Source organism: Salmo trutta, chromosome 35, assembly GCF_901001165.1.
Source record: "Salmo trutta chromosome 35, fSalTru1.1, whole genome shotgun sequence".
Lineage (NCBI taxonomy): Eukaryota > Metazoa > Chordata > Actinopteri > Salmoniformes > Salmonidae > Salmo > Salmo trutta.
This window is the reverse complement of record NC_042991.1, coordinates 27,900,078-27,972,166: the sequence shown is the minus strand read 5'-3', so window position 1 is coordinate 27,972,166 and position 72,089 is coordinate 27,900,078. Positions and strand designations below refer to the sequence as shown.

General features: G+C 44.3%; 1 protein-coding gene across 3 annotated transcripts; it reads left to right on the top strand.

The window, feature by feature from the left end:
* The first annotated feature begins 26,773 nt into the window (after window positions 1–26,773).
* Window positions 26,774–68,530, top strand: LOC115174986 (probable E3 ubiquitin-protein ligase RNF144A-A). 3 transcript variants are annotated; one of them, XM_029734080.1, is made up of 8 exons: window positions 26,774–27,100; window positions 53,469–53,631; window positions 60,136–60,240; window positions 60,524–60,584; window positions 61,720–61,930; window positions 62,714–62,861; window positions 64,917–65,006; window positions 66,821–68,530. In XM_029734080.1, the coding sequence occupies exons 2-8, from the start codon at window positions 53,488–53,490 to the stop codon at window positions 66,950–66,952; spliced, it is 891 nt and encodes a 296-aa protein (XP_029589940.1). In that variant the 5' UTR covers window positions 26,774–27,100; window positions 53,469–53,487; the 3' UTR covers window positions 66,953–68,530. The 3 variants fall into 3 exon arrangements, with proteins under 3 accessions (XP_029589940.1, XP_029589939.1, XP_029589941.1); XM_029734079.1 differs by lacking the exon at window positions 26,774–27,100 and adding an exon at window positions 30,730–31,100; XM_029734081.1 differs by lacking the exon at window positions 26,774–27,100 and having other exon boundaries at window positions 53,504–53,639.
* The last annotated feature ends 3,559 nt before the right edge of the window (window positions 68,531–72,089 follow it).

Sequence of the window (72,089 nt, the reverse complement as noted above, 5' to 3'; positions counted from 1 at the left end):
GTTCGCCATACCTCCTCCTCCTCGTGCCTGGCGGCTGTTTATGGTAGTGCCTCGGAGGGGGGAGCAGTGAGTCGTGGTGTGTCAGTGTTGAAAGGCTGTGATCAGAAGCGAGGACCTGTCTCATGTGCTTACAGACAGACCTAAGTAGGAGTGAGACTTGTCAGCGTTTAAATATTAATGTTGGGGTCCGGGAGGTTCCATTAGATAGACTGTAGGGAAAAGGCATTAGCGCTCATCTGATTGCTCAACGCTCCACCACTTCACTAAAAGAGCTTTCCATTCCATCTATGTGTCTATTAACAGGTGTGCTGTGATGCAAAAGACAGAATGACAGAGTAAGTGACGATTACTAGCTACTCTACAGCTACGTCTCAAAAGGCACCCTATTCCCTATATAGTGCACTACTTTTAATCAGAGCCCTATGGGCCCTAGTCAAAAGTGGTGCACTAAATAGGGAATAGGACGCCATTCAGGATGCACCCAGTAGTGTATCACAGTACAATGCCGTAAAGGCCTGAGATGGCTGACCAATGAAGTGTAGGAGTTATTACAGTAAAAAAATATCTATATACATTTTCATTCAATTGATTGCATGCTCTGAACCGCATCCGTATAATGAGCCAACATGTATTTTAGTCCTGTCGGTCTACTGTCTAACCACAGCACCAACAGATGAATTAATCATAGAACCTATATTATAGAACTTATAATTAATCATAGAACTATCTAGTAAGGTATTGGTCTCAGGAGCAACAACCCTCAGTAACTAACCGCCTGATGCTTCAGCTCAGTAGAAAAGCCGGTAATTCAGTGTGACTAACCCCACTGGGCAGCCTAAAGTCATTCTATGCATAGAACATATAAGATATCAGCTTATCCCTCAGCATTTCTCCTGCTGGAGATTCTGGTGTCAGTCCAAGTTTTGCCTTTCTTCTCCTCCCCCTGGATGGCGTGCCAACCCCCAAACACCCAACCCCCCCCACACTATGTCATCTCAGGGTCTACACACGCATGCATACACACACACACACACACACACACGCAGACACACACATGGATGCTGACGGTGTGTGGTGGGTTGATGGGTGTCTGCCTCGGGGCTGGGGTCTGTCAGTACTGTCCTGGGTCTGTCAGTACTGTCCTGCTTCTGTCACACTGCTGTAATTGCCGCATGTTTGAAAGCACGCACACACCCACACACACACACACATGCACATAAACACACACATATACTAACAGTAAGTCGCTCTGGATAAGAGTGTTTGCTAAATGACTAAAATATAAATGTATATGTACACACACACACGCACACACACACACACACCACACACACACACACACACACACACACACACACACACACACACACACACACACACACACACACACACACACATGCATACTCTGACACTCACACACACCCTCACAGACACACACACACTCACGCACATACTCTGACACACACACACACACTCACCCTCACAGACACACACCCTCACAGACACACACACGCACATACTCTGATACACATACATACATACACTCACACACCCTCACAGACACACACACATACATAATCTGACACACACACACACACACCCTCACAGACACACACACACATACTCTGACACTCACACACACCCTCAAAGACACACACACACACACTCACGCACATATTCTGACACACACACACACACACACGCACATACTCTGACACACACACACACACACACACTCACACATCCTCACAGACACACACACATACATACTCTGACACACACACACACGCGCACACACACCCTCACCGACACACACATACTCTGACACACACACACATCAGGTGGCTGCCTCTGCTCCATTCTCCTGGGCCCGTTCTCTCTCTTCCCCCTCCACGGGTGCCGAGAGTCCGTGTCTCTCAGGGGCCACACTGCTGATGGCCCATGCCTGTCTAACAAACCCCATCTGCGCTTCAGACATGTACACTGAGGCGTCGTCCCAAATGACACCCCATTCCCTTTATAGTGCACTACTTTTCATGCAGTCTGTACACTTCATCTTAGGGACAGATTGAAATTTACTGGGGAGGTGGTCCAAAGTAGGGGAGGGTTGTCAAACATTTATTTTTTGGCTTTGGGTGGGTTGATTGTTTTTTTTTTCTCTTGTTTACATCCGCTCTTCTTCTCGTATTTTCACTATGAACTATGGCTTGACTTACTTTCGATATTAGCCTAATAAAGTTTAGAAACGTTTGTGAAGGTTTGGTAGCTACTGCAGGCCTATGATATGAAGGCAGTGTGCCCTAGTGCTCCAACTGACTCTGACAATTGAAATTGAGGTGAGTAAGACTGCTTCAGGCCTGCCAGAGTTACTCCTATAATCTAACAATAGAATGTTTATCTTTATACAAAATATTTGGATGGAAAATGTATGAATTACCCTCCTTATGTATATATCTGTATAGCAGACGCAGTAGCCATCTGACATAAATAAACGCTTGTCGCTGTCGTACCAAGCCACCGGCATATCTCTCTCTCTGGGGTTAGGCCAAAGCTTCTCTTCCTTTATATAGGCTATATATATTTATTAAAATGTTCATATCACACAGTGGACACCTACTGTAAGCCCTAAGGCCTTTGCATGCAGTGCCCTGATACATTTAGTGCTCAAATCTCTGACAGCTGAACTGTGAGTTGGACAATTATAGTTTTGGGAAAGTAGCCAAAAAATGTACAAAAAAATGGGCAATAACGTTTTGCATATTCTACACATAGAAACACAAGGGATAGTGTTTATGTCATTTGTTACAGACTGTTTTTAAGGACACGTAAATGTGGCTGATTTGGCCAACATCCCTCGATTATTGATGGTGCCAGGTTGGATCTGAATGCATATGGATGCCCATTAAATGTCTCAAATGCCTGGTAAATTAAAATCTTCCCTGTCATGTTGTCTACATTTTCCTAAAGGAAGCTCTGAAATGGCCTATTGTTTTTATGAAGATTTTAGAATATTCACATGAAAATTTGTCACCAATTGGATGGAAACCTAGCTAGAGACCACCTAAAGACTCTGGCAAGTGCGCTAGTCCAGTGTCACTTTGATTATGCTGCACATCATGGTTCACCAGCAGCCCCAAACATCTATAGAATAAGCTACAGACCAGCCAAAACAAGCTTGTAAGAATTGTACTTAAACTCCCCCCTCATACTCATCTGGACAATGAGTATTTTTTCGTCTCGATCTCTGCAATGTGTCTGTATCTATGTAATTGTATATGTATTTATGTCCCCAAAGAGTTGGGACCAAAATGGAAATAGGTCCCCGACTTTATTGTGCAATCCTGGTCATTTTAAATAATCATTGTGTATGTATTTTTTTAATTGACAAATTAAATCAATCAATCAGCGGCCAATTGACGAATGGAAAGAGACATCGGTTACAAAACACCCAAAATTTGAATGACATTCGGATACTGGGTAAACCTACAAGGCAGGGAGGGATGTATTTTCTGTTTGTTGAGATTGACATAGTCTATTTATTGTTTTGTTGAAAACTCAAACCATGATATTAAAGTGCCCGAAGTCAGTGTGCTTTGTTTATTGGTTGTGTGGTGCATCGGCACAGAAACCTGTTGGTGGGAAATCTCTGATCATAGCGTATTGACACAGTCAAGGAGAGTGAGCTCACCTGTGGTGGTCGGCAAACCCTCAACCTTCTGGCCCATAGTCCTGTGTGGCATCAACTGTGCCACAAAAGCATGCTGAGGTGGCACAGTCAATATCCATGTTTATAAAAACAGGGTCGCTACAGTTATTGTTATTTGTGGTCGTAAACATTATTTAGAGTTAATTCTATGAGGGGGAGGTTGTTAAATTTATTTTACAGTACAACGGGAGGGTCATGTGAAAATATTTGCAACTTTGGGGAGGGGGATGCATTTTTTTTATAACACCTTGAGTTGGACCAGCCCCTCCCCCCAGTAAATGTCGATCTGTCCTTTATATCTTCTACTGGCTTCTACTATCTTCTCTGGTTTGAGTTGGAGGGGTTTACTTGTACTACTTAGGGGAGTTTAGTGGTCTGTTTATTTGTATGTGTGTTTGTTTAGTATAGCGACCAGAGCCCTGGTAAAAAGTTGTGATAAAGGGAATAGGGTGCCATTTGAGATTAAATCAAATCAAATGTATTTAGAAAGCCCTTTTTACATTAGCAGATCTCACAAAGTGCTTATACAGAAGCCCAACATAAAACCCCAATCATCAGGAAAAACTCCCTAGAAAGGCAGGAACCTAGGAAGGGGTGGCCAGTCCTCTTCTGACTGTGCCGGGTGGAGATTATAAGAGTACGAGGCCATTAAGGACAGATCGTTCTTCAAGATGTTCAAACATTCATAGATGACCAGCAGGGTCAAATAATAATAATCACAGTGGTTGTAGAGGGTGCAACAGGCCAGCACCTCAGGAGTAAATGTCAGTTCGCTTTTCATAGTCGAGCACTCAGAGGTCAAAACAGCAGGTGCGGTAGAGTTGGAGAGGGAGAGGGAGAGGGAGAGGGAGAGAGGCAGAGGGAGAGGGAGAGAGAGAGGGAGAGAGAGAGGGAGAGAGAGAGGGAGAGAGAGGGAGAGAGAGAGAGAGAGAGAGAGAGAGAGAGAGAGAGAGAGAGAGAGGGAAGGTTGAAAACAGCAGGTCTGGGACAAGGTAGCACGTCCGGTGAACACGTCAGGGTTCCGTAGCCGCAGGCAGAACAGTTTAAACTTGAGCAGCAGCACGACAAGGTAGCACATCTAGTGAAGAGGTCATGGTTCCATAGCCACAGGCAAAACAGCAACACGACCAGGTGAATTGGGGATGGGGACAACCAGGAGTTGTCAGGCCAGGTAGTCCTGAGGCATGGTCCTAGGGCTCAGGTCCTCCGGGAGAGGGAGATGGGAGAATTAGAGGGAGCATACTTAAGTTCACACAGGACACCATATAAGACGGGAATTTCACCAGATATAACAGACTGACCCTAGCCCCCCGGCACATAGACTATTGCAGCACAGATACTGGGGGTGTTGGGAGACACTGTGGCCCTGTCCGACGATACCCCAGGACAGGGACAACCAGGCAGGATATAACCCCACCCACTTTGCCAAAGCACAGCCCCCCCCCACCCCCACCACTAGAGGGATATCAACAGACCACCAAATTACTACCCGGAGACAAGGCGGAGTAGAGCCCACAAAAGATCTCCTCCCCCGCGCAAGCCCGAGGGGGAGCGAAACCGGACAGGAAGATCACGTCAGTGACTCAACCCACTCAAGTCGATTATAGTGAAAAAAGCCTGGCACGACGTGACGCACCCCTCCTAGGGACGGCATGTAAGGGCACTAGTAAGCCAGTGACTCAGCCCCTGTAGTAGGGTTAGAGGCAGAGAATCCCAGTGGAGAGAGGGATTCCGGCCAAACAGAGACAGCAAGGGCGGTTCGTTACTCCAGTGCCTCGTCGTTCACCTTTCACACCCCTGGGCCAGACTACACTCAATCATAGGACCTACTGAAGAGATGAGTCTTCAGTTAAGACTTAAAGGTCGAGACACAGTCTGCGTCTCTCACATGGATAGGCAGACCATTCCATAAAAATTGAGCTCTATAGGAGAAAGCCCTGCCTCCAGCTGTTTCCTTAGAAATTCTAGGGACATTAAGGAGGCCTGCGTCTTGTGACCGTAGCGTAGGTGTAGGTATGTATTGAAAAAACAAAATGTGTACATTAGAGGGTTAGAAAACTTGTAGTACACTTTTCGTACAACACTCTTTATCAAGTCAACTATGCTTTGAAATATACGTTAATTATATAGTTAAGTGTGGGCTATGAATCCACCTGTTATGCTCTTTGCTGTAACACACTACAGTATCGTATGTCCTCAGGCAGACTAGGCGTATTGCGTTTCCTTGGTTAAGCCGATGCCACATTCCTCTTCGTCTTCTCTATTTTTATGTCACACTCTTGGATCGTATTCCTTCTTTAATGGATCCATCTAGCCTCTGCCTAGCCCTCGACACATTGGCCTTGTGCAGGGGAGAAGGAAGGGACAAGGGAGGGAGAGGGAAGGGAACATGGCATCCACTCTCCTCCTAGCCAGGAAACCAGATCTCTGGCCCAGCTCGGCTGCATGGGGCTACGCCAGGGGCTGTGCGTTAATAATTTAATAGGAAACTCGACAATCCCTCCATTTCTTTTAAGAGCAAGATGGGACATCTCAATTACCCGTTGTTCAGCAAAACGTAGCTCCCTCTGACAGCCTGCCTGATTTGAGAAGAGAAGTGGAGGATAGATGGATGGATGGATGGATGGAGGAGAGGAATGGAGGATGGATGGATAGAGGAGAGGAGTGGAGAAGAATCAGGCTAAAGAGGGGACAATGAAAGAAAGAGAGTACCCTGAAGTCAAGAGTTTGAACATTGAGCATTTATCCTCCTTCACATTCTTTTTTAGGGCCATATCCTATGCCTCGGGGGGTTGGCTGAGTGCCTGGATCTTAATCAGATTGTATCTTAGTCTACATCCCAAATGGCACTCTAGTCCACTATGTAGTGAATAGGGTTGTCACGCCTGCTCCTGCTCCCCCTCTCTGGTGATCAAGGGCGCAAGGCTGCCCTTCATTACGCACACCTGTCACCATCATTACGCGCAGCTGCGCAATATTGGACTCACCTGGACTCCATTACTTTGTTGATTACCCCCTCTATATCTGTCTTCCTCAGTTTGTTCCCTGTGTCAGCATTGATGTCGTTATTTTTCCCCTGTCCAGACGCTGTTCATGTTCTGTGTCATGTCCATTGTTTTATAAATGTTCTCCCTGTTCCTGCTTCTCATCTCCAGCGTTGATCCTCATAAGGGTGCCATTTGAGATACAACCTTAGAGGCTCTATTCAGTCCATATAGCGGAAGTTCAGCATTATGGCGTGATTGAAATTTAAAGACAATGTTCCCGCGTTAGCGGAGACTGCACTCACTGTAAACGCTGCATATGTTGTCTCAATCGGGAAATTACCTTTAAGTTTCTATTGCGCAATCTGTAACGCTTTAACGATCCAGATTGAATAGATCCTAGCTGCATTCTTTACACACCTCTAAAGTCACCTGATTCACACGGTAATAATAACGGCCTCCTACTGTGATAAAAATCCTATAGGCAGTGAGATTCTCGGTGAGTTTCATGGAAAAATCTCACTGCCGATAGGTACTTATCAGTGGGAGGCCATTCCTTCTCTTGCTAGAAGAAAAGCGGTACCTGCTGTGTGCCGACACAGTAGTGACGAACCTGCCATTTTCTACATAGAGAATCGCAATGCAGTGGCCAACAACTTGACTTTGAACCAATCAGAGAGCATGAGCCAACAGGAGTGACAACAAAAATAATAGGGCATTCTCTGTACATCCACGGTTAAATATCATGAGCCAGTCACACTTCATATCCAATGTAGGCTGTGGGATGGTAGCTAGCTAAGTGCACAGACGCCACAGACGCAATGCACACAACACTAAATACTTCCTCCAAGCTAGCTCACCACTGTAGCTAGTATTGACATTATAATTAAATCAAAATGGATTAGCTAGTTTCCATGAAACAGCTGCCTGTGTTAGCTGCTGAGTTAGTGCAGTGTCCTTAGCAAGCTAGCTATGTTGTGCAAGCTAGCGAATATGCTAACATTAGCTAGCTATCTAAACATTTGGCTGCGGGCTGGCACTGGCAGTATGGGATTATGGAGAGTGAATTCAATTGTTTCGTTGTCATCTTGCTGGGTAGTTATCGAGATGTGGCCGGTGAGTATCAACAAGGGAATTCTATAGCAATATTAGAGCAGCTAGCTAAGATTGGAATCTAGACCATAAACTAAGCAACACACGCATTGCCAAACAACACTACTTTCTGGTTTGGAGTATTTGAACAAGGCTGAGTGGCTGACGACTTCAAGGTCTTTGCTGTGAGAACACAGAAGAGATTGACTGCCGACACTCTGTTCAGAAGTGCTAAGTATTGTCAGCAGGCAAACGTTTGACAATCCTACCAGTGTGTCTGAGCTTGAACTTTCTACATTTATTTAACTAGGCAAGTCAGTTAATTAAGAACAAATTCATATTTTCAATAACAGCCTAGGAACAGTGGGTTAACTGCCTTGTTCAGGGACAGAAAGACAGATTTGTAACTTGTCAGCTCAGGGATTTGATCTTGCAACTTTTCAGTTACTAGTCCAATGTTCTAACCACTAGGCTACGCTGCCGCCCCTACATCATGACACCATGGGCAGAGCTAGCATAGACACAATAAACATAATACAGACAGACATACTGTACATACACAGACACAATATACATGAACTAACACACACACACACACACAAGCACATACATTTCGAAGACACAAACACATAAACAAAAGATGTAACAGTCACCTTGCTGCTGGCTTGTCCTGCATCACAACATTACTCCATTCCTCTCCTCTACAGAAGAGAGATAGACTGATAAAGACCTTAGATGACCCTCTTTGACTCCCTCTCCCTCTCTCTCTCTCCACTCCATCCAGTAGCCGGACAGTAAAGCCCAGTGATGTGAAGTAGAAGCGACACAGTATTCACTTTATATTTGCATTGGGAGCTTAGCAGCTCTGTGACAAAGGAAGGCATCAGCCCCGCAGACACAGTGGTGTTACTGCTCTAAAGCCCTGGGAGTTTAAAGGGATCCGTCTGCAGAGCTCACCGTCACGCCTGTGGATCTGTCACTGGTTACTACTCAAGGGCCTGCGTCCCAAATGACACCCTATTCCTTATAGTGTACTAAAAGTAGTGCACTTCATATAGGAATAGGGTGCCATTTGGGATCTAGGCACGGAGCACAATGTCCTGTTACTCCTTAAGCCTGGTTCTAGTTGGCTGAACCATGGAGACCATAAGCCAAGCTGTCTGTCACGGACTGAGAAACATTATAGACATACAGAACCAGACAAAAGTTTGGACACACTTACTCATTCCAGGGTTTTTCATATTTTACTATTTTCATCATTGTAGAATAATAGTGAAGACATCAAAACTATGAAATAACATGTAGTAACCAATAAAAAACAAATCAAAGTACATTTTATATTTTGGATTCTTCAAAGTAGCCACCCTTTGCCTTCAGGACAGCTTTGCACACTCTTGGCATTCTCTCAACCAGCTTCATGAGGAATGCCTTTCCAACAGTCTTGAAGGAGTTCCCACATGTGCTGAGCACTTGTTAGCTGCTTTTCCTTCACTCTGTGGTCCAACTTATCCCAAACCATCTCAATTGGGTTGAGGTCGGGTGATTGTGGATTTCAGATCATCTGATGCATCACTCCATCACTCTCCTTCATGATCAAATAGCCCTTACACAGCCAGGAGGTGTGTTGGGTCGTTGATAAACAAATGATATCGCTGCAGAATGCTGTGGTAGCCATCCTGGTTAAGTGTGCCTTGAATTCTAAATAAATCACTCACAGTGTCACCAGCAAACCATCCCGACATCATCCCACCTCCTCCATGCTTCATGGTGGGAACCACACATGCGGAGATCATCCGTTCACCTACTCTGCGTCTCACAAAGACATGGCGGTTGTAATCAAAAATCTCAAATTTGGACTCATCAGACCAAAGGACAGATTTCCACCGCTTTAATGACCATTGCTCATGTTTCTTGGCCCATGCAAGTCTCTTCTTCTTATTGGTGTCCTTTAGTAGTGGTTTCTTTGCAGCAATTTGACCATGAAGGCCTGATTCACGCAGTCTCCTCTGAACAGTTGATGTTGAGATGTGTCTGTTTGACTGACCTTCATGTCTTAAAGTATTTCCTTATTTGAGCTGTTCTTGCCGTAATATGGACTTGGTCTTTTACCCAACAGGTATGTGTACCACTGTGCCTTGTCACAACACAATTGATTGGCTCAAATGCATTAAAAGGAAAGAAATTCAACAAATCTCTCTCTCAAAAAAAAGATAATAATAAAAAACATGATTCCATATGTGTTATTTCATAGTTTTGATGTCTTCACTATTATTCTATGATGCAGAAAATAGTACAAATAAAGAAAAACCCTTGAATGAGTAGGTGTGGCCAAACTTTTGACTGGTACTGTACACTATACAATATATACAAAAGTATATGGACACCCCTTCAAATTAGTGCATTCGGCTATTTCAACCACACCCGTTGCTAAGAAGTGTATACAATTGAGCACATAGCCATGCAATCTCCATAGACAAACATTGGCAGAAGAATGACCTTACTGAAGAGCTCAGTGACTTTCATCATAGGATGCCACCTTTCCAACAAGTCAGTTCGTCAAATTTCTGCCCTTCTAGAGCTGCTCCAATCAACTGTAAGTGCTGTTATTGTGAAGTGGAAACCTCTAGGAGTAACAACAACTCAGCCGCGAAGTGGTAGGCCAAAAAAAGCTCACAGAACAGGACTGCCGAGTGCTGAAGCGCGTAGCCCGTAAAAATCGCCTTTCCTCGGTTGCAACACTCACTACTGAGTTCCAAACTGCTTCTGGAAGCAATGTCAGCACAATAACTGTTCGACAGGATCTTCATGAAATGGATTTCCATGGCCGAGCAGCCGCACACAAGCGTAAGATAACCATGCGCAATGCCAAGTGTCGGCTGAAGTGGTGTAAAGCTCGCCGCCATTGGACTCTGGAGCAGTGGAAACGTGCTTCACAATCTGGCAGTCCGATGGACTAATCTGTGTTCGGCAGATGCCAGGAGAACGCTAAGGGCCCTAATGCATAGTGACAACTGTAAAGTTTGGTGGAGGATGAATAATGGTCTGGGGCTGTTTTTCATGGTTCGGCTAGGTCCCTCAGATCCAGTGAAGTGAAACTGTGGCAACAGTTTGGGGAATGCCCTTCCCTGTTTCAGCATGAAAATGCCCCCATGCACAAAGGGAGGTCCATACTGAAATGGTTTGTCGAGATAGGTGTGGAAGAACTTGACTGGCCTGCACAGAGCCCTGACTTCAACCCTATCGAACAGCTTTGGGATGAATTGGTATGCTGACTGCGAGCCAGGCCTAAATGCCCAACATCAGTGCCGAATTCACTAATGCTCTTCTGGTTGAATGGAAGCAAGTCCCCGCAGCAATGTTCCAACACCTAGTAGAAAGCCTTCCCAGAAGAGTGGAGGCTGTTATAGCAGCAAAGGGGGGACCAACTCCATATTAATACCATTGATTTTGTAATGAGATGTTCGCCGAGCAGGTGCCCACATACCTTTGGTCATGTAGTGTATCTTTCAAAAGAGAACCAAGTTTCTTTATGAAAAGAAAGACAGTTATAGCAGTTTGCTCAGTCAGACTAGTAATAAGTACAAGAAAACTGAACCTCATTAGACGTATGAATACTATAGTACCGTTTTAGACACACATACAACATAAAGGGTTGGACAGTTCCAGAAATGTTGCAACCCTACACATGTACTGACAGTAGTCCAAAACCTTAGAGTTAGACTTTATGGACAAGCCTGCATATTTATTTTATACAAACTATGTTAGGCACAGTCAAGAATCACCAAAATCCAATAATGGAATCAATCAGCTAGGATTATTTGCATTCCTAACTAGACATATTTTTACTAAGCTGCCAAGTAGACATATGTTTGTTTGCAGTGGGCTCAGTAGATGTATTCCCTTTCATTGGCAATCACTGCTGTTCTGAAAGAGAGAGAGAGAGTGTGTGTGTGTGTGTGTGTGTGTGTGTGTGTGTGTGTGTGTGTGTGTGTGTGTGTGTGTGTGTGTGTGTGTGTGTGTGTGTGTGTGTGTGTGTGTGTGTGTGTGTGTGTGTGTGTGTGTGTGTGTGCAGGCCAAACTGAAGTCAGATGTGACAACTTGGTCATAAAACATTAGAATAATCACTGAAAGGGAAATAAAGAATCACACCCTTACTTCTATATATAGGCCACTTCAAATGACTTTTGACAAAATGGATGAAGACATAGATTAGTCTCTTGTGACAGACTGCACGCGAGAGTTCATCTGTGTGCAAAATGCCACCCTATTCCCTATGAGTCCTGGGCAAGTAGTGCACAGAGAATAGGTTCCCATTTGGGATGCAGACTTGGTTCTAGGTTCTGAGATAACCCATAAATAAAAGTCAATGTGACATGTAGGGCAATAAGCCTCACTTAGCCTGTGATTTAAACCTGCCGTTCAGCCTTAAGGAAAGCACAGGTAATAGCTTCCTCTGCACTAAGGCAGATCTTGATGTGTGTGTAACTTGAATATGTCAGCTGTTTTTAGTGCTGACCGTCTGGGGTAGTGCCTGCCGTTTGTGTTATGTCTGGGCTCACAGATGTCTGTTGAAGGGTGCTTCCTACTTGAAGGAGACTTCAGCAAGTAACTCCCGATGTGTATTAACTGGCTCAGCTTTCCTGAGGTCCACTCAATACAATACGGTCCAGTATACTTCATCAGAGTAGAACAGATTAAGCCCTTACTTAATCATTTTTGTATTTCATTCATTGATTGCTAACACACAGATTATAATCCCATGTTTAAGAAATGAAATGATCAAACACTTCAATCTGAAATAAATCTTTGAATATTAAAAAGGAACCAGGAAATTATTATGATAGATTTTGTCTTTCGGTCCTGCATACGAACAAGGTAATGAATTATGATATTTATTTTTATTTATTCCCATGAAATTTGAATGCCTCCTGATCAACCCCATGATGCTTGGAAATAGAGGTTAGAGGTCAACACTATTAGCACCCCACTGCTACAGTGCTTATATGAATCAGTGGGAAAGGAAGTGCTCACCACATTGTACACACATTCACAGCAGAGTCACCAGAGTCGTGGTCAAAAGTATTGCACTAAATTGGGAATAGGGTGCCATTTGGGATGAGTCCACTAAGAAACATTCCTCATGCTTTCACAGAGTTGGAGCTGGAGGTGCACATGGGAAGTGTGTGTGTGTGTGTGTGTGTGTGTGTGTGTGTGTGTGTGTGTGTGTGTGTGTGTGTGTGTGTGTGTGTGTGTGTGAGTGCGTGTGCAAGTGTGTGCGAGTGCGTTGTTTTACAGTGTGGATTATTAACCCTACTTGGGTTAATAATCATCCGCACGCTGACTGGACCCTAATCAAAGCTATAGGGGGCCTATGTTTTCTGACACTGGTCCTTGGGAAAGTGATGACTCAGTGCGTCCCAAGTGGCACCCTATTCCCTATATAGTGCACTACTTTTGACCAGAAGCAAATGGGAAACCCTATGGGCCCTGGTTGAAAGTAGTGCACTATATAGGAAATGGGGTGTCATTTGGGATGAAGTCCTGTGCTGAGGCTGTCCAGCTGCTAATCCAATCAGCAGTCCTGTGGTTACAATAATAATAACCCTCTCCTCTCTCTGTGTCTGTCCAGGGGGCTGAAGGCAGGCTGCAGCTGGACTGTGGAGAGGAGAAGAGGAGAAGACGAGAGGAGGATTGTTACAGAGGAATAACAAATCCTCACACAAGCCTTTTAATTCATCCTGCTCTTGGAGTCTGTCAACGCTCCAGAACTCTACTGTTCATCACCCAACATAACGAGGACTGAGAAAGACCACTCTGGCTGGGCCAGACACACACACACACACACACACACACACACACACTGCCTGTGGCTGTTAAAGCCATTAATTACAGTATAGAACAGTAAGACCTCAGGGTCCTGGGTATTGCCTACCCCATAGAGACTCTGGCCTGGATGAAGTCATGGGTAGAGAGTGTGTTTAAACCCTAGGAGACTGGAGGAGGTAGGGCTGCAGTTTGTAATCAGTGTGTGTGTGTGTGTGTGTGTGTGTGTGTGTGTGTGTGTGTGTGTGTGTGTGTGTGTGTGTGTGTGTGTGTGTGTGTGTGTGTGCGTGTGCACGCACACACACAAATTGCTTATTTGGGTGGGAGGAAGTTAGCAGGGCTGGAACATAATCTCACACAGGGCCGGATGGCCTGGTAGAACAGCTCCAGGTGATGGGAGTGGCTGATTGAGGGGGTGAGAAGGTCATCTGGACACTGTCCCACAGACAGACAGTCATGACCCCATCAGCCACAGCCCCGGCTCTAACCCTAACCCATACCTCACCCACCCATGACCCCTACAACCCATTCATCCTGGCCTGGCGGAAGGGAGGGGAGGGGTAAGGGGAGCCACTGGTGACATCATGCAGGATGGAGGAGGCGCTTTGGGCCAGAGCAGATGAGGCTGGGGATGACAGATCACTCTTTGTGCGGCCCTCAGCCAATCAGGGAGCAAATACAGAGCATCAGTTTTTGGGTTCTATTCATCTCACATTCTGGTGCAGTCAATGTTCTAAGTTAAAGCAATCAATAAGGCCTCAGAACCCCGTCTCTCTCTCTCTCTGTGTGTGTCTCTTGCTCTCTCTTTTTCTCTCTCTTTCTCTCTTTCTCTCTCTCTCTCTCTCTCTCTCTCTCTCCCTGTCTCTTGCTCTCTCTTTTTCTCTCTCTTTCTCTCTTTCTCTCTCTCTCTCTCTCTCTCTCTCTCTCTCTCCCTGTCTCTTGCTCTCTCTTTTTCTCTCTCTTTCTCTCTCTCTCTCTCTCTCTCTCTCTCTCTCTCTCTCTCTCTCTCTCTCTCTCTCTCTCTCTCTCTCTCTCTCTCTCTCTCTCTCTCTCTTTCCTTTTGTAATGGGGAAGTTGCAAAATGTGCGCCCTGACAGCAATAGACCATTAGAGAGTTTGTGGGAACTGCTATTGCTACTCTTTGGCTTATTTATTTCCCTGTAGATATGACAGAGGAACTTGATTGAGACAAAGTCTGAGGATGTAATAGTCAAAACAATTCAATTCGGAGACATCCCTGACTGTTCTTATATTAGACATCACTGAGTCATCTTATATTTAATTAAGCAATAAGGACTGAGGGGGTGTGGTATATGGCCAATATACCACGGCTATATTGACCATATACCTCAAAGCCCCAAGGTGCCTTGCTGCTATTTATTATAAACTGGTTACCAACGTAATTAGAGCAGTAAAAATAAATGTTTTGTCATACCCGTGGTATGCGGTCTGATATACCACGGCTGTCAGCCAATCAGCATTCAGGGCTCGAACCACCCAGTTTATAATTACTCTAAGCACATGTAGATAATTTGACCATTGATCATTCTATTTTTAAGTAGATAGGGTAGAAACGCTTGAGGCCAGACAAAGTCTGCCTATTTAAAAGTCCAGACAATACAACTGAAAATTCTAAGTCGGTGAAAAATGTAGACATCTTATTTACTCTAAGCGCATATCATGTAGAAGGTAATAGTCTGACCACACACGTCTCTCTGAGTACATATTCTGGGGAGTCCTTTCTGTTTTTGTCTCTGGATTTTCTCTCTCTCCCTGAGATGTGTTTAGAAATATCACAGCTAAAAAAATATAGCACAAAAAAATAAAAACATGTCTGCACTTCACTGTACGAGAAGAAGCTTTTTGTTTTGAAAGTTATGAAATGATATACTGTACTATATACAGTAATTTTTCACATTCACTCATGGCAATAAAGTATTTTTTCCCCCTGCTTTCCTGATTCAATTTTAAGTCAATGTGCTTTATTGGCACAGCAAATATACTCTTGTGTTGCCAAAGAATCTACAGAACACACAAATAAAGCAATAGACAAAAGAAAGCAATATTCCTTGAGTTCCACCATCCATGTTATTGAACTATACAGTAAGAAGTTACAGAACCTCTCACTCTCATTCCTCTCAGCAAGAAGTACTCTGCTTTTCATCTCAAAGTTAACCCTCTCTCCCTCTAAGTCTCTTTCTCTCTCTCTGTCTCTCGCTTTTTCTCTGAAGAGGCTTAGATGCTTTATCAGTTGGGGAATTCTAAGAATTAATGGACTAGCATATTATTCTTGGAGGTTGGAGGTTGTGTTTATCTATTTTTTCGTACGTAGTTTTCCCGATCAGTGGGATATTGTTGTGCTTCTTTCTCTCTAGTGCTTTGAGACGGAGTTATATTCATTTGAAAATTAAAATTAGCGTTTCTTATTGGTCAAGTCTAGGTAGTCCCTCCCTGTTTCAGGCCTCTTTCTTCCATTTTCTGCCTAATGAATACGACCCTGGTTCTTGCTGAGTTAAACCAGGACACTGTTATAGCCTCCATGGAGCATGATATAGACTCTGTATTATAGAGCATGATACAAACACATATTGAAGTATCATGTGGATAGGGTTCACGATTGGTTCACAATTCACCACATCAAGTTATGACCCTTTTTTATGCAAAAAATTAAGAAAAGAAAATCTTCACACATTACTATTCTGTTATGTCATAAAATATGGTTAGTCTCAAGAGTCAACACTAACAGTTTGAGTCCTAAATGGTACCCTATTCCCTACATAGTGCAATACTTTTGACCTGGGCCGTATGTGCCCTATAGGGCTTTGGTCAAAAGTAGGGCACTAAACAAGCTTTCCAACAAGCTTTCTCTACCCTTAACCTTGTTCAGAACACCTCCAAAACAAAGGTCATGTGTTTTTGTAAGAAGAATGCCCCTCCTCCCACAGGTGTTATTACTACCTCTGAGCCTCATTTTTTTACCTTAATTTAACTAGGCAAGTCAGTTAAGAACAAATTCTTATTTTCAATGATGGCCTAGGAACAGTGGGTTAACTGCCTTGTTCAGGGGTAAAACGACTGATTTTTACCTTGTCAGCTCAGTTCAACACTCTAACCACTAGGCTACCTGCCACCCCATACTTGGGAGTATGGCTAGATGGTGCACTGTAATTATCTCAGCACATATCTAAGCTGCAGGCTAAAGTTAAATCTAGACTTGGTTTCCGCTATCGTAATCGCTCCTCTTTCACCCCAGCTGCCAAACTAACCGTGATTTATAGATCGAAGGTAAGGGTGCTCTCGAATGGCTAGATGTTCTTTACCATTCGGCCATCAGATTTGCCACCAATGCTCCTTATAGGACACATCACTGCACTCTATACTCCTCTGTAAACTGGTCCTTCCTGTATACCTGTCGCAAGGCCCACTGGTTGATGCTTGTTTATAAAACCCTCTTAGGCCTCACTCCCCCCTATCTGAGATTTCTACTGCAGCCCTCATCCTCCACATACAGCACCTGTTCTGCCAGTCACATTCTGTTAAAGATCCCCAAAGCACACACATCCTTGGGTCGCTCCTCTTTTCAGTTCTGCAGCTAGAGACTGGAACGAGCTGCAACAAACACAGTTTTATCTCAACCTCTTCATTCAAAGACTCAAGCATGGACACTCTTACTGACAGTGTGATGTATTGTTGTCTCTACCTTCTTGCCCTTTTTGCTGTTGTCTGTGCCCAATAACGTTTGTACCATGTTTTGTGCTGCTACCATGTTGTGTTGCTACTGTGCCATGTTGTTGTTATGTTGTGTTGCTACCATGCTGTGTTGTCATGTGTTGCTGCCTTGCTATGTTGTTGTCTTAGGTCTCTCTTTATGTGGTGTTGTGTTGTCTCTCTTGTTGTGATGTGTGTTTTGTCCTATATTTATAGTGTATTTATGTTTTATTTTTAATCCCAGTCCCCCATCCCCATAGGAGGCCTTTTGCCTTTTGGCAGGCCGTAATTGTAAATTAGAATTTGTTCTTAACTGACTTGCCTAGTTAAATAAATACCTTCTCGGGAGGTGTTGCTATTGTAAATTGGCCTAAAGGCTCAGACCCACCGGTATGATTGTCAAACGTTTGCCTGCCGACAGTACTTAGCACCTCTGAACAGTGTGTCGGCAGTCAATCTCGTTTGTATTCACACAGCAAAGACCTTGAAGTCGTCAGCCACTCAGCCTTGTTCAAATATTCCAAACCAGAAGGTGGCAGTAGCATTGTTTGGCAATGCATGTCTGTGTGTGTTGTTTTCTGGTCTTGATAGCCAATGTTAGCTAGCAAGCCAGCTATCTACCAGCGCTAAGGGAGCGGTCGAAATGTACATAATTGTTGCCGTTACCTTGGGGAAAGTGGGGGAGGGTCATGCTTTTTTGAGTCAGGGGGAGGGTTTAGCATTTGTTTTATTTAGTCCAGGGGAGGGTCATGTAATTGGTAATCGATTAAATATCATATTGCTCAGTGTTTGAGACTTTGTTGCTTGTTGCAGTATCTCGATGTGTGCCCGATGCTGCCCTTCATCCCTGATTCTCTGCTGGGCGTGCAATATCAAGTGCGCCTAGTGTGGTCTCAATCAAATGATCCACAACCTATACTACAGGCTATAGGCCTCGGCTATACGAAGAGCATGCTCAGAGAAGCACAGGGAAAAGTTATGTTTCTAATAAAATGTACTTCCTTCCCAAGTTTTTGCACTGTTGGGATGGTGTACATAAAACTAGGCTACACTGCGTTACACAATGCAATGGATAGGCGTTCCCAATCATGAGCCACGGCCTGCCCTGCTCTTGCTGATGTAAACCTTTTTGTGCTGCCTAACCAATGACTGTGCAGTGTACGGTGGCACTTCAGGAGGTGAGTCAAAGGATTCTTCCAGAATACATTTTTTGGGGGTCCAAAAATATTCAATAACTATGTGTGCGGACTAGGCCTACGGATGTCCTGTTCAGTTTGAGAGGGAGAGAGCGAAGATGAGGACTGGAGGTAAGCTTGCTACTGCTATAATAGATTTTAATGAAATGTTTCATTGGGCAATGAATGTTTCATTGCCCATAATGAAGCTATTTATCAGAGTTATTGACCTCATTATAAGTCATATTCAAGTAATTTACATAACTTACATGAATATGAAGCGACAGCCGCGGAGATGGACAGCGCATGGGTGCTGAAAGTATGCTAATTCCAGAAGGCCTAATTTATTTAAACAGTCTTCATTTTAATTTCACTTTAGGCTGCTAACAACAAGAGGGCTTCATGTTGGAGCCTATTTCTTGCTATTCAAGAAATAAGAGGTATGCCTACCTGTTTGACAGACAAAATTATAGTCTACTATCCATAGATTTTGTCAGACAATTCCATCAATCACCATGCACTCCTTAAATATCTCAGTGTCAGTGAAGAGCTTGCTGTGTTAAGTTAAAACCAGGGCTCGAATTGAGAAGTTATGTGAGGGAGTTGTGGCTTTTGTTAAAGAAAATTGCATAGGTCTACCCCTTGTTAGCATAAGAATTTGAAAAAAATGTAATGGGCCTGATTATATAGCGCAATCTATAACGACACTTTAGTCCGCAGTGCTTTATGCTAGAAACAAGCTGTAAAATGACGGAGAACAACTCAGATGCATATGTGATATCTTTGATTTGTCTCTATGACATTCAGAGGCTGCGCTACAACCTTCTATAGCCGAGGAGACACAAACTGGACTTTGCTTGGGAAGTAATGTGCTATTCTGTCACTATCAATTGACGTTCGACATTTCAAAAGGCTATTAAGCAACAAACTAACTCTAAATCAGTCATGAGCAAGCCAGGTAGCCTAAGAAGGAATGAAAATGAATAATTTAGGCTATACCATTCTTATTTTAAGGCTATAGCTTGCCATTTAAGAAATCAATTGTGAAGCATTTGTGACATGCTACAGGCTGGCAGGAGCACTCAGCATTTCAACAACACATCAACAACAGCACTTCAAAAACATGCCTATAAATTTCGCATTTAGGCTGTATAAAATTCTATCAAAAATAATAATTACTTAGAATTAAATAATAATGAAATGAAAAAATGCTTTATTAGGCTATACAGTGCCTTTGAATTCACTTGTTTTCTTTGGTTTGAGGATCATGCGGTGAGCTACAGTATGAATGCCTAGTTTGTTAATTTAGTCCAGCAGATGCTTTAATATACCCATACCTAATTACTGTCAACACAAATCTATTTTGTAACAACAACGTCATGAAAAAAAGTTGAAAAAAATGTCAACGTTACATGTGCTATATGTACCTGATGATATGTGGCTGCTGTGTTAAACAACGAATGGCTTGTCTCGACTTCATTGATGATCAGATACTTCAGTTGTAATTGGTTCTGTTGAGCTCAACTTTTACAACTTTTACAAAATATGACTATCCTCCTAATAGCTTGTATGTCTCTGGTGCTGCAGCATGCGCTCATTTGTTGTAATGTTCTGTTGTGGTATTAAAAAAGATTCTGCTTGTCTTCAGTCATGTAAAATTATGTAGAATTGCATGAAATGCATTAATAAAAGCATTTTTTTCCCCTGGACTGCAAAGATTATACACTGCTCAAAAAAATAAAGGGAACACTTAAACATCACAATGTAATTCCAAGTCAATCACACTTCTGTGAAAGCAAACTGTCCACTTAGGAAGCAACACTGATCGACAATAAATTTCACATGCTGTTGTGCAAATGGAATAGACAACAGGTGGAAATTATAGGCAATTAGCAAGACACCCCCAATAAAGGAGTGGTTCTACAGGTGGTGACCACAGACCACTTCTCAGTTCCTATGCTTCCTGGCTGATGTTTTGGTCACTTTTGAATGCTGGCAGTGCTTTCACTCTAGTGGTAGCATGAGACGGAGTCTACAACCCACACAAGTGGCTCAGGTAGTGCAGCTCATCCAGGATGGAACATCAATGCGAGCTGTGGCAAGAAGGTTTGCTGTGTCTGTCAGCGTAGTGTCCAGAGCATGGAGGCGCTACCAGGAGACAGGCCAGTACATCAGGAGACGTGGAGGAAGCCGTAGGAGGGCAACAACCCAGCAGCAGGACCGCTACCTCCGCCTTTGTGCAAGGAGGAGCAGGAGGAGCACTGCCAGAGCCCTGTAAAATGACCTCCAGCAGGCCACAAATGTGCATGTGTCTGCTCAAATGGTCCGAAACAGACTCCATGAGGGTGGTATGAGGGCCCGACGTCCACAGGTGGGGGTTGTGCTTACAGCCCAACACCGTGCAGGACGTTTGGCATTTGCCAGAGAACACCAAGATTGGCAAATTCGCCACTGGCGCCCTGTGCTCTTCACAGATGAAAGCAGGTTCACACTGAGCACATGTGACAGACGTGACAGTCTGGAGATGCCGTGGAGAACGTTCTGCTGCCTGCAACATCCTCCAGCATGACCGGTTTGGCGGTGGGTCAGTCATGGTGTGGGGTGGCATTTCTTTGGGGGGCCGCACAGTCCTCCATTTGCTCGCCAGAGGTAACCTGACTGCCATTAGGTACCGAGATGAGATCCACTATGTTTTAATTATCATTTTAGGTATAGGGGAGGGTCACTTGTTTGTTTTTTTCAAGCATTCAGGGAGGGTCGGGTAGAAATATATTTTACTGAAGAGCTGGCCATCCATTTTAATTTCAGATAGGTCTGATTTTCTCCAGGTATCCCTCATTATAAATAACGTACAGTCCATAATGTTGCAATTGTTGTAAAAAGCCCTTGATATTAGCCAGATGGGCACACCTACAACTAACTACAAAGATGACAGGGAAACCATCAACTCACTCTCCATAATCGTATACAGCATACAGCCCATAGATACATTTTTTGCTAGCTGGCTAACGTTAGTTAAATGGTTAGCATGATTCGCTAGTTAGTATCAAATCAAGCTTTATTTATAAAGCACATTTCAGGCATTGATATGCAACGCAATGTGCTTCACAGGAAAAAAAAGAATAAAAACAATTAAAATGGAAATATTTACTATACAACATTGTAATGAATACTCATGGAGAAAACGGTGTAGATTCATGCGCAGAGTGCGGCAGGTGTTTATTTCGCAGAAGGCAGGAATCGTGGTCACAGGCAGGCAATGGTCATACACAGGTAGGCAAACAGGCAGGTGAATCAAAACTAGGACTGAAGGCTATAACTGCTTCTCACAAACGATGCTTAGTAGAGTCAAAACGAACAATACCTCACAAAGGTACAAACAGAATGAACTGAACTAAGTAAGGAGCTGATGAGACCAGGTGAGTAACGAACACAGGTGAAATCAATGAACAAAAATGAAAGACAGGGCTACGTTCAGGAACACAAAGAAACAGGGCTACGTTCAAGAACACAACGAAACAGAACACAAGGTTGACTAAGAAAATAAATACAGAACCTTACAAACATAAGAGGATAAAAAACTAAAGAATTACAATAAAAACTGTATGACTTAAAGGCAAAGCTAAAAGGTGTGTTTTAAGATCCAGTGTCGCCCCCTCAGGGGCGGGGTATTCCAGAGGCTGCCTCTCCATGCCTCTAGTAACTGTAAGCTGTTGCGCTACCTAGGTAAAGACACTGCATTGACTCTCGGCAGCCAGCTCAGGCAGCTGCTTCGTGGAAATAAATCCATTGTGATTTAATTATAATGTTACTAGCTACAGTTGCCAGACTTGGAGGAAGCATTTCGTGTTTTGTGCGTTGTGTCTGTGCACTTAGCTAGCTACCATTATTGTTGGAGCTTGGGGCTTATTAAGATTTTCGCCGTACCCTGTAATTACACCTGCAACCCTGTACATGTGACTGTTAAACTTCTAATCTAATCTAACCATGATCCTATACATTGCAATGGAAGGTGACTGGCTCATTTAGCAAGCTGCAAAGGGGTGGATGATGTCACCGGGGAAAAACATTTTTTTTTCTACTTTCGCCTACACTTGTGCTCTCTGATTGGCTCAGGGTAGAAATGGCTCTCTACCGATGGCATACTGTTTGACCATGAAGAAACGGAAGAGAATGTCACCAGTCAAACGCCACCGGCGGATGGTCCATATAGCACACCGGAACAAATGAAGAACGGTGCGGAGTGCCTGGCAACTTCATCTTGCGTTAGTTAATGAAAGCACTGGCCAAACCACAGGACACGACCAGGCCTACCTGAGCCACAGAGCTCTCCTCCTCCATTTTGAACAATCGAGGTTTTGCAGGGTGGAGTGATTTTCTTCTACGCAGAATACACATTTATTTAATGATTATTGTAAAGTACACTGGAGTTGAGTGTGATATCTGCAAGAAGGGAAGGCTATGTGATGTGAATGGGTTTTGAAAAGTTCAAGAGCGTTGGGCCAGTAACTGAAAAGTCACTGGTTCGAATCCCTGAGCTGACTAGGTGAAACATCTGTCGATATGCCCTTGAGCAAGGCACTTAACCTTAATTGCGCCTTAAAGTTGTTCTGAATAAGAACATCTGTTAAATGACTAAAATGTAAATGTAAAAAACAAGTGAACGCAAATGTTATCTTTTACTAGTCTTTATATCCAATACTGTATACCTCGGGATACTCCCAGACGTGTCTTGAACCCGACAACACAGAAAAAGTTTTAAAATGTTAAAGGGGCAATTTGGTATTCAAACAACAACAAAGTGGTCACACCACCATTCCACTGAGGGATGGAAATGGATGTACCAATCCCAGATTGCCCTTTAAACTACAAATGTGTTGTAAAAATGCAGCAGAAAATCAGCTGATACATAACATTATGGCGATGTCAATGACAGGCTGTGGTGGGAGAAGCAGGTCAATCCCACCTCATAATACTTGCATCAACAACCTGGGAGGCTCTCTTTTGTCATCGTGGTCTGTCTTCTTAAAAATTCTGCTGAGTTGTTTCACAGAAAGACATGTGCATCCCAAATGGCACCCTAATCATCATATAGTGTACTACTTTTTACTTGGGCCCATAGGCCTCTGGTCAAAAGTAGGGAACAGGGTGCCATTTGGGATGCAGACACCACCAGCTACTGTACTATTCAGCTAGGTGCCGACTGGCCACCTGGGTATGATTTGGTATGCAGTGTTTTCTCCTGCTCCTGTCTGGCTGTTGTTGGTTAAATTAAATATTGAAATGGTTGTTGTATAATTCTGCCTAGGGTCACTGATTCTCCCTGGTCCTGAGTGAGACATCAGCTCTCCAACAACTGGTCCTAGGCTGCATCCAATGGTACCCTATTCCCTATGTAGTGCATTACTTTTGACCAGAGCCCTATGTGTCCTGGTAAAAAGCAGTGTACTACATAGGGAATAAGGTGCTTGGGACATAGATTTCCTCTCCAATCTTGGCAAGAAGGCTGCCCATAATTAATACACAAGAGCAGTTTTGTCTGAAAATGGACCAAGTTATGTTACACTAACTGCAGTGTTTTTTTGCAATCATTAATATTTCATTTTTCAGTACGTTCTTTTGGGGGTAGTACAGTAGACAAGTAGCCCGGTCCCAGATCTGTTTGTGCTGTGTGCTGTATAGCCAATGGCCGAAAGAGTTGTCTACACAGCACATAGCACAAGCAGATCTGGGACCAGGCTAGAGTTGGTTATAGAGCACAGACGGATCTGGACTGAGTTTGATAAATGCTGCTCTAGGGCTGTGAGTGAACCCATGTCCACATAATAAGCTATTTGGCACCATCTAGTGGATTAAAGCCTTAACGTCTTCAGTACAGAAATGCATCCAACTCCTACAGCAGTGGAGGCTGGTGGGAGGAGCTATAGGAAGACAGCCTCATTGTAATGGCTGGAATGGAATCGCTGGAACGGAGTCAAATACGTGGTTTCCATATTTTTGATGTGTTTGATATCGTTCAATTATTCCATTCCAGCCATTACAATGAGCCCATCCTCCTACAGCTCCTCCCAACAGCATCCACTGCCCTGCAGTACTTCCGTACTCTGAAATAGTGACTCACAAATAGTGACTCACATGTACATGACATCCATATGGTGACAGTAACTTAACAAACATAATGTACACTCAATAAAGCTGTCATCAGCCCTTCAATTAATAGGGTATCAGGTGACAGAAAAACATTGTATAGATGTCTTTAAAAACATTTTTAAGCCTTTCCTCTATATCAGGTGTATTATTTCAGAGGCTGCCAAAGATGTTGCTTTAGGTTAAAGTTTCTGATGTGTCTCTGACACTCATACCCTAGGGACTGTTCTCTGGGAAATTCACCCAGCATCAGGGAGGGCTGTGTCCCAAATGACACCATATTCCCTGTATTGTGCAGTACTTTTGACCAGAGCATAGGGACTAGGGAGCCATTTGGAATGCATCCAGGTAGAGTGAATCCAAAGACAACGCCAACCACCAATCATTATCTGCCTGGCAGCATTATAAGACACACACACACACACACACACACACACACACACTGAACAGGACTCTAGCTTTGGTGTGATTTATTTGATACTCCTGATGGATCTGTTAGCCTCTGGTGATGGGAGTGCAGGGGAATCAATGCAATGTTCTTTAGGAAGACAGGAAAGGGAAGGATAGTAGTCCAGCACAGGATTCAAAACACTGGCCATGTCTGTGAACATTGTGACCTCTATGTAGACAGATATTTACCAAAGGTAAGCTACTGTAAAAATAAAAATGACTTATTAAAGACATTGGAGAAAGTATGTGAGATGCTGCTGGTGCCACTATTTGCCAAAAAGTAACGGTACAATTTAGCTGAGGAAAGACAAAGTAGCTAGTTTGATGTCCTTTGCACTTTGACAGAGGCACTAGGGCTATGAAAACATGTATCAGGAGAAAGGGTTGCAAGGTTTATGTTTTTGAGGTTAATGTTTTTATTTTCTTGTTCATATCTCCTAGCTCTCAACATATCTCCTAGCTCTCAACATATCTCCTAGCTCTTAACATATCTCCTAGCTCTCAACATATCTCCTAGCTCTCAACATATCTCCTAGCTCTCAACTAGTCCTAGCACTTCTTTCAATTACAAAAGTAGAAACAGAGTGTTTGCTGTAGCCTTCGTCCTCACTTCGGTTGTTGTGAAGAGGAAATTCAGCAGGTCTTGGAGGGAAGTCAGAAGTTTAAAAAAATGCTTCTTTATTGTTATTTGATTCGATTTATTTAATTCAAGACGGAATTATGCAGAATGCATTTACATTTAAACAATACTTTAAAACAAAATTGTTTTAAGTGAAAACAATGAATTTCGCAGCTTTGCAGGTTTAACAGTTAGAGATGGAGGCTTTTATATTATAGCGACCTTAACCCAACACCTAGCGACCTCATCAAGGGGTTCAGACCTCTTGGCGTAATGGTTAAGGTGTTGCCCTGACAAACGCTGGAACTGGTTTTGAGTCCTGGTCAGAGCTACCCCTGGAATTTGCTACATTGGTGTGGGATGGACAAGAGAGGTGTGTACACGCAAGGGACTTGGTGTAGAGAACCGTGGGGACATGCTCTCCTAAAGGAAGGGGGCAATGTAATGACTTTAACACAACACCTTGCAACCTCATCAAGAGGTTTGGACCTCTTGGTTTAACAGTTCAGGTGTTGGCTTGACAGTTGCTGGTCCCAGGTTCAAATCCTGGTCGGGGCAACTACCCACCCGAATTCACTAATATATTTCCTAATGTTCAGGGACCAATCACAATCGGAATACAATGAGGTACAAAAATCTCATCAATTGTTTTTAGCGGTAAACTGATCAATAGATTGTGGGTACATCGTGTTATACTTTTCAATGGAAGAGGGCAATTTAGAAAAAATACATATAACATCCTCCTTCCTCTATCTGTAAAACCCAACCCTGGCGAAGGCTAAGGGCCAAAACACGTTTACTCTTTACAATTAAGAAGCAGTTTAATCAATGATTGCTAATATTCAGTGAGTCTTGTTGTATCGTCTTGCATATCCTACCGGTAAAAAATGTTTTACAGATTATAGGCCGATTTCTCCTATAAATGAACATTATTCCATAATACGACCCAATCCAAACAGCAGGTGGCAGTACTGTTACATTAATTGTTTTAGGCTTGTGTTTTTCCTTCCCAAACACTGAAAGGGATTACCTCATAATCAGGGAAAACCCTGTTCATGACGCCTGGTGCTCGACAGAGGGCTCTTCGCGGTGCCACAGATCTCAGAATACAGCAATTCCCCCTCCTGAGCTTTTCGGCTCTATAACGCATACAAATGACATCTTTCCACCGAACAGTTGATTTTGATAAGCGCACCAACTACTAGAGCTGTCTATAATACTTTTTTAAGAAGAGAGAGACATAAATGTTGATGTCCACTGACAGCAAGACTGTTGTCAATAATACTTGAACCAAACTGCAACGACTAAAAAAGGTCGTTTGAAAGGATAGTCTGGATGGAAAACAAGGCTCCTGTTCTTCCTCAAGAAAACTGACAAGCAATAGTCTGAATTCAAGGTAAACCTGGATACATAACATCATGTTGTTACAATGTAAATGTTACAGATTAGCTGTGCATGTTGTTTGGACGCAGCTGTTACGTGTTGTTACAATGTAACAACACAAATCGAGGCAGTCTGTGATCTGCTTGCGTCAACGGAATGTCAATTTTGTTGTGTTGTGTTTTGCGTGTGTGGTCTGCTTTTTGTATTTTTTTATGTTTGTAACGGATTCTTATATTCCCATAAGGGATGTAGGCTATAGCTGTCATGGAATGGTTTGTGATGTAGGACATTTAACAACACTACAGTGATGTCTGTGGAGGTAGGCTGCACATACACTTAACAATTCCTAGCATGGCTCTTATCCGATTCACTAGATCAGGGGTATTTCCTTGCACAGAGACCCCTCCCAGGCAAGCAGGTGACCAGGGACCCGTCCCAGGCAAACCGGCGACCAGGGACCCCATCATACCTTAGCTAACTATTTTCTCATCATCAAGTGAATGATAATGGCAAGCAGAAATAATCAACATTTTAAAATAAATAGATTTGGTAAATAGTTTTTAATTATTTTGACATCCTGACATTATAATTGGAAGAGGAAGTATAAACTATAACATAGCCTTGTAGCTAGAAAGATACACTAAATGAACAAAAGTATGTGGACACCTGCACGTCGAACATCTCATTCCAAAATAATGGGCATTAATATGGAGTTGGTCCCCCCTTTGCTACTATAACAGCCTCCACTGTTCTGGGAAGGCTTTCCACTAGATGTTGGAACATTACTGTGGAGACATGCGTCCATTCGGCCACAAGAGCGTTAGTGAGGTCGGCCCTGATGTTGGGTGATTAGGCCTGGCTCACAGTCAGCGTTCCAATTCATCCCAAAGGTGTTCGATGGGGTTGAGGGCAGGCTTTGTGCAGGCCAGTTAAGTTCTTCCACACTGATCTCGACACACGATTTATGTATGGACCTTGCTTTGTGCACGTGGGCATTGTCATGCTGAAACAGGAAAGGGCCTTCCCCAAACTGTTGCCACAAAGTTGGAAGCACAGAATCGTCTAGAATGTCATTGTATGCTGTAGCGTTAAGCTTTCCCTTTACTGGAACTAAGAGGCCTAACCCGAACCATGAAAAACAGCCCCAGACCATTATTCCTCCTTCACCAAACTTTACAGTTGGCACTATGCATTCGGGCAGGTAGCGTTCTCCTGGCAGCCAAACCCAGATTTGTCCGTCGGACTGCCAGATCGTGGAGCATGATTCCACTGCTCCAGAGTCCAATGGCTGCGAGCTTTACACCACTCCAGCCGATGCTTGGCATTGCACATGGTGATCTTAGGCTTCTGTACAGCTGCTCGGCCATGGAAACTCTTTTCATGAAGCTCCCAACAAACAGTTCTTGTGCTGATGTTGCTTCCAGTGGCAGTTTCAAACTCGATAGTGAGTGTTGCAACTGAGGATAGACGATTTTTACGCGCTTCAGCACTTGGCAGTCCCGTTCTGTGAGCTTGTGTTCCTACCATTTCACGGCTGAGATGTTGTTGCTCCTAAATGTTTCCACTTCACAGTAACAGCACTTACAGTTGACCAGGGCAGCTCTAGCAGAGCAGAAATTTGACAAACTGACTTGTTGGAAAGCTGGCATCCTATAACAGTGCCACGTTGAAAGTCACTGAGCTCTTCTGTAAGGCCATTCTACTGCCAATGTGTCTATGGAGATTGCATGGCTGTGTGCTCAATTTTATACACCTGTCAAAATGTGTTTATTCCGTTGTTGCTGGCGATATTCATAAAAACATTGAACAAATAAATAAATGATCACTTAAAAATGTTGTGGAACCCTTGCAGTACCTTGACCCCCGGTTGAATACCCCTGCAGTACCTTGACCCCCGGTTGAATACCCCTGCAGTACCTTGACCCCCGGTTGAATACCCCTGCAGTGGATACTTTTTGGGGGGACTAATAGGACACCACCTCCACGGCAGCACAGTGAACCCACCTATTTAAATGTGTCATACTGTTCTTGAACAACACCCTTGTTTTCTTCAATAATCAATGTTTTAGATTGCCCTTTTTTTTGTTAAATACTCTTTGTTTATCATCATATCATGTTAGGGTTTTTTCATGTTGTTGTGAATATGAATTGGCAAGCCTAATGAGCCTATGTAGGATAATGTCAAGCAAATCATTCTGCTGACGTACAGTAGTGGGCATTGCTTGTATAACCCTCTGCAGGAGGTGATTCATGTTTTGTAAATGTACAGGCTTAGTGCCGTGGGCTTTGGCTTGTTCTGGCCTTATATGATGAGAACCAGTCTGAAGGAAAGTAAGTATGTGTCCCAAATATCACTCTATTTCCTACATAGTAGTGTACTACTTTTGAACAGAGCCCTATGGGCCCTAGTCAACAGTAGTGCACTGCACTATAGTGAATAGGGTGCCATTTGGGAGCTAACTTCCTGTAGGTTTTCGCTCCAATCCCAGCTGTAACTAACCTGACTCAGCTTATCAACCAGCTAATTATTAGATTTGGGTTGGAGTGAAAACCTACAGGATGGAAGCTCTCTGGGAGAAGGGTTGGAGAGCCCTGGGCTAGAACATGATGATTATGGTGTTGTATTTGTCATTAGATATTTGTCATTCTTACCAGTCCAGTCACTCACAACCAGTTGATCTTTACAAGAGGAGAAGATACATTCCACAAATCAGCCTCATTGTGGGTAACAGAGTGAGCCACACTTAATTGAACACTTAGGAAGTTTGAGTTAAAATAGTGTACTATTTAGGGAATAAGGTGCCATTTAGGACGCACATCGTGATTCGTCATTATATCGTTACATCATGTCCCACCAGCCAGTGAGCTAACACAGCCCCTTACCTTGTATGGCCCAGTGGGCACACATAGCAGAGCTTCTGAGTTAGAAGGCTACTTTAGCCTCCACTGTGATCAGACAGGCCTAGAAGCTGCTTGACAGGCCTAGTAGTCTGCAGACACAGAAAAGCCTCTTGACCCACCTGCCTAGTCTGACTGAAGGCATACTGAAGGTACAGCTGAAAGTACAGCTGTCCAGCCAAGTCTTTGATATAGGATTGTTACTTCAGTAGCAGTAATGACCCAAATATTGTAACAGTTTAAAAATATATATTATGTCTCTCTTTGATGCACAGTATTTGATCCTGAATTGTCTGAAAAAACTCCATGATACCTATAAAGCAAGCAGATCAATTTTTACCTCATGTTCACCTTACCTATCCACAGCTCCCATTGGGTTTGAACATACAACTACTGTGTGCCCCCTCTCTCTGAATCCCTCTAACAACCACCACACAGGTCCAGAACCTAGCTCTGGTCCAGGCCGTTATGTGCGGCTTGCTGGTGCTGAAGGCTCCTAGTGCCCTGAACCAGAGCTATGGAGAACCATTCTGGGTTGAGAGTGAAGGAGAGGGCAAGGTGCAGCTAGATTAGTGTAAACGGAGCTGAAGAATGTTTCTTTCATGAGTAGTGAGACGGACCTGAAGGCCAGGCCAGGGTTCCAGTGCTGAATCCAGAACACTATGTGCCTGCCAGGCAGCTGGCTCCCAGTCTTCCTGCCCACAGCACAGTACACTCTGCCCAGGCCAAGCTAGCCACAGCCACACACAGAGAGGTCTGTCTGTCAGTCTGCAGACAGCAGCAACCTGCTCTCTCTGCCCAGTGCACTGCCCTCTCAGGACAGACCTGTAGATAAATAGCCCAGACCTGGCAGGAGACCGCTCATTCAGTAGAAAGCCATACGGTTGGTGTGGTTAGATGGACAGCACTGTTAGCTTTTGATGTGGTACATTCATATGAATGGTTTAGGAACTAATCTCTTGTGACATTAACATTATTTGGTTCTGGGTGCTAAAATTAGAACAGGTTCCTCTAGCTCCTATCTCTGTTAGTTATCTGAATTCTGCATCTGAGATCAGAAGTGTCAGTTCTAACTAGGACTGGGTCAACTCCATAGCTGTGATGGTACTTCAAGGGTAAGTCTTCATAATGATTTCTGTCTGATCAATGTATGATCAGTTCAGAAGCATTGATTGTATGTGTGGTGATGGTGAATGCTGAAAAATGTGGTAATCCAGGAAATGTTAAGAAATTTAATTTGTGTTCTGTTCTGCTTTCTTTCTGCTGTTCTGTTAGTGAACCTTGTGTCCTCTGGTAGACTGGAAGTCATTTCAGTCACATGTCATGCCTGCAGGTGGAATGTGATGGGCTTAGTCCCTAATTTGTATTTGTATTTGTTAAAAGTAGTGCACTATGTAGGGAATAGTGTGCCATCTGGAATGTAACCATGGTGTCATACTTTACAAGTAAACAAGGTTAGTGTTCGCAAAGTCCTCTAAGCATCTTAAAGATGTCTGTGTGACTGACTGTGAAGAAATCCAGCGGAAAGTGAGAAATCCACCCAGCCCACACGAGCTGTTGAATTTGTGATTAAAGTCAAGTTCAGCGTTAGCTCATTTGCACCTTGCAAACTTTTGTCTGACAGTAGGCTATATTTATATGCACTGATAGCAAAGGCTTAGCTCACTGTTCAATCTGCATTCAGTGATGAAATGCACTAAACCATTCTCCATGTAAAGGTAGTGAAAACATTGCATCCCTTTATAGTCAGATTGTTTAAAAACCTTTGTTTGGCCATAAAGCACTATGTGTCCTCATTATCCAATGGGCATAAAAGGGATTTAGTTAAAATATACATTTTCATTCCATGGTGTGTGGCCTCTTCCAACTCTAGCAGTAGCCAGACAGGAAGACTTTGATTCACCTGCTTGCTTCACCATAACCAACACCACTACAGTACATAGCCTATACTCTTCAGATTTGATTAGGCACTTTGAGAAATGAAAGATTATATCAGAAAACACAAATCGTTGGGGATTGTGAGTGATCACTAATCCCCCTTCATCCCCAACCAAGCATTCATCTAATCTGGTGATCGCTAATCCCCCTTGATCCCCAACCAAGCATTCATCTAATCTGGTGATTACTAATCCCCCTTGATCCCCAACCAAGCATTCATCTAATCTGGTGATTACTAATCCCCCTTGATCCCCAACCAAGCATTCATCTAATCTGGTGATTACTAATCCCCCTTGATCCTCAACCAAGCATTCATCTAATCTGGTGATCACTAATCCCCCTTGATCCCCAACCAAGCATTCATCTAATCTGGTGATTACTAATCCCCCTTGATCCCCAACCAAGCATTCATCTAATCTGGTGTTTGTGTTTGTGTCCAGCTAGCTAAGTGGATCATGTCATTCACATGAAATGACATTCCGTCTGATAGAGGCTCATCACTAATGTGGCAGTAGTATATGAAGTATCTATTGATCATATTCATGTATATACTGTACATGCATATGTTTGTGTTTACTATATAGACTAATGCTACACCATTGTTATTGATATCTGAAAGGGGTATGCTGTATAGGGTTATATTAAGGCATTTCCCTATCCCCACTTCCAATCTCTAAATACTGTGAATTGAAGTGAACTTGTTTTTCAGCTCTCCAAGTAGCCTAACCATTGCATGCCCCCCCTCATTCCTTCGCTTACTTACTCAGCCTTCTTCAGTCCTCAGCATGCCTATATCCTGCCTGTGTGAATGGGGCCTTTAGGATTCAGCAGGCAGGGTGCCAGTTGTGTCTTGTGCCAACAACAGGAAATGCTGCGGTTTCCTCAGGCTGCTGTCACTTCCTTTCCTTGGCTCCCGGGTCCAGGACTCAGTAGAAGGCTATGGTGGCATCCCAAATTGCATCCTATTCACTATTTAGGGCACAACTTTTGGCAATAGGGTTCTGGTCAAATGTAGTGCACTATATAGGGAATAGGGTGCCATTTGGGATTCAGACAATGTTTGGGGCTGGGCTATAATCTTGGAAAGGATAGAATAGGAATGAATCCCTTTCTAATGTTATCACTTCATTGTAAACAGTACTGGAGGAGAATACATTTTAGATGAGCAGAGCATGTTTGTTTAGAAATATAGGCTGAGCACTGAGCACAAAGGGAGGAACAGTCATATTTCCTCTTGTGAACTTAACACATTTCCTGTATGTCCCGAATGGCACCCTATTCCTTATATAGTGTACTACTTTTGACCAGACACCTATTGGTATTGGTCAACTGTAGTGCACTAAATAGGGAATAGGGTGCCATTTGGGACGTGACCCGTATAACACTGCCTCTCCTCTCGCCCTGGGGCCAGCCTGTCACTCACTACTAACTCACTGGCTCACGTCCATGTATTACAAACACATACTGTACTGTGTTTCTTAACTGTACCTCTCCCTTTTCCCTCCACTCCCTTTCTCTTTTCCTCTAGCATTGTTCTCAATTTAATGTTTCAGCTTGCTCTCTCCTCCCTCTCTATTTGCCCCTCTCCCTGGCATGCAGTACAGCAGTAGTGTGTATTGTACCAAGGCCGAGCAGATGGAGCAGCACTGTTCCTGGTGTAGGGAGGGCAGGTGATGTAATCAATGCAGACCTCTCTCTCTCGCACGCTCTTTTTTCGCCGTCTGTCTCTTTCTCTCTAACTCCATCTTTCTCTCTCCATCTCCCTTGCATTCTCTTTTTGTTTCTCTGTCCCTGTCTGTCCCTCTATACTTTTTTCAATTCAAAAGGCTTTATTGGCATGAGAAACAGTTTATTAGGTACACCACCCTGTTCACAAAAATTATTCGCTCCTACAGGTAGTGAGTCACGTGGCCGTGGCTTGCTATATTAAGCAGGCATCGAGGCATTCAGTTACTGTTCGATTGAACGTTAGAATGGGCAAAACAAGTGACCTAAGCGACTGACGTGGTATGATCATCGGTGCCAGGTGCGGCGGTTCCAGTATCTCAGAAACGGCCTGCCTCCTGGGCTTTTCACGCACGACAAGGTCTACGGTTTACAGAGAATGGTGCAACAAACAAAAAACATCCAGTCAGCGGCAGTCCTGTGGGCCAAAACAGCTCGTTGATGAAAGGTTGAAGGAGAATGGCAAGAAACCTGCAAACTAACAGGCGGGCCACAAACAGGCAAATAACAGTGCATTACAACAGTGGTGTGCAGAATGGCATCTGGGAATGCATAACTCGCCGGTCCTTGTCATGGATGGGCTATTGCAGCAGACGACCACACCGGGTTCCACTCCTATCAGCTAAACACAAGAAGAAGCAGCTCCAGGGGGCACAACAAAAGGGAAGACCACTCATTACTTAAATGTAAAAAGGAATACATTTAAACTAAATAATAAATACAAAAATGTTGTATGGTGAGAACAGACCAAAAAACCTAAAGGTGGTGGAAGCCAGCATGCACATCCACCCAGACCAGAGACAACACAGTTCATGAAGTGTTGGAATGTTGCAGGTTTATTATGCAAACCAAAGTTCTGTTCAGACACTTTGCACACCACCGTAAAAGGACCAGTGAAATTAGCCTGAAAAGGAGAACCTACAATAGGTAACAGAGCTAAAACCTGGTCACCAGAGCTAAATTGTCAATGTTCAGACCGACGGTCATAAATATTCTTCATATTTACTTGTGCACTTTCCAGTTTCTCTTTTTCCATTTCACTTGCAGAGGGCAGTCTATTACGAAAACCATTGACATAATCAAGTACATTTAGTGGTGGCTCTACTGTTCCGCAGCTGTCCTGCAACACAGCCAGAGGGCCACGCGCTGTATGTCCAAAAACCAAATCATTTGGACTAAATCCTGTACTCTCCTGACAACTTCTGGCAAACAGTTCCTTCATACTCTCCCCATAATAAGCATGGGGAGTTGGCTGAGGGCTCACCCTTGGCCCAGCCAAACTACCCGTGTGCCCCCCCCCCCAATTTTTTTTATTGGGGGTGCCTCTCGTGCTTCCCAATCGACACGTATAAAGCTTCATACCGGCGCCGCCCCGCCTTGGCTGCCTCTATCTCCTCCGGTGGGCAACGGTATTCACCAGCCTGGTGCCATGGTCCAGCCCCGTCCAGAATCTCCTCCCATGTCCACGATTCCCTGTAGTCCACATAATTCCTCTCCAGCTCCTTACTCCGCTGCTTGGTCCGTTTGTGGTGGGTAGTTCTGCAACGGTCGTCGTACAAAGTAGACCAAGGTGCAGCGGGAAAATGTATACTCATCTTCTTATTTATTATAAAAGAAGGAAAAAAACAAAAGAGAAACGTATACAAAAACGAACGAACGACACTAAACAGTCCTGTCAGGTGCTACATACACTAAACAGGAAATAACTACCCACAATTCCCATTACCAAAACACCCCTATACATAGGACCTTCAATCAGAGGCAGCGAGGAACAGCTGCCTTCAATTGAAGGCCAAATCAATAAACTAAACATAGAACTAGAAAGACTAGACTATAACATAGAAATATATTAACATAAACCTAAACCCCGGAACACTCTAATCAAACACCCCTCTACAAAACACATAGCCCAACAAACCCCGAAACACTCTAAACAAATACCCCCTGCCACATTCTGACCAAACTAATATAACAAATAACCCCTTTACTGGTCAGGACGTGACAATCTGTGTAATCTGAGGGATGATATGGTCATACATTTGGCAGGAAGTTAAAAAGTGCAGCTCAGTTTCCACCTCATTTTGTGGGCATTGGGCACATAGCCTGTCTTCTCTTGAGAGATTATGGTGGCCTCTCTCAATATCAAGGCTATGCTCACTGAGTCTGTACTATGTACATAGTCTAAGCGTTTCTTGATTTTGGGTCAGTCACAGTGGTCAGGTATTCTGTTTGGGACCAAATAACTATTTTTATCTCGCTCTCTCTCTATTTTGACGACTCTCTCTCTTTCAATGTCTCTCTATCTTTCCTCTTTCTTGCTCTCTCTCTATTTTTCTATCTCTCTCAGAAGCCAGGTACAAGCTAGAGAGGAACTATTAACTGACTACCTGATCACATAATTTATTCAAGTTTGCTGTTTCATTAACCTGAACTAGTTTTATTATTTTCTTGGTGCTGGACGTCTCACCATTGGCCTTATCAAGTGAAATACCACTGTCTGAGGTTTCTGTTCCATTTATGTAAGAGCCACTAGAGATGTGTTGTATTACTGTACAAAAGGTTTGAACTTTAGCTGAACTTTTCTCTTGATTGAGGAGAAATGACTCACTCTCTGCAGTGTTTTAGTGATTCACAAGGGGAGAGATCTCACTTGACTGTACTTGGGTTGGTCTCAATAAAGGCAAAAGAGCATCCGCAAAGTCAATTTGCCCACAGACTCAAGAGAAGAGATGAGAACACCTTTTATAATTCAAATGGTCTCTCATGAATTGCCTTTGGTATTTGTATCTATGTAGCTTACATTGTGCACTTAGTCTGTACTCAGCAATAAGTCAATGGAGTCTTGCTGTAGGCTAGTAAGACTCCACCTTGGACATCCTCGAGACATAGAGATGGGTATTGGTTGTTTCGCTAGTTGACTTTGGTCCTCTGTAGCTCAGTTGGTAGAGCATGATACTTGTAACACCAGGATAGTGGGTTTGATTCAAGTGACCAACCTTATGTAAAATGTATGCATGCATGACTGTAAGTCTCTTTGAATAATAGTGTCTGCTAAATGGCATATATTATATGTAACTGGACTGTTACTAGGAGACATAGTCCCCCTCAAGTCTTTCCTGGTTATTCCACTGAGTTCTCAGTCTTTCCCTCTTCAAGAGGGTTAATGTAGAGCACGTGTCTAACTCAAGGCCTGCGGGTGGAAAAGCAACCTCAGTCAACATTGAAATGACTAAAACCAAATTGAAACTGTGTAGAAATTATATTGGACCTACATTTATATACAGTAGTCTCTTCACTCTTTCCATGTTGCTAAGAATCATCGAAACGACAGCTGAATTGTCAGGGAGCGTCGAAAATTCCAAAAACAATGGATAGAGGGCTATTTTTTGCTCATTTTGACAGCGAGGAAATATAACACATTTTCAGTGTGGGCCTCCAGACCTCAGTGAAGAGCGAATGCGGTCCGCAGGCAACATTTGTTTGACACTCCTGATGCAGAGAGAGGGTGCACACACAATAAATCTTAAATACTTATAATACATTTTGTTAGTCTTTACATTTATTGAATTAAATATAGTTCAGCTGTCCCTGACATTTCAGCTGCTGCCTTTCTCAAGGGATGTTGTTGCAAAGGGTTAGAGCGGTAGCTAGCTTGGTAGCTTGTTAATTCTGAATGTGTAGATCAGACGTGTTCATTCTGTGTCACGTCCTGACCAGTAAAAGGGGTTATTTGTTATTGTAGTTTGGTCAGGGCGTGGCAGGGGGTGTTTGTTTTGTGTGTTTCGGGTGTTTTGGTGTATGTTCTATGTTTTCTATTTCTATGTGGGTTTTCTCGTTTTTCTATTTCTATGTTAGTTTTGGGAACGACCTCCAATTAGAAGCAGCTGGTTGTCGTTACTTCTAATTGGAGGCCATATTTAAGTGGGTTTATTTTCTCTTGTGTTTGTGGGTAGTTGTTTTTCGTATAGTCCTTGTGTCCTTATGGAACTGTTGATTGACGGCGATTTAGTTTGTTTAAGTGTTCACTTTTTTTAAGTAAAAGAAGATGAGCATGATACCCGCTGCGCCTTGGTCCACTTTCTACGACACACCTGACATTCTGACTGGTGTAGGTCAGACGTGTTCATTCTGACTGGTGTAGATCAGACGTGTTCATTCTGCCCGGTGTAGATCAGACGTGTTCATTCTGCCCGGTGTAGATCAGACGTGTTCATTCTGCCCGGTGTAGGTCAGACGTGTTCATTCTGCCCGGTGTAGGTCAGACAAGTTCATTCTGCCCGGTGTAGGTCAGACGTGTTCATTCTGCCCGGTGTAGGTCAGACGTGTTCATTCTGCCTGGTGTAGGTCAGACGTGTTCATTCTGCCTGGTGTAGGTCAGACGTGTTCATTCTGCCTGGTGTAGGTCAGACGTGTTCATTCTGCCTGGTGTAGGTCAGACGTGTTCATTCTGCCTGGTGTAGGTCAGACGTGTTCATTCTGCCTGGTGTAGGTCAGACGTGTTCATTCTGCCTGGTGTAGGGTTAGACGTGTTCATTCTGCCTGGTGTAGGTCAGACTTGATCATTCTCTCTCTCAATTCAATTAAATTTAAGGGGCTTTATTGGCATGGGAAAAAAATCAAATCAAACTTTATTTGCCATATGCGCCAAATACAACAAGTGTAGACTTTACCGTGAAGTGCTTAAGAAGAAAGTATTTACCAAGTAAGCTAAAATAAAAAGTAAGAATAACAATAATGAGGCTATATACAGGGGGCACCGGTACCGAGTCAGTGTGCAGGGGTACAGGCTAGTTGAGGTAATCTGTACATGTAGGTGGGGGTGAAGTGACTATGCATAGGTAACAAACAAACAAACAAACAGCGAGTAGCAGCAGTGTTCGGGGGGGGGTTCAATGTAAATAGTCCGGTGGCGATTTTTATGAATTGTTCAGCAGTCTAATGGCTTGGGGGTAGAAGCTGTTGAGGAGCGTTTTGGTCCTATACTTGGCGCTCTGGTAAAGCTTGCCGTGCAGTAGCAGAGAAAACAGTCTCTGACAATTTTATGGGCTTTCCTCTGACACCGCCTATTATATAGGTCCTGGATGGGAGGAAGCTTGGCCCCAGTGATGTACTGGGCTGTTCGCACTACCCTCTGTAGCGCCTTACGGTCAGATGCAGAGCAGTTGCCATGCCAGGCGGTGATGCAACCGGTCAGAATGATCTTGATGGTGCAGCTGTAGAACCTTTTGAGGATCTGGGGATCCATTCCAATTCTTTTCAGTCTCCTGAGGGGGAAAAGGTTTTGTCGTGCCCTCTTCACGACTGTCTTGGTATGTTTGGACCATGATAGTTCGTTGGTGATGTGGACACCAAGGAACTTGAAACTCTCAACCCGCTCCACTACAGCCCTATTGATGTTAATGGGGGCCTGTTCGGCCCGCCTTTTCCTGTAGTCCACAATCAGCTCCTTTGTCTTGCTCACATTGAAGGAAAGGTTGTTGTCCTGGCACCACACTGCTAGCTCTCTGACCTCCTCCCTATAGGCCGTCTCATCGTTGTCGGTGATCAGGCCTACCGCTGTTGTGTCGTCAGCAACTTAATGATGGTGTTGGAGTCGTGTTTGGCAACGCAGTCGTGGGTGAACAGGGACTACAGGAGGGGACTAAGTACACACCCCTGAGGGGCCCCAGTGTTAAGGATCAGCGTGGCAGATGTGTTGTCGCCTACTCTTACCACCTGGGGGCGGCCCATCAGTAAGTCCAGGATCCGGTTGCAGAGGGAGGTGTTTTGTCCCAGAGTCCTTAGCTTAGTGATGAGCTTCAAGGGCGCTATGGTGTTGAACACTGAGCTGTAGTTGATGAACAGCATTCTCACATAGGTGTTCCTTTTCTCCAGGTGAGAAATGGCAGTCTGGAGTGCGATTGAGATTGCGTCATCTGTGGATCTGTTGGGGCGGTATGCGAATTGGAGTGGGTCTAGGGTGTCCGGGAGGATGCTGTATATGTGAGTCATGACCATCCTTTCAAAGCACTTCATGGCTACCGACGTGAGTGCCACGGGGCGGTAATCATTTAGGCAGGTTACCTTCGCTTCCTTGGGCACAGGGACTATGGTGGTCTGCTTGAAACATGTAGGTATTACAGACTCGGTCAGGGAGAGGTTGAAAATGTCAGTGAAGACACTTGACGCATGCACACATGCTTTGAGTAATCCGTCTGGCCCAGCGGCTTTGTGAATGTTGACCTGTTTAAAGGTTTTGCTCACATTGGCTACCAAGAGCGTTATCACACAGTCATCCAGAACAGCTGAAGCTCATGCATGCTTCAGTGTTGCTTGCCTCAAAGCAAGCATGAAAGGCATTTAGCTCGTCTGGTAGGCTCGCATCACTGAGCAGCTCACATCTGGGTTTCTCTTTGTAGTCCGTAATAGTTTTCAAGCCCTGCCACATCCGACAAGCGTCAGAGCAATAGGATTCAATATTAATCCTGCATTGACACTTTGTCTGAGGACATAGCAGGATTTCTTATAAATGTCCAGATTAGTCTCCCACTTCTTGAAAGTGGCATCTCTAGCTCAATGCAGATGTTGCCTGTAATCCATGGCTTCTGGTTGGGGTATGTACATACTGTCACTTTGGGGACAACATCAATGAAGCCAATTTATTCCTCAATTTATTTATTTTACTAGGCAGGTCAGTTAAGAACAAATTTTTATTTTCAATGACAGCCTAGGAACAGTGGTTAACTGCTTTGTTCAGGGGCAGAACGACAGATTTTTATCTTGTCGGCTCGGGGATTCGATCTTGCAACCTTTCGGTTACAAATCCAACACTCTAACCACTAGGTTACCTGCCGCCCCACAATGCCATTGGATGAATCCCGGAACATATTCCAGTCTGTGTAGCAAAACAGTTCTGTAGTGTAGCATCTGCGTCATCTGGCCAGTTCCGTATTGAGCGAGTCATTGGTGCTTCCTGCTTTAGATTTAGCTTGTAAGCAGGAATCAGGAGGAAAGAATTGTGGTCAGATTTGCCAAATGAAGGGCGGGGGAGAGCTTTGTATGCATCTCTGTGTGTGGAGTAAAGGTGGTCTAGGATTTTTTTTTTCCCCCTGGTTGCACATTTGACATGCTGGTAAAAATGTGGTAAAACTGATTTAAGTTTGCCTGCATTAAAGTCCCGGCCACTAGGAGCGCCACTTCTGGGTGAGCATTTTCTTCTTTGCTTATGGCCTTATAGAGTTGTTTGAGAGCGGTCTTTGTGCCAGCTTTGCTTTGTGGTGGTAAATAGACGGCTACGAATAATACAGATGAGAACTCTCTTGGTAGATAGTGTGGTCAACAACTTATCATAAGGTACTCTACCTCAGGCGAGCAATACCATGAGACTTCTTTAATATTATATATGTTTAATATTAATATGTTTACATCGCTAAAGCAAGTGAAATAGATAATAAACAAAAGTGAAATAAACAATAAAAAAATGAACGGTAAACATGACACTCAGCTTGTTTGTTCTTCACTGGTTGCCCTATTTTTGCGGTAACAGGTCACACATCTTGCTGTTGTGATTGCACACTGGTATTTCACCCAATAGATATGGGAGTTTATCAAAATATGATTTGTTTTCTAATTCTTTGTGGGTCTGTAATCTGAGGGAAATATGTGTCTATAATATGTTCATACATTTGGCAGGAGGTTGGATCTCAGAGATCATCTTGTTCTACTGTAAGAATTGTCTCAGAGCTGCTTCTTTTCCCCTGTGGGACAGACCATTATTTTCCTTTGTTGATTTCTGCTGGTCAAGCAAAGTGGATTACTCTCTCTCTCTCTCTCGCACGCTTATCTTCCTTAAAGAATGTTCTTCCAGACACACGGCACACACCTTCCTCTCCTCTTTGGAAGCTGTGTGCTTTTTCTTGTTGTAATCCAATTATAAACACTAATTTAGGAGACCTACATTTCACTTTTCTGACAGGCTAGAGTCAGATTCAGAAGCCAGAGATTCTCTCCGATCTCTGTGGACTTCTGCTAAGGAAATCAAAGACCTTGTCACTTCGTGTGCTGCGAAAGGGCCTTGAGATCGCTCCCATGGTGTTTAACTTTATTCTAGTTCAGTTTTATATAGCATGCATGCATGCCCTTTAACAATGAACAATCTCTAGTCTACAGATAAAGATATAAAGAGATTGATCCACTTTTCCTCAGTTGTGTACTTGAACACAAGAATCCTAAAGCTACCCGAGATGGAACCCTTTGTAGAAACCTGTGGTTTACAGGTCAAACAAGGGCAAGTGAGCCATTAAGCAAAATTGGGATACTTAACGTTAAGAAAAAATCCCTAACTGAAAATTTTAAGCACAGTGCAGTTATCACCAAACTACCACTAGCAGGTCCCAGTCATCATCATCAAGGGAAAACAAGGCAACAGTAAACAGTCTCCCATGAATGATGCAGCGCCCCCTCTTGGGCCAATTGAGATATCGCGTGTGACTAACACATTTCAGTTATTGTGTTACCACAGATTATCCATTATAGTGGCTGCTCTAACAATGAAAACAAATAAAGTAAAAAATAGATGGCAGTTAGCCTGGGTAACAGTCTTTTCATTCTCTCTCAAACTCATTCCACGGAGGGCCAATTGTCTGCGGGTTTTCGCTCCTCCCTTGTACTTGATTGATTAATTAAGATCACTAATTAGTAAGGAACTCCCAACACCTGGTTGTCTAGGACTTAATTGAAAGAAGAACAAAAAAAACCTGCAGACATTAGGCCCTCCATGGAATGAGTTTGACACCCCTGTTCTAGATCATTCTAGCCATTCTATCCAATGAGAGGTCAGATACGCGTGTGAACAACAGGCACAACTCCGATATAGTGTTTTTTCTCAAACTATCATACTTATCAGTACACTCGTAACAACCTAAGCACTACTAAACATCTATTCCATCAAATAAGCCATTACATTTTTGTGGGGGATGACATGTTTACTGTTGCTTTGTTTAACCTAGATGGATTATACATAAAAAGAGCTTACCTAAACCCTTGATACCGACATTATGTAGCTACAGTATATGCTTGTCGGGACTGAAATGAAAGCTGTCAGTTCATTTAGATTCAGAAGACAGGTGCTTTTGACGGAGATCGACACTGACTGATTGCCTGACTGACTGGAGAAATGCTTACAATATTGATTTTCCACTACCTTTGTTGAGTTAAAGGGGAAATCTGGGATTCTAACAACAACAACAACGTTGCCACCTTGCCACTTTTTTGTTAAACAGCTGAGGGGATGGGGCTGGAATTAAACTCATGAGGCATTTATCAAATATTTTCTTCAATAATCAATTTATAATTAATTTAAAAGTCCAAAATGGATGTACCAATCCCAGATTGCCTCTTTAAGAGTGTTTTTTAACTAGCAGATTCAGCCTCAGATTATATAAATCCAGTCTTTGTATTGTCAAGTATAGAATTTACAATCAAAATAGATTACAGTATTATGCGTATCTAGAATGAAGCCTATCTAGTTGATCTATTTATCAGCAGTGTTCTCCTAGGGCTAGCAGCACAGGGACGTGGCTCTGAGCCGCTTGTCCAGATGGATGGTTAAAGCAGAAGATGGGCTGGTAACAAGCTGGTCTGGTCTACTATGCAGAGAGAGGAATCAATCCCCATTTCTGACTCACAGTCGTCCATTAAATTAATGAGAACAAACTACTAAAATTGTCAGTTTCCATACAGTCCATCACAAAAAAATATGAGTGATCAACTAATAGCCAGCCATTATAGCATATTGGCTTGCCTTTCTGCATGTCAAAACACATATTTTGTATGTGATGATAGAAGTGTTTCTTTCCAAGCTTCGGACGAGGCAATAACAAGAGATTAACTCCTGTAGACAATCCTAAACATAGCTGGGGTGCAATTACAGGGTGTCACAATCAATTATACAAATGGCCAGTCAGTCAGAGAGGTAGTACCCACCTCACTGTTCTCTATCTGTCACAGAGTAAAGAGACAGAGATCATTTTTTTATTTAGCCAGGCAAGTCAATTAAGAACAAGCCAAACCCTCCCCTAACCCAGACAACACTGGGCCAAACCCTCCCCTAACCCAGACAACACTGGGCCAAACCCTCCCCTAACCCAGACAATACTGGGCCAAACCCTCCCCTAACCCAGACAACACTGGGCCAAACCCTCCCCTAACCCAGACAGCACTGGGCCAAACCCTCCCCTAACCCAGACAGCACTGGGCCAATTGTGCACCACCCAGGATTGAACCAGGGCCTGTAGTGACACCTCTAGCACCGCGTTGCAGTGCCTTAGACCATTGCGCCGCGCAGCAGTATAAAATTGTGACGCACCCAATGACTTAGGCTCTCACTGTTAAATGTTCCCATTCATTGTAAATGCTGTGTCCCATTCATTTTCACTCTTATGTCTTCCCAGTCGTTCTCACTGTTTTATGTGTCATTTGTTCTGTTGATGAATCTGAAGACAGGAGTCACATAATAATGTGCTCTAACATTATGTCCAAGCAGGGCAGCCTTCATCTGTACACACAGCATTCATTCATGTGATTATGGCGATGTTGATCAAATCATTTCGAAATTAGCGATGGGCTGAACATAATATGTTTAATGTCCTGTTTTATTGCTGCTGGAGTCAACCTGGTAGTCTATGGTCATAATGGGTTTGCTACGAAATGAAAGACTCTCTCCATCCCACCCGCTCTGAACCGTCCCTCCGCTTTCTGTATATTAATGTGATAACATCAGTTAGGATGATATCTACCTTATTTCTGGATATATATTTTCTCATATCTGTCTTGTTTTCCCATTTTTCTCATAATGTCCATCTGGTTATTATACAGTAGAAACACTAAATGTGAGTCCCAAATGGCACCCTATTCCCTACAAAGTGCACTATTTTGCACTAAAATGCACTAAGGTGCCATTTGGGACGAAATCCACTGTGAGACTGTCACAACGTCTACAGAAGGTGGCGCCTCTCCCCGTTCGGGCGGCGCTTGGCGGTCGTCGTCGCCGGCCTACTAGCTGCCACCGATCTCCTTTTCATTTGGTGATGTCTGGTTTATGTTAGCACCTATTTTGTGTTAGTTCATTAGTGGGAGTATTTAGTCTGTCTGTTTAGGTTTGGGAATGTGCGGGATTATTTGTGTCATTTTATTGTAGGTTGGGGATTTGAGTTTTCCTCTGCCGTTCGGTGTTTAGGCATACGGGGTTTGCTGGGCTGCGTCCCGACTCGGTTTAGGGTTCTTGCCTGTGGCTGGATTTTGTTACCCTGCCTTATATTTACGGCACTTTAAGACTGTGTTCATTAAACGTGATTTTCCACGTACCTGAGTCTCCTGCGCCTGACTTCACCCCTCCTGCATGACAGAGACATGTTGTCTGGAGTGATATCCATATGACACGTAGTTTCTCATCTGTAATGTGTTTGGCGCAAAAGGTTGTTGTATTGACACTTTGTGGAGGATGTGATACGCCATGTGTCCATGTGTCATCAACATGTTCCTTTTTATAGTTTCAGACATTCAGACACGGTCACATACTCTCACTCAGGTTCCTAATATTAGAGTGGTGGGGGTGGGAAGGGGGTCTGGCTGTGGTACAACTGTGTTATGTTGGTCATACACACACACACACACACACACACACACACACACACACACACACACACACACACACACACACACACACACACACACACACAGTCCTCCAGGAGGTCCTCCTACATTTCCTCTAGTGACCCGTGCACCACATCCTTCAGTTCCATCTGTCCCCAACCCCGTCCCCAACCCCGTCCACCAACTCTGTCCCCAACCCCGTCCCCAACCCCGTCTCCAACCCTGTCCCCAACCCCGTCTCCAACCCTGTCCCCAACCCCGTCCACCAACTCTGTCCCCAACCCCGTCCCCAACCCTGTCCCCAACCCCGTCCACCAACTCTGTCCCCAACCCCGTCTCCAACCCTGTCCCCAACCCCGTCCCCAACCCCGTCCACCAACCCTGTCCCCAACCCCGTCCACCAACTCTGTCCCCAACCCCGTCCCAACCCCGTCTCCAACCCTGACCCCAACCCCGTCTCCAACCCTGTCCCCAACCCCGTCCACCAACTCTGTCGCCAACCCCGTCTCCAACCCTGCCCCCAACCCTGTCCACCAACTCTGTCCCCAACCCCGTCCCCAACCCCGTCTCCAACCCTGCCCCCAACCCCGTCTCCAACCCTGTCCCCAACCCCGTCCACCAACTCTGTCCCCAACCCCGTCCCCAACCCCGTCTCCAACCCTGCCCCCAACCCCGTCTCCAACCCTGTCCCCAACCCCGTCCACCAACTCTGTCCCCAACCCCGTCCCCAACCCCATCTCCAGCCCTGTCCCCAACCCCGTCTCCAACCCTGTCCCCAACCCCGTCTCCAACCCTGTCCCCAACCCCGTCTCCAGCCCTGTCCCCAACCCCGTTTCCAACCCTGTCCCCAACCCCGTCTCCAACCCCGTCTCCAGCCCTGTCTCCAGCCCTGTCTCCAGCCCCGTCTCCAGCCCCGTCCCCAGCCCCGTCTCCAGCCCCGTCTCCACACTACCAGTACCAATTCAAATGAATCATCTTAGGGTAGAAAAGAGAACTCATTAGCTGTGTAGTCTAGTTACAGTAGTGACACATGGCTCTGTGGAAGGCAAGCAACACTCATTTACGTCTTTGTTCATCAATAGGAACTTTGGACCATTGAGGTTTCATAACTCCCTGTGGTGCCAGTTCCACAGTAGCTTGGCCCTCCCCATGAGGCATCCCTCTCACACAATGCAGAGTAGGGTCGTTTTAAGGGCTTAACACAGTCATGGTGCCTGGTCAATCAATTCAGAACTTCCCTCTACTCTGTGTGAAGTGAGAGGAACGTGTTGTATATTTGTATAATGCTTCTCACATTCACTCACTCTAGGTTGAAATGAAGAGTCTCTCTCCCTCTCTCTGGAACTTTATGGAGTGTTGAGAGGCTGGTCTGTGCTGGACTGTTCTGAACAGCTGTAGTGTCCTGTAGAGGCTGGTCTGTGCTGGACTGTTCTGAACAGCTGTAGTGTTCTGTAGAGGCTGGTCTGTACTGTACTGTTCTGAACAACTGTAGTGTTCTGTAGAGTCTGGTCTGTGCTGGACTGTTCTGAACAGCTGTAGTGTTCTGTAGAGGCTGGTCTGTGCTGGACTGTTCTGAACAGCTGTAGTGTTCTGTAGAGGCTGGTCTGTGCTGGACTGTTCTGAACAGCTGTAGTGTTCTGTAGAGGCTGGTCTGTGCTGGACTGTTCTGAACAGCTGTAGTGTTCTGTAGGCTGGTCTGTGCTGGACTGTTCTGAACAGCTGTAGTGTTCTGTAGAGGCTGGTCTGTGCTGTACTGTTCTGAACAGCTGTAGTGTTCTGTAGAGGCTGGTCTGTGCTGTACTGTTCTGAACAGCTATAGTGTTCTGTAGAGGCTGGTCTGTGCTGGACTGTTCTGAACAGCTGTAGTGTCCTGTAGAGGCTGGTCTGTACTGTACTGTTCTGAACAGCTATAGTGTTCTGTAGAGGCTGGTCTGTGCTGGACTGTTCTGAACAGCTGTAGTGTCCTGTAGAGGCTGGTCTGTACTGTACTGTTCTGAACAGCTATAGTGTTCTGTAGAGGCTGGTCTGTGCTGTACTGTTCTGAACAGCTGTAGTGTTCTGTAGAGGCTGGTTTGTGCTGGACTGTTCTGAACAGCTGTAGTGTTCTGTAGAGTCTGGTCTGTGCTGGACTGTTCTGAACAGCTGTAGTGTTCTGTAGAGGCTGGTCTGTGCTGGACTGTTCTGAACAGCTGTAGTGTTCTGTAAAGGCTGGTCTGTGCTGTACTGTTCTGAACAGCTGTAGTGTTCTGTAGAGGCTGGTCTGTGCTGTACTGTTCTGAACAGCTATAGTGTTCTGTAGAGGCTGGTCTGTGCTGGACTGTTCTGAACAGCTGTAGTGTTCTGTAGAGGCTGGTCTGTGCTATACTGTTCTGAACAGCTATAGTGTTCTGTAGAGGCTGGTCTGTGCTGTAGTGTTCTGAACAGCTGTAGTGTTCTGTAGAGGCTGGTCTGTGCTGTACTGTTCTGAACAGCTGTAGTGTTCTGTAGAGGCTGGTCTGTGCTGGACTGTTCTGAACAGCTGTAGTGTTCTGTAGAGGCTGGTCTGTGCTGGACTGTTCTGAACAGCTGTAGTGTTCTGTAGAGACTGGTCTGTGCTGGACTGTTCTGAACAGCTGTAGTGTTCTGTAGAGGCTGGTCTGTACTGTACTGTTCTGAACAGCTGTAGTGTTCTGTAGAGTCTGGTCTGTGCTGGACTGTTCTGAACAGCTGTAGTGTTCTGTAGAGGCTGGTCTGTGCTGGACTGTTCTGAACAGCTGTAGTGTTTCTGTAGAGGCTGGTCTGTGCTGGACTGTTCTGAACAGCTGTAGTGTTCTGTAGAGGCTGGTCTGTGCTGGACTGTTCTGAACAGCTGTAGTGTTCTGTAGGCTGGTCTGTGCTGGACTGTTCTGAACAGCTGTAGTGTTCTGTAGAGGCTGGTCTGTGCTGTACTGTTCTGAACAGCTGTAGTGTTCTGTAGAGGCTGGTCTGTGCTGTACTGTTCTGAACAGCTATAGTGTTCTGTAGAGGCTGGTCTGTGCTGGACTGTTCTGAACAGCTGTAGTGTCCTGTAGAGGCTGGTCTGTACTGTACTGTTCTGAACAGTTATAGTGTTCTGTAGAGGCTGGTCTGTGCTGGACTGTTCTGAACAGCTGTAGTGTCCTGTAGAGGCTGGTCTGTACTGTACTGTTCTGAACAGCTATAGTGTTCTGTAGAGGCTGGTCTGTGCTGTACTGTTCTGAACAGCTGTAGTGTTCTGTAGAGGCTGGTCTGTGCTGGACTGTTCTGAACAGCTGTAGTGTTCTGTAGAGGCTGGTCTGTGCTGGACTGTTCTGAACAGCTGTAGTGTTCTGTAGAGGCTGGTCTGTGCTATACTGTTCTGAACAGCTATAGTGTTCTGTAGAGGCTGGTCTGTGCTGTAGTGTTCTGAACAGCTGTAGTGTTCTGTAGAGGCTGGTCTGTGCTGGACTGTTCTGAACAGCTGTAGTATTCTGTAGAGACTGGTCTGTGCTGTACTGTTCTGAACAGCTATAGTGTTCTGTAGAGGCTGGTCTGTGCTGGACTGTTCTGAACAGCTGTAGTGTTCTGTAGAGGCTGGTCTGTGCTGGACTGTTCTGAACAGCTGTAGTGTTCTGTAGAGGCTGGTCTGTGCTGGACTGTTCTGAACAGCTGTAGTGTTCTGTAGAGGCTGGTCTGTGCTGGACTGTTCTGAACAGCTGTAGTGTTCTGTAGAGGCTGGTCTGTGCTGTACTGTTCTGAACAGCTGTAGTGTTCTGTAGAGGCTGGTCTGTGCTGTACTGTTCTGAACAGCTGTAGTGTTCTGTAGAGTCTGGTCTGTGCTGGACTGTTCTGAACAGCTGTAGTGTTCTGTAGAGGCTGGTCTGTGCTGTACTGTTCTGAACAGCTATAGTGTTCTGTAGAGGCTGGTCTGTGCTGGACTGTTCTGAACAGCTGTACTGTTCTGTAGAGGCTGGTCTGTGCTGGACTGTTCTGAACAGCTATAGTGTTCTGTAAAGGCTGGTCTGTGCTGGACTGTTCTGAACAGCTGTAGTGTTCTGTAGAGGCTGGTCTGTGCTGTACTGTTCTGAACAGCTGTAGTGTTCTGTAGAGGCTGGTCTGTGCTGGACTGTTCTGAACAGCTGTAGTGTTCTGTACAGGCTGGTCTGTGCTGTACTGTTCTGAACAGCTGTAGTGTTCTGTAGAGGCTGGTCTGTGCTGTACTGTTCTGAACAGCTGTAGTGTTCTGTAGAGGCTGGTCTGTGCTGGACTGTTCTGAACAGCTGTAGTGTTCTGTAGAGGCTGGTCTGTGCTGGACTGTTCTGAACAGCTATAGTTTTCTGTAGAGGCTGGTCTGTGCTGGACTGTTCTGAACAGCTGTAGTGTTATGTAGAGGCTGGTCTGTGCTGTACTGTTCTGAACAGCTGTAGTGTTCTGTAGAGGCTGGTCTGTGCTGGACTGTTCTGAACAGCTGGAGTGTTCTGTAGAGACTGGTCTGTGCTGGACTGTTCTGAACAGCTGTAGTGTTCTGTAGAGTCTGGTCTGTGCTGGACTGTTCTGAACAGCTGTAGTCTTCTGTAGAGGCTGGTCTGTGCTGTACTGTTCTGAACAGCTATAGTGTTCTGTAGAGGCTGGTCTGTGCTGTACTGTTCTGAACAGCTGTAGTGTTCTGTAGAGGCTGGTCTGTGCTGGACAGTTCTGAACAGCTGTAGTGTTCTGTAGAGGCTGGTCTGTGCTGTACTGTTCTGAACAACTGTAGTGTTCTGTAGAGGCTGGTCTGTGCTGGACTGTTCTGAACAGCTGGAGTGTTCTGTAGAGACTGGTCTGTGCTGGACTGTTCTGAACAGCTGTAGTGTTCTGTAGAGGCTGGTCTGTGCTGGACTGTTCTGAACAGCTGTAGTGTTCTGTAGAGGCTGGTCTGTGCTGTACTGTTCTGAACAGCTATAGTGTTCTGTAGAGGCTGGTCTGTGCTGGACTGTTCTGAACAGCTGTAGTGTTCTGTAGAGGCTGGTCTGTGCTGGACTGTTCTGAACAGCTATAGTGTTCTGTTGAGGCTGGTCTGTGCTGTACTGTTCTGAACAGCTGTAGTGTTCTGTAGAGGCTGGTCTGTGCTGGACAGTTCTGAACAGCTATAGTGTTCTGTAGAGGCTGGTCTGTGCTGGACTGTTCTGAACAACTGTAGTGTTCTGTAGAGGCTGGTCTGTGCTGGACTGTTCTGAACAGCTGTAGTGTTCTGTAGAGACTGGTCTGTGCTGGACTGTTCTGAACAACTGTAGTGTTCTGTAGAGGCTGGTCTGTGCTGGACTGTTCTGAGCAGTTGTAGTGTTCTGTAGAGGCTGGTCTGTGCTGTACTGTTCTGAGCAGTTGTAGTGTTCTGTAGAGGCTGGTCTGTGCTGTACTGTTCTGAACAGCTGTAGTGTTCTGTAGAGCCTGGTCTGTGCTGTACTGTTCTGAACAGCTGTAGTGTTCTGTAGAGGCTGGTCTGTGCTGTTCTTTTCTGAGCAGTTGTAGTGTTCTGTAGAGGCTAGTCTGTGCTGTACTGTTCTGAACAGCTGTAGTGTTCTGTAGAGGCTGGTCTGTGCTGCACTGTTCTGAACAGCTGTAGTGTTCTGTAGAGGCTGGTCTGTGCTGGACTGTTCTGAACAGCTGTAGTGTTCTGTAGAGGCTGGTCTGTGCTGTACTGTTCTGAACAGCTGTAGTGTTCTGTAGAGGCTGGTCTGTGCTGTACTGTTCTGAACAGCTGTAGTGTTCTGTAGAGGCTGGTCTGTGCCGTACTGTTCTGAACAGCTGTAGTGTTCTGTAGAGGCTGGTCTGTGCCGTACTGTTCTGAACAGCTGTAGTGTTCTGTAGAGGCTGGTCTGTGCCGTACTGTTCTGAACAGCTGTAGTGTTCTGTAGAGGCTGGTCTGTGCTGTACTGTTCTGAACAGCTGTAGTATTCTGTAGAGACTGGTCTGTGCTGTACTGTTCTGAGCAGTTGTAAGCTCATACGTGGAGGGGAGGGGGAAAAGCTCTTAGTGATATGGGCTCTTCACTTAAAAATAAAAAAAACAGTTAACTCTCAATAGCAGCAACTAAGGATGACAGTGTTGTTTTCATGACTCCAAAACACCTTCAAAAGTGCTAGACAGATTGAATATTCATTACAAAATAACCCAAATGAATTTTTAAACAAGCTGTTGTTATGAAGAACTTCTTATGACGAACCTTAGAAGAAACACTGTTCATTCAATGAAATGTTGATGGACGATCAAATTGAAAATCATCAAACCAGTAATGTCATTTGATGGTATGGTATTCATTTTCAAAGAAGAACAATAGAAAGATAATAAGAATTATATAATAAGAATTATATAATAAGAATAAGAATCTAGGCTGACTTAAAAAAAATATATACTGCTCAAAAAAATAAAGGGAACACTTAAACAACACATCCTAGATCTGAATGAAAGAAATAATCTTATTAAATACTTTTTTCTTTACATAGTTGAATGTGCTGTCAACAAAATCACACAAAAATAATCAATGGAAATCCAATTTATCAACCCATGGAGGTCTGGATTTGGAGTCACACTCAAAATTAAAGTGGAAAACCACACTACAGGCTGATCCAACTTTGATGTAATGAGGTAGTAGTGTGTGTGGCCTCCACGTGCCTGTGTGACCTCCCTACAACGCCTGGGCATGCTCCTGATGAGGTGGCGGTTAGTCTCCTGAGGGATCTCCTCCCAGACCTGGACTAAAGCATCCGCAAACTCCTGGACAGTCTGTGGTGCAACGTGGCGTTGGTGGATGGAGCGAGACATGATGTCCCAGATGTGCTCAATTGGATTCAGGTCTGGGGAACGGGCGGGCCAGTCCATAGCATCAATGCCTTCCTCTTGCAGGAACTGCTGACACACTCCAGCCACATGAGGTCTAGCATTGTCTTGCATTAGGAGGAACCCAGGGCCAACCTCACCAGCATATGGTCTCACAAGGGTTCTGAGGGTCTCATCTCGGTACCTAATGGCAGTCAGTCTACCTCTGGCGAGCACATGGAGGGCTGTGCGGCCCCCCAAAGAAATGCCACCCCACACCATGACTGACCCACCGCCAAACCGGTCATGCTGGAGGATGTTGCAGGCAGCAGAGCGTTCTCCACGGCGTCTCCAGACTCTGACACGTCTGTCACGTGCTCAGTGTGAACATGCTTTCATCTGTGAAGAGCACAGGGCGCAAGTGGCGAATTTGCCAATCTTGGTGTTCTCTGGCAAATGCCAAACGTCCTGCACGGTGTTGGGCTGTAAGCACAACCCCCACCTGTGGACATCGGGCCCTCATACCACCCTCATGGAGTCTGTTTCTGACCGTTTGAGCAGACACATGCACATTTGTGGCCTGCTGGAGATCATTTTGCAGGGCTCTGGCAGTGCTTCTCCTGCTCCTCCTTGCACAAAGGCGGAGGTAGCGGTCCTGCTGCTGGGTTGTTGCCCTCCTACGGCCTCCTCCACGTCTCCTGATGTACTGGCCTGTCTCCTGGTAGCGCCTCCATGCTCTGGACACTACGCTGACAGACACAGCAAACCTTCTTGCGACAGCTCGCATTGATGTGCCATCCTGGATGAGCTGCACTACCTGAGCCACTTGTGTGGGTTGTAGACTCCGTCTCATGCTACCACTAGAGTGGAAGCACCGCCAGCATTCAAAAGTGACCAAAACATCAGCCTGGAAGCATAGGAACTGAGAAGTGGTCTGTGTTCCCCACATGCAGAAGCACTCCTTTATTGGGGGTGTCTTGCTAATTGCCTATAATTTCCACCTGTTGTCTATTCCATTTGCACAACAGCATGTGAAATTTATTGTCAATCAGTGTTGCTTCCTAAGTGGACAGTTTGATTTCACAGAAGTGTGATTGACTTGGAGTTACATTGTGTTGTTTAAGTGTTCCCTTTATTTTTTTGAGCAGTGTATATACATTTAACTAGGCAAGTCAGTTAAGAACAAATTCTTATTTACAATGACAGCCTACCGGGGAACAGTGGGTTAACTGCCTTGCTCAGGGGCAGAAGGACAGATTTTTACCTTGTCAGCCCAGGGATTCAATCCAGCAACCTTCCGGTTACTAGCCCAACACTCTAACCACTAGGCTACCTGCCGACTTGCTCGCAGATGTTCTACCATGAATGAATGAATAATTATTACAGTATTACTGATCTTTTTACCGTCTGTGTTTCAGGTCACCTGTGCCAGACGTCATGACGACGGGCCCGTCTGCACGGTACCGTCCCACCTGGGACCTGGCCCTGGACCCCCTGATGTCCTGCAAGCTGTGCCTTGGGGAGTTTCCCCGCGAGCAGATGACCACCATCAGCCAGTGCCAATGTGTCTTCTGCAGCCTGGTCAGTAGGTACAGCCAACACAGCTGAATAGGTCCTGTTCATTAGGCACCAAACGGAAGAAAACAGACGGAATCACACTCTTCACTAAGCACATATCTATTTAAGTCAGTAGCACACCTCTTTTGAGGTGTAGAGGAAAGAGCATTTTTAAGCTACTAAACAGATAGAGTCCATGGCTGTGTTAATTAAGTATCAAACAGAAGAAAACAGAGTGAAACAGTGAGGAACTACCTGAACTTGTCTAATAGGAAACACATGTTTTCGTGTTCTGTTGCAAAACGGTTTGTTACCGTGTGCCTTAATGAATAAGACGGAAAGTGAAAATGAATAGCCCCTCCCCGTTTAAGTCTGTTTTCTTCCATTTGGTGCCTAATGAAATCAACCCAGTCTTAATGGATCCTGATATAGCCGTGTACTCTGACTGTGCACTTTCCCCTAGTACCCCTGACTTAAGTAGAGCTGTAGTTAGTGAAGAGTGTGATTGAGAACAGGACAGCACTCAGCAGTGCTGAAAATACTGTACTTCAGAGCTCTGGTCATAAGTCATGCAGTATAAAATGAATAGGGTACCATTTGGAACACAGGACCTATTCTGATGAGGAGGAGCAGCTTGGACTGTGTTGATGTAACGGTCTTGTTCTTGCTCCTCATAAGTGAGTTATTTGGAACACAGAACCTATTCTGATGAGGAGGAGCAGCTTGGACTGTGTTGATGTAACGGTCTTGTTCTTGCTGTCCTGTACTATCCTGTACTGTCCTGTACTGTCCTGTACTGTCCTGTTCTGTCCTGTTCTGTCCTGTTCTGCACTGTACTGCACTCGACTGTCCTGTACTGTTCTGTACTGTCCTGTCCTGTCCTGTAATGTTCTGTCCTGTACTGTCCTGTACTGTCCTGTACTGTCCTGTTCTGTCCTGTTCTGTCCTGTTCTGCACTGTACTGCACTCGACTGTCCTGTACTGTTCTGTACTGTCCTGTCCTGTCCTGTACTGTCCTGTACTGCACTGTCCTGTACTGTCCTGTTCTGTCCTGTTCTGTCCTGTTCTGTACCCTCCTGTTCTGTCCTGTTCTGTACTGTCCTGTCCTGTACTGTCCTGTACTGCACTGTCCTGTCCTGTACTGTCCTGTACTGTCCTGTTCTGTCCTGTTCTGTACCCTCCTGTTCTGTCCTGTTCTGTCCTGTTCTGTGTTGTTCTGTCCTGTTCTGTACTGTCCTGTACTGTCCTGTACTGTTCTGTCCTGTACTGTCCTGTACTGTCCTGTTCTGTACCCTCCTGTTCTGTCCTGTTCTGTACCCTCCTGTTCTGTCCTGTTCTGTCCTGTTCTGCCCTGTTCTGTCCTGTACTGTGCTGTTCTGTCCTGTCCTGTTCTGTACCCTCCTGTTCTGTCCTGTTCTGCACTGTCCTGTACTGTCCTGTCCTGTACTGTCCTGTTCTGGCCTGTTCTGCACTGTCCTGTTCTGTACTGTCTTGTCCTGTTCTGTCCTGTTCTGTTCTGTACCCTCCTGTTCTGTCCTGTTCTGCACTGTCCTGTACTGTCCTGTTCTGTTCTGTACCCTCCTGTTCTGCCCTGTTCTGTCCTGTTCTGTACTGTCCTGTACTGTCCTGTACTGTCCTGTTCTGTTCTGCACTGTCCTGTACTGTTCTGTACTGTTCTGCACTGTCCTGTACTGTTCTGTACTGTCCTGTCCTGTACTGTCCTATCCTGTCCTGTTCTGCACTGTCCTGTACTGTCCTGTTCTGCCTGTTCTGTACCCTCCTGTTCTGTCCTGTTCTGCACTGTCCTGTACTGTTCTGTACTGTCCTGTTCTGTTCTGTACCCTCCTGTTCTGTCCTGTTCTGTACCCTCCTGTTCTGTACTGTCCTGCACTGTTCTGTACTGTCCTGTTCTGCCCTGTTCTGTACCGACCTATTCTGTCCTGTTCTGTAATGTTCTGTACTGTACTGTCCTGTATTGTTCTGCACTGTGCTGTACTGTTCTGTACTGTTCTGTTCTGTTCTGTACTGTTCTGCACTGTGCTGTACTGTTCTGTACTGTTCTGTACTATTCTGTCCTGTTCTGTCCTGTACTATTCTGTTCTGCTTTGTCCTGTTCTGTCCTGTTCTGTTCTGTTCTGCACTATTCTGTACTGTTCTGTCCTGTTCTGTACTGTCCTGTACTGTCCTGTATTGTTCTGTCCTGTACTGTCCTGTACTGTCCTGTTCTGTCCTGTTCTGTACCCTTCTGTACTGTCCTGTCCTGTACTGACCTGTTCTGGCCTGTTCTGCACTGTCCTGTACTGTACTGTCTTGTCCTGTTCTGTCCTGTTCTGTACTGTCCTGTTCTGTTCTGTACCCTCCTGTTCTGCCCTGTTCTGTCCTGTTCTGTACTGTCCTGTACTGTCCTGTCCTGTCCTGTTCTGCACTGTCCTGTACTGTTCTGTACTGTTCTGCACTGTCCTGTACTTTTCTGTACTGTCCTGTTCTGTCCTGTTCTGCACTGTACTGTTCTGTACTGTTCTGCACTGTCCTGTACTTTTCTGTACTGTCCTGTTCTGTCCTGTTCTGCACTGTCCTGTACTGTCCTGTTCTGCCTGTTCTGTACCCTCCTGTTCTGTCCTGTTCTGTACCCTCCTGTTCTGTACTGTCCTGCACTGTTCTGTACTTTTCTGTACTGTCCTGTTCTGCCCTGTTCTGTACCGACCTATTCTGTCCTGTTCTGTAATGTTCTGTACTGTACTGTCCTGTATTATTCTGCACTGTGCTGTACTGTTCTGTACTGTTCTGTTCTGTACTGTTCTGCACTGTGCTGTACTGTTCTGTACTGTTCTGTACTGTTCTGCACTGTTCTGTCCTGTTCTGTCCTGTTCTGTACTGTTCTGCACTATTCTGTTCTGCTCTGACCTGTTCTGTCCTGTTCTGTTCTGCACTATTCTGTACTGTTCTGTCCTGTTCTGTACTGTTCTGTACTGTTCTGTCCTGTACTGTTGTGTTCTCTACTGTTCTGTACTGTACTGTTCTGTCCTGTATTGTCCTGTTCTGCACTGTTCTGTCCTGTACTGTTGTGTTCTCTACTGTTCTGTACTGTTCTGTCCTGTACTGTTGTGTTCTCTACTGTTCTGTACTGTACTGTTCTGTCCTGTCCTGTTCTGCACTGTTCTGCACTGTTCTGTCCTGTTCTGCACTGTTCTGCACTGTTCTGCACTGTTCTGTACTGTTCTGTTCTGTCATATTCTGTACTGTTCTGTCCTGCACTTTTCTGTTCTGTCCTGTCCTGTCCTGTTCTGTACTGTCCTGTTCTGTACTGTTCTGTACTGTCCTGTTCTGTCCTGTACTGTTATGTACTGTCCTGTACTGTCCTGTACTGTTCTGTACCCTCCTGTTCTAACCTGTTCTGTCCTGTACCGTTCTGTACTGTCCTGTTCTGTACTGTTCTGTACTGTCCTGTTCTGTCCTGTACTGTTCTGTACCCTCCTGTTCTAACCTGTTCTGTCCTGTACCGTTCTGTACTGTCCTGTTCTGTACTGTTCTGTACTGTCCTGTTCTGTCCTGTACTGTTCTGTACTGTCCTGTACTGTCCTGTTCTGTTCTGTCCTGTACTGTTCTGTACTGTCCTGTTCTGTCCTGTACTGCTCTGTACTGTCCTGTACTGTCCTGTACTGTTCTGTACTTTTCTGTACTGTCCTGTTCTGTCCTGTTTTGTACTGTCCTGTTCTGTAATGTTCTGTCCTGTTCTGTAATGTTCTGTCCTGTACTGTCCTGTACTGTCTAGTTCTGTCCTGGCCTGTTCTGTATCATCCTGTTCTGTACTGTCCTGTACTGTTCTATACTGTAATGTTCCGTCCTGTTCTGTCCTGTACTGTTCTATACTGATCTATTCTCCACTGTGCTATACTGTTCTGTCCTGTGCTGTACTGTTCTGTGCTGTACTGTTCTGTCCTGTTCTGCGCTGTTCTGTACTGTCCTGTTCTGTACTGTTCTGCACTGTTATGTCCTGTTCTGTCCTGTTCTGGACTGTTCTGTACTGTTCTGGACTGTCCTGTTCTGTTCTGTCCTGTTCTGTTCTGCACTGTTCTGCACTTTTCTGCCCTGTTCTACACTGTTCTGTACGGTCCTGTTCTGTCCTGTACTGTTCTGCACTGTTCTGTTCTGTCCTGTTCTGTACTGTTCTGCACTGTTCTGCACAGTTCTGTTCTGTTCTGCACTGTCCTGTATTGTTCTGTTCTGCACTGTTCTGTACTGTTCTGCACTGTTCTGCACTGCTCTGTACTGCTCTGTACTGCTCTGTTCTGCACTGTTCTGCACTGTTCTGCACTGTTCTGGCCTGTTCTGTCCTGTACTGTTCTGTACTGTTCTGCACTGTTCTGCCCTGTTCTGCTCTGTTCTGCACTGTTCTGTACTGTTCTGCACTGTTCTGTTCTGTACTGTTCTGTCCTGTTCTGTACTGTACTGTCCTGTTCTGCACTGTTCTGTCCTGTTCTGCTCTGTTCTGCACTGTTCTGTACTGTTCTGTACTGTTCTGTCCTGTTCTGTCCTGTACTGTACTGTCCTGTTCTGCACTGTTATGTCCTGTTCTGGACTGTTCTGTACTGTTCTGTACTGTCCTGTTCTGTACTGTCCTGTTCTGTTCTGCACTTTTCTGCCCTGTTCTACACTGTTCTGTACGGTCCTGTTCTGTCCTGTACTGTTCTGCACAGTTCTGTCCTGTTCTGCACTGTTCTGCACAGTTCTGTCCTGTTCTGCACTGTCCTGTACTGTTCTGTTCTGCACTGTTCTGTGCTGTACTGTACTGTTCTGCACTGTTCTGTACTGTACTGTCCTGTTCTGCACTGTTCTGTCCTGTTCTGTCCTTTCTATTCTGTCCTGTCCTGTTCTGTACTGTCTTGTTCTGTCTTGTTCTGTCTTGTTCTGTCCTGTGCTGTCCTGTGCTGTACTGTTCTGTCCTGTTCTGAACTGTTCTGTTCTGCACTTTTCTGCCCTGTTCTGCACTGTTCTGTACGGTTCTGCCCTTTTCTGTCCTGTACTGTCATGTACTGTTCTGTTCTGTCCTATTCTGCACTGTTCTGTCCTGTTCTGTACTGTTCTCAACTGTCCTGTACTGTACTGTTCTGTACTGCTCTGTACTGTTCTGTTCTGCACTGTTCTGTCCTGTCCTGTCCTGTTCTGTTCTGTCCTGTACTGTTCTGTCCTGTACTATTCTGTACTGTTCTGTCCTGTCCTGTTCTTTCCTGTACTGTTCTGTACTGTCCTGTCCTGTTCTTTCCTGTACTGTTCTGTCCTGTACTGTTCTGTCCTGCTCTGCTCAAAAGTAGTGCACTATATTGGGGATGAGGTGCAATTTGGGGGACACACACTACTGTTCTGCACTGTTCTGCCCTGTTCTGCTCTGTTCTGCACTGTTCTGTACTGTTCTGCACTGTTCTGTTCTGTACTGTTCTGTCCTGTTCTGTACTGTACTGTCCTGTTCTGCACTGTTCTGTTCTGCTCTGTTCTGCACTGTTCTGTACTGTTCTGCACTGTTCTGTTCTGTACTGTTCTGTCCTGTTCTGTCCTGTACTGTACTGTCCTGTTCTGCACTGTTATGTCCTGTTCTGGACTGTTCTGTACTGTTCTGTACTGTCCTGTTCTGTACTGTCCTGTTCTGTTCTGCACTTTTCTGCCCTGTTCTACACTGTTCTGTACGGTCCTGTTCTGTCCTGTACTGTTCTGCACAGTTCTGTCCTGTTCTGCACTGTTCTGCACAGTTCTGTCCTGTTCTGCACTGTCCTGTACTGTTCTGTTCTGCACTGTTCTGTGCTGTACTGTACTGTTCTGCACTGTTCTGTACTGTCCTGTTCTGCACTGTTCTGTCCTGTTCTGTCCTGTTCTGCACTGTTCTGTACTGTCCTGTTCTGCACTGTTCTGTCCTGTTCTGTCCTGTTCTGCACTGTTCTGTACTGTACTGTCCTGTTCTGCACTGTTCTGTCCTGTTCTGTCCTTTCTATTCTGTCCTGTCCTGTTCTGTACTGTCTTGTTCTGTCTTGTTCTGTCCTGTGCTGTCCTGTGCTGTACTGTTCTGTCCTGTTCTGTACTGTTCTGTTCTGCACTTTTCTGCCCTGTTCTGCACTGTTCTGTACGGTTCTGCCCTTTTCTGTCCTGTACTGTCATGTACTGTTCTGTTCTGTCCTATTCTGCACTGTTCTGTCCTGTTCTGTACTGTTCTCAACTGCCCTGTACTGTACTGTTCTGTACTGCTCTGTACTGTTCTGTTCTGCACTGTTCTGTCCTGTCCTGTCCTGTTCTGTTCTGTCCTGTACTGTTCTGTCCTGTACTGTTCTGTACTGTTCTGTCCTGTCCTGTTCTTTCCTGTACTGTTCTGTCCTGTACTGTCCTGTCCTGTTCTTTCCTGTACTGTTCTGTCCTGTACTGTTCTGTCCTGCTCTGCTCAAAAGTAGTGCACTATATTGGGGATGAGGTGCAATTTGGGGGACACACACTATCCATTGTATTTTTGTAATCAAGTTGAATTCCTCTGCTTCTTCCTTGCAGTGCCTGAAGCAGTATGTGGAACTTCTGATCAAAGAGGGCCTCGAAACCACTATTAGCTGCCCAGACTCTGCCTGCCCAAAACAAGGTCACCTGCTAGAGAATGAGGTATAGTAAAGTAGTCCTACCAGGCTTCCCATTGAACTCACCAAGCCTATCCCAAATGGCACCCTATTCCCTATGTAGTGCACTACTGTTGATCAGGGCCTATAAGTAGGGAATAGGGTGCCATTTGAGACACTGTCACTGAGATCTCCAAGTACTGTAGCTATTTGTCTCTATTCCCATTCAACCTGGATGCGTCTTCAACAGGTCAAGAGTGCAACAAGCAGAGTGATGAGAGACGTAACCCATATCTGTGTATGTCTCTACGTATGTCTCTCTCTTGCAGATTGAATGCATGGTGGCAGTAGGGAGCATGCAGAGGTACAGGAGGCTGCAGTTTGAGAGAGGTGCGTACAGGCAACTTCCTTGACCTCTAACCCCTGACAGGTGACTCATGACCATTCACAATGTGGTAGTAGAGAGAGCGAGTTATCAATGTGACTCCCTCCCGCTCTCCTCCACTGTAGACCTATCTTAACATCTCAAAACATTATATAAGACTCACAGAGAGGAGACTGAGAGTGGACACAGGACAGGTCACAGCCCTGATCACTGACCCAGTAACCCTAAAACCTTAACCCTGACACTGACCATACAGGCTGTAGGAGAAGAGAAAAGGGAGACACTGGACTGTTTATTCAGTAATGTGTCTTCTTTCTCCTCTACTTTTAGACCTATCTTAGCCTCTGTTCAGATGACATAAGGCTCTCCGTTAGAAGAAGAGACAGAGCCGAAGGCTGGGAGCTTTTTCTCTCCATCTTAACTAATCAAATTCAGTTTCATTGGATTTGTGTAGGATTTAATTGGAAACCGCTTCAGAAAAACAATCCCAAGACATCTGGCTCATGGATAATGGTAGATGAGAACTTTGACATTTTAGTGAATACACACACAAAACACACACACACAAAACACACACACAATCACACACACAGCAGTTGTTGTTAAATGTTCTGTACTGGATGCGTGAGGCTTTTATTTTTTACTCCTGACCACAGAAGAGTTCAAGAAGATTAGCATAATCGTGATGAGAGGGAGATCAAGCCAGGACACAGAATCATACTGTATATCAGAATAGCTTTTATTGAGATGCCAAAGATGGAGAAGTGGAAATGGCTTCAGAAGCTGTGCTGGTAGCCTTGTTCTACATGTTTCTCTATTGGCTGTGCTGTTCCAACATGTTTCCTGTGGAGGTATGAGCTCCCAGCCATAGAAATAGAATGACTAGTACGTGATTCCCCATTTTAAGTCAACGTTCCGTGATGGGTAGACCGGCGGCCATATTGACTGTACCATGAAGTCTGTTTCTGTGGTATCAGATAGCTCTGTCCATGTGTGATGGGAGGAAAACGGTGGAAAATGGGCTGTAACAGGGAAGGACTACCTGAACTCATCCAATACAAATTTTAGTTTTCCACTGCAAAACGTTTTGTTACAATGTCCTTTAATGAATACGACCCTGTCCCTGTGTGTATTCCACAGAGGTGCTGCTGGACCCCTGTCGAACCTGGTGCCCGTCCACGTCATGCCAGGCAGTGTGCCAACTGAAGGAGGGGGAAGTGGCGCTGGCACAGCTGGTCCAGTGCTCGGTGTGCAGGTTGGAGTTCTGCTCAGCCTGTCAGGCCAGCTGGCATAAAGGACAGGCCTGCCAGGACAACATGCCCATCATCACCTTCCTACCCGGGGAGACCAGGTAGGCTACAATATTACTACTACTGCTACCATTACAAACACACCTACAACACTACAACACAGCTACTACTACTACTACAACTACTACTAGTACTACTACCACTACTACTACTACTATTACTACACATCAACTACTACACAACTACTACTACTACTACAACTACTACTAGTACTACTACCACTACTACTACTACTATTACTACACATCAACTACTACACATCTACTACTACTAATACTACTACAACAACACATCTACTACTACACACATACTACTACTTCTACTACTACTACTACTACTACTACAACACATTTACTACTACTACTACTACCACCATTACTACTACCACTACTACTACTACTACAACACACCTACCACTACTACTACAAAACACCTACTATTACTACCACTACTACGACACCTACTACTACTGCAACACATGTACTACTACTACTACTACTACTACTACTACTACTACTACTACTACTACTACTACTCGCCTACTGTACCCTGGATCAGGGTAGGGTTTGGTAGGGACCAGGGTAGGGTTCAGTAGGGACCAGGGTAGGGTTCAGTAGGAAGGAATCGTTTTGAAGCTTTGTAAGATGGTAAGGTTCTATTTCAATGTGTCCAATGAGATCACAGACAATAAGAACACAACACGGCCCAATACAGAGTCAATGACGGAGTGATGTTTAGCTGTTAGTATCACTCTTATTATCCTTGACAGTGCAGTGTGTACTGGTCTATATATGTCCTGTCCCCTGATGATTATTGTTTTCCAGTTCCTTCTACAAGAGCGACGATGACGACGCGCCCATCAAGTGCTGTCCCAAGTGTAAGGTGTACATCGAGAGGGACGAGGGCTGTGCTCAGATGATGTGCAAGAACTGTAAGCACGCCTTCTGCTGGTACTGCCTGGAGTCTCTGGACGTGAGTAGAAGCCATAAGCACTGAACACACACACACACACACACACACACACACACACACACACACTTAGTATTGTTCTATTGAATTGTGTGGAACCTGCACACAGTGACCAGAGCTTGTAAAACACGTGATGCCACTGCCACAGTTTATTAGGTACACACCAACCCATTCACAAAAATAGTTTGCTCCTACAGTGAGTCACGTGACCTTGGCTTGCTATATAAAGCAGGCAGACAGGCATCGAGGCATTCAGTTACTGTTCGATTGAACGTTAGAATGTGCAAAACAGTCATACCACGCTCAAAAACGACTTTGAGCGTGGTATGACTGTCGGTGCCCGGTGCGCCGCTTCCAGTATCTCAGAAACGGACGGCCTCCTGGGATTTTCACGCACAACAGTGTCTAAGGTTTACCGAGAATAGTGCAACAAACAAAAAACATCCAGTCAGCAGCAGTCCTGTGGGCAAAAACAGCTTATTGATGAGAGAGGTTGAAAGAGAATGGCAAGAAACCTGCAAGCTAACAGGCGGGCCACAAACAGGCAAATAACAGTGAATTACAACAGTGGTGTGCAGAATGGCATCTGGGAATGTATAACTCTCCGGTCCTTGTCACGGATGGGCTATTGCAGCAGACGACCACACCGGGTTCCACTCCTATCAGCTAAACACAAGAAGAAGCAGCTCCAGGGGGCATGCGATAACCAACATTAGACAATTGAGGAGTGGAAAAACATCGCCTGGCTCGACGAAGCCCAGTTCCTGTTGCGTCATGCTGATGGCAGAGTCAAGATTTGGCGTAAGCAGCATGAGTCCATGGACCCATCCTGCCTGGTGTCAACGGTACAGGCTGGTGGCGGTGGTGTAATGGTGTGGGGAATGTTTTCCTGGCACACGTTAGGTCCCTTGATACCAATTGAGCAACGTTGGAACGCCACACCTTGTAGAATCCATGCCCAAAAGAATTCAGGCTGTTCTGGAGGCAAATCACTTTTTTGTTGCTGTTTTTACAATAAACAAAAACGTACATAGCAAAAACAATAGACAACTTAACATTTCTATACATTCTTTTCAATAAAAATGAATGACATCACGCTTGGACACACATATTCCCAACGTATCCACATATATTGTTGTTTTCAATGCTTGGAAGAACTTGCCCCATATGACTTAAAATATTTGTTATGTTGTTTCCGTCTGTAGCCAGTTATATTGAAATAATAAAGCATTCGATTTTTACATTCTCTTAACGTTGGGGTATCATTTGACTTACAGTATTTAAGTAATAGCTTCTTCAATATTGTCCAACCCATTGGGTATCTCTCCACACCTCCATATGCCATGCCTTGAAATATACAGATAGACAGATTCAAAATAAATGTACATTGTAAAACTTCTGACAGCCAGCATTCTAACTCCATTTTTTTGTCTTTATAGCACTCCCAGAAGGCATTCATTATTCAATCATTGTTAGTTTTACACTTAAGACATGACTCTGCCATTGTGCTGTAGAATTTGTGAATTTTGTCTCTTTCAGTTTATACTGGATTAATTTTTATAAATTGTAATTTTGTTCATTATTTTCCAACACTCCCTTCATCTTGTGCCAATTTCAGTTATTTTTAAGTCTTGATTCCAATAGTTACTTATTATAGTTAAGGTTTTTTATATCTTACATATCACATGAGTATCTGTTTCTGACTCAAATAGGATTCCATCAACATTGCTCTGATGTCCAAAAGCTTTCAGGTGAATTTTCTCATTCTGTCATGGAAATAATTGTATTTAGGCAATTACCATGTCATTTATGGTTTCTTTGCTTTTAGATTTCCACGTGGGTCAATTTATCGGTGAATTCTGAATGTATAATTCAATAGATAACAATTTGAACAGAAAATACCAAAACAAGTCTAATCTTAGTGTGTCTTATCAAAACGTACATATGATCTCGGCCAGTGCCCATTTTTCTAGTGGACCTTCCCCCACATTTAACCCTGACTTTTAAAACATTTAATCCAGGCTTTAACCCTGATAGTGATTCTTTCTCTCTCTCCAGGACGACTTCCTCCTGATCCACTACGATAAAGGGCCGTGCAGAAACAAACTGGGCCACTCCAGAGCTTCAGTGATCTGGCACCGGACACAGGTACTGTATTGTAAAAACTAGGCATTAGTTGGCTTTAGCTCAGCGGGATAACAATTGTCTGGCATGCTGGAGTTCCGGGTTCGAACCCAGTCAATCACACAGGTTAGCTGTGGCAGCAGTATCTACAGTTGAAGTCGGAAGTTTACATACATTCTTCCAACAATTGTTTACAGACCGATAATTTAACTTAATATCACTGTATCACAATTCCAGTGGGTCAGAAGTTTACATACACTAAGTTGACTTTTAAACAGCTTGGAAAATTCCAGAAAATTATGTCATGGCTTTAGAAGCTTCTGATAGGCTAATTGACATCTTTTGAGTCAATCGGAGGTGTACCTGTGGATGTATTTCAAGGCCTACCTTCAAACTCAGTTCCTCTTTGCTTGATATCATGGGAAAATCAAAAGAAATCAGCCAAGACCTCAGAAAAAAATTGGGAGCAATTTCCGAATGCTTGAATGTACCACGTTCATCTGTACAAACAATAGTACGCAAGTATAAACACCATGGGATCCAAGCAGCCGTCATACCGCTCAGGAAGGAGACGCGTTCTGTCTCCTAGAGATGAACGTACTTTGGTGCGAAAAGTGCAAATCAATCCCAGAACAACAGCAAAGGGCCTTGTGAAGATGCTGGAGGAAACACAGTACCCACAGTAAAACGAGTCCTATATTCGACATAACCTGAAATGCCGCTCACCAAGGAAGAAGCCACTGCTCCAAAACCTCCATAAAAAAAGACAGACTATCAGTTACACCAGCTCTATCAGGAGGAATGGGCCAAAATTCACCCAACTTATTGTGGGAAGCTTGTGGAAGGCTAACTGAAACGTTAGACCCAAGTTAAACAATTTAAAGACAATGCTACCAAATACTAATTGAGTGTATGTAAACTTCTGACCCACTGGGAATGTGATGAAAGAAATAAAAGCTGAAATAAATATTATTTCTGCTATTATTCTGACATTTCACATTCTTAAAATAAAGTGGCGATCCTAACTGACCTAAGACAATTTTTACTAGGATTAAATGTCAGGAATTGTGAAAAACTGAGTTTAAATGTATTTGGCTAAGATGTATGTAAACTTCTGACTTCAACTGTATGTAGACCTAGCCCCCACCTGCCTGTCCAGTTCCAGGTCCTTGTTTTCATACTATCCGCCTGTCACCGTGGAAGGAGGTCTAGGAGGAGGTCTAAGACAACATATGGACAACAATTGTAAAAATATGATTTGATAAGTGTTTGAATGTGTCTGGCCACACTAGTTCCTCTGTAGGTCTAACGCCTAACTGCTTCATCAATAAATATCTAAGAAGCCTCCACTATCAGAAACACTGTATGTTTGCCAATCCTGTCTGTCACAATGTAGATTTATGTTTGAGGAACTACTGCCACCTTGTGGATATTCAGTGTACTACTGCATGGGCAAGTGAAAGATTGAATAATGTTGTGTTGATGCATCATTGTACTACTGTACATCACTTCCCTCCGGTGTCTATGTGATGTCTGGGTTAAAACAAGCACCTCATGAATCCCATGGTTCAACTGGTGACGTAAAAAGGGCTTACATACAATTGGTTGATTGTTAATGTGTGTATGTGGTAAAATCATTCACTTCCACTTGCTCTCTCTCTCGCTCTTGCTCTGTCTCGCTCTCTCTCTTTCCCGCTAGTGGCTCTCTATTGCTCTCTCACTCTCTCTTGCTCTCTCTCTCTCTCTCTAGTGCCTCTCTCTCTCTCTCTCTCGTTAGTGCTTCTCTCTCTCTCTCTCTCTCTCTCTCTCTCTCACTCTCGCTCTCTTTCTCTCTCCAGGTGGTGGGGATATTCGCTGGCTTCGGTCTGCTCCTACTGGTGGCCTCTCCCTTCCTCCTCCTAGCCACACCCTTTGTTCTGTGCTGCAAGTGTAAATGCAGTAAAGGAGATGACGATCCTCTGCCTACCTAACCAACCCCGCCCTGGACACAGGGTCATGTCAGCTCACCTGACAGACAGGGGCACCAGGCCTGTTGATGGACAGGGTGTTTGGTTAGTCATCCACTCCTTACAGTGTTTTAATCCCGCCCATCGGCCCAGAGGACTCTTAGGGATGGATGGGTTTGTCGCTGGGGCAGCGCAGTGCAAGTGGATGAGGAACATTGACTTTGGGCGGAGCCAGCAAATTGGGTTGAGGGGACACTCGGAACAGTGTGGTTTTGATGTGATGTGTTAAGAAGGACCGGGCCTGCAGAGGCGAGGAGAACAGAGAACAGAACCAATGTTTGGCTGGGTTGGTTGTTGCTTCAGAGGTCAATCTGTGATTGGTGGTTATAGCTCTGTCTATGTGTGTCAGGTTCAAGGTTAAGGTTATTTGTACAACTGTCTTGGTGCTTGTTTGGGGGACTGCAAATAAAATGTGGGTATATTTGGAGGGAGCAGCCTTGGCTATCAGCCACAGAATGTGGAAGTCTCCTATAAGGGTAGATGCTGTGTCCCAAGTGACAACATATTCCCTATACAGTGCACTATTTCTGACCAGGACCCATAAGGCTCTGGTTAAAAGTAGTGCACTATTTAGGGAATAGGGTGTAATTTGGATTATTTACTTACCAGCCGGTTCTCCCTCTTCAGCTCTTGAGCTTTGTATAAGAACATAAACAATATCAAGGATCTCATCAGAGAAAACCTTTTCAGATTATCTGTTTGTATCATGTAAATCTCTGAGGATCTCATCAGAGAAAACCATTTCAGATTATCTGTTTGTATCATGTAAATCTCTGAGGATCTCATCAGAGAAAACCATTTCAGATTATCTGTTTGTATCATGTAAATCTCTGAGGATTCACAACGTCCCTCAAATATATTTTGAAAGTTTTGTTTTCTATTATAGACTTGCTGGGAAAGATTTGTCAGATAAAAGATGAGACTATTGTTCAACATAACCTACAGGATGCATGTCTACTATATGCTTGAGGATGTTGTATAATCTACTCAGATTATAAGGAGTCAACTTTACCACCATCTTGAATTTACTGCCCGTTCTCCTGAAGAAAAATATGTGTAAATGTGCAAACTTCCTTTGCAACTATTTACCAGAGAATAATTTGCTAAAATCGAGAGTGAATGGTATAACATTGATCTTTCAGTATTTCTATCAACACAGTGGAATAAACAGTACAGCCCACCCAGATGTAGCAAGCAGGGTTGGAGTCGATTCCATTTCAGTTAAATCAATTCAGGAAGATAACTGAAATTCCAATTTCAATTTTCCTCATTGCTTCTTTATGAGAAATATTTGGAATTGGAATTTCAATTTACTTCTTGAATTGACTGAATGAAAAGGATTGACCCCAACCCTGGTCACAAGTGCTAATGTCCACCAAATAACCCATTCTGTAGCAGCTCAACCTCCGTCTGTTATATTTACTAGCTGTCACGCCCTGACCTGAGAGAGACGGTTTATTTCTCTTTTTTGTTAGGTCAGGGTGTGGGGTGGGCATTCTATGTTTTGTATTTCTTTGTTTTGGGCCGAGTATGGTTCCTAATCAGAGGCAGCTGTCTATCGTTGTCTCTGATTAGGAATCATACTTAGGCAGCCTTTTCCCACCTGTGTTTGTGGGTAGATGTTTTCTGTTTAGTTTTCTGTAGCGGACAGAACGGTTGGCTTGTTTTTGTTTTGTTATTTTGTTTCATAGTGGAATAAAACCATGAGCACTTACCACGCTGCGCTTTGGTCCCCTCTCTACAACAGCCATTACACTAGCAGGGAAACCCCTTTACCCTTTAATGAGTTAAACTAACCATCTTATATTAGACAATGCAGATGAGTTGAGGTAGTCAAGGTGCCACAAAATGCCTTTCAAATCTACTTTGATATGAGTGTGACACTCCCTTTTTACCAAAATGCTCTTATATGATATTGTACAATTCTGAACACTACTGTTATTTATCCTACAATTTGTCACATGTACTACTAGCATTCTCCTGTTACTCTCAACACCAATTATGTTTAGAAAGACTTCATTGCTTGCGTGTTGTATTTTTGTAGATAGAAAAATATCAGAATAGTAGCTTTACTTTAAAGAATTCTGTGACAATGACAATGGTGTACATTCTGGGTTTTAAAAGTGTAAAAGTATTCTATCACATTGTTTTTTGTTTTTTGTACATTCTGGGTTTTAAAAGTGTAAAAGTATTCTATCACATTGTTTTTTGTACATGGATATATCCTTGTCCCCAGGTTCAGGTGCTACGACAGAGCGAGAGCCGCAAGTGGACGAGATTAATATGGATGTATTTCCATGATATGATTTAGAATTTTTAAATGTACTGCTTAATTGATCATTTCACGGTATTCTGTCACAAAACCTGACCAATTGAGTCAGACTCCAAATATGGGCTCAACACATCCTGGTCCAGTTTTATAGCAGCAATTGGGTCAATATAGCTTAGGAGACTTATCTGAGAAATGAGGTTTGTGTGTGTTAGGGGGGAACAGGCTAATAGGCTTATTTATAATTGGTGGTCAAGTTTTTGGAGTCAAATGTAGCCAAAATTATCCTTTAAGATGTCTAGGTCAGGACCACTTGTAGTGTGTGTTCACTTACATTTTAACTTCTTCATTTTGTTGTATTTAGGGGGTTTTATGTTTAAAGAATATTGCATTGCACTCAACTAATTATATTTAAACTGTATGAAGAACAGCTTTGTTACTGTAGCATTTCTGCACATGAGTTCTGTTATGTTAAATGGATACTTCTGGATTTTGGCAATCAGGCCCTTCATCTACTTCCCCAGAGTCAGATAAACTCGGGAATAGCATTTTTATGTCTCTGCGTGCAGTTTGAAGGATGTTGCTATCTAGCCTTAACGCCATGCATGCTAGCTGATACCATAGACTTCCAGTCATTGCGCTAATGCTAGTTAGCATTGCCAAAACCCAGAAATATCCATTTAAGTTCCTGTTCAGATGTTTACATACTGTACATTTGTTTGTAACACCACATACTTTAAATAAAAAAGCACATGTAGCTTGTTCTGTTAGCAGGTATTCTTGGTTATGTGCTTTGAGTGAATGAAATCAAATTTTACCTGTCACGTGCCGAATGCAACAGGTGTAGACTTTACCGTGAAATGCTTACTTACGAGCCATTTCCCAACAATGCAGAGTTTAAAAAAAGAATATTAAATTGCTAAATAAAAAAGGTAAATAGTAATACAATAAAATAACATTAACGAGGCTATATAGAAGGAGTACCGGTAACGAGTCACTGTGCAAGGGTACCAGGTATAATATGTAGGTAGGGGTGAAAGTGACTAGGCAATCAGGATAGATAATAAACAGAATAGCAGGGAGAGTATATGGGCCTCCTTTCAGACTCTGGGGATGGTACCAGAAATAATTGTAAAGTAAAAAATATGTGTTAAAGATTCTGCAGTCAGAGGAACAGAAAGCTGCAGCAAGAAAGGATCAAGCACATCATCAATCAATTTGTTATGCACACCAATCTTGTGCAAGGCGTCTTGCACATCACAAGTAGAAAGTTGTTGAAATGAAAACAAAGAACTGCAAAGGGAAAGGAAGATCAGATGTTTCAATGCAGTACTCTCTACTATCATCAATAGAGTGGAGTAGTGCAATATACAGTGGGACTACAAATAACGTACAGTTAGACTATATTATTCAAACGTTATGGTAACATAGATGTTTTAATACATGCTTTATGAAAACCACAATGTCACCACTCTAATACTGTTTATCCCTGAGAAATAACCACATTGAAAACACAGTACACAGACATACCGCCATCCTCTGCCCCACTACAGTCAATAATTTGAAGAGCAGACCTAACACACTCCGGACCTCTTGATACGAACAGGCTCCCCCAGCCCAAGACAGGGTTTGGCGGGACTTCAACATCTGCTGTGTGTGTTCTAATCCGGGCATCTAGTTCTGTGTCCCTGGACCACGCATGGTCTGGCACAGGGACCCGCAGGGGCAGGTGGGCAGCTGCCTCTCACGGCAACAGTTCAACACCAAACCTAATCAATTCATGTGCCTTTCCACCAACTACCTCGGCCATCTGTCCGGACCTGAACTACACACCACACAGGAACACAGCAGCGCTACGATGTTCACTCCGGTGCACACAGAACGACAGAACTCACCATCAGAGGCTATATCCCATGTTGTTATCTAACTAGAGATGTTGAAGACAATGCTGGTACAAAGGAGTGGTGTGTTTACTGCCTCTTGGTTTCAATCTATGAGTGAAATATTGAGGGTGGAAGTTGGGAATAGGGAGCTGAAATACTGTTTTACAGCCACAAGAGGGCATCCTTAGTTTGGATTTTGTTATGTAACCACTGCATCTAATAATGTGCCCAATTGCTCACATGGTCCCTTAACTTTGTGACTGTATAATGTTCCCTGTTTACTTTCTGTTTTTCACTAAAATCCCGCTCACAGAATATCTCTCCCTTTTATTCTTTCATTCATTTGCAGAATATCCTCCAACCAAAACCTTCACAGAATTCACAGCAGAACAGCAGGAGTGAGCAGAGAGCTGGAACTGAGGGACTTCATATCCCCAGGTGAGCTGCGGGAGCCTCTGGACAGCCTACCATTACAACCCTCCCTGGCTTGGCCTGAGTTCAAGCAGCCAGAGGTACAACTTGGCCATTGACTGTCATAGACTCTGACAAGCACATGTGCGAGAGGGGGATGGGGGGACAAAGTGAACATGGATCAAAGCAGAGCATTTTATCTCCATTACGGAGCCCCTCACCACATTTTGTATTCTGCCAATCTGTTGAACCAGCCGGATTAGAAAACCTGGGTGGGCAGAGATGGAGGCAGTGTTTGGTCTTAAGGAACAAATAGCTGCGACAGAATGATACCTACTAAACAATACTAAACACATACTAAACAATACTAAACACATACTAAACAATACTAAACACATACTAAACAATACTAAACACATACTAAACAATACTAAACACATACTAAACAATAGTAAACACACACTAAACAATACTAAACACATACTAAACAACATGAAACACATACTAAACAACACCAAACACATACTAAACAATACTA

What these genes read in the sequence shown, in the direction of transcription:
- LOC115174986 (XM_029734079.1), top strand. An exon ending in AATGTGTCTTCTGCAGCCTG is followed by an intron (nt 53,632 to 60,135) that starts GTCAGTAGGTAC and finishes TCTTCCTTGCAG; the next exon opens with TGCCTGAAGCAGTATGTGGA. An exon ending in GAGGCTGCAGTTTGAGAGAG is followed by an intron (nt 60,585 to 61,719) that starts GTGCGTACAGGC and finishes TGTATTCCACAG; the next exon opens with AGGTGCTGCTGGACCCCTGT.